Source organism: Theropithecus gelada, chromosome 13, assembly GCF_003255815.1.
Source record: "Theropithecus gelada isolate Dixy chromosome 13, Tgel_1.0, whole genome shotgun sequence".
Taxonomy (NCBI): Eukaryota; Metazoa; Chordata; class Mammalia; order Primates; family Cercopithecidae; genus Theropithecus; species Theropithecus gelada.
The window spans coordinates 6,155,244-6,227,332 of NC_037681.1; the positions used below are offsets into that span (position 1 = coordinate 6,155,244).

A 72,089-nucleotide genomic window follows, 5' to 3' on the forward strand; every position below is an offset into this window, starting at 1 on the left:
TGTCTGTCTCTCAGGCTCATTAAAATTCCAAAGGGAATCATTTACAGGTTAGTTTCTGTCCCCCTGGGTCTATTCATTCTCACTAATACTCATTTATTGCTCCTAACAAGAATTACTTACATTCCCCGTGTCCTCCTCTCTCTCCTATGAGGCCCTGTGGAAGGTCACCATGTGCCTTTACACTCACTGCCCCTCCTTTCCCTACTGCTTACCTGCCCCACAAGCCAGTAATGGCCGCTCCTCTGAGCCCTGTGAGAAGTCTTAAAAGTTTTATCCTCAGTATAATTCAAATGTGTTCCTTTCTCCAATACCCAAAATCATGGTATGGGATTATTTTTTCAGTAGGGAGACAAATAAAAAGGGGGCCATTTGGGTCTTCTATATTTTAAGACCACAATCTTGACTGAACCTATAGGTGACCCAGTGTGCATAAGCTGCTATTTCCTGTCCTCCTAGTCATCTGTGTGTAGAATCAAAGACACCCACCACTTTAGTACCTCTCATTTGTCACTTTTCAACACTTCCTGGCAGGCAGTTAGCATAACTGGTCCTGCTGGGTGATCCAGACCACACTCTGCAACTCTGCAACTCTTTCTTCTGAGCCAGGCTCCCTACTGTCTTCTCATTCTCAAGGCAGGGGAAGACCTCAAAGGGTTCTTGCATCCCAGTCTCACTGCCCAAAGGGGCACAAGGCCCTCCAGGATGTGGGGACAAGCACTTTGGGGCAAGCCGGTGTTGTCCAGAATATCACCAGGATGGGTTTTGTGCCTTACAGGGTCGGTATTATACAATAGAGTCTTGCATAGTCAGTAGGTTTGGGGGGAAAGCTATATATATTTACGAGGGGAGCCAATTACATAAGCAGTGGGTTAACATACATGTAACACATCCCATGTTCACTTAGGGGCAGGATTTTAGCATTAAAATGAGGTGGAATTTGGCTCTTTACATGAAAAGGTGAGCTATCAGACACAAAGGCAGTTTGTGCACAATCTCTCCAAGAGGACTTGAGGGCTACAGCTGCTCATCTGGAAAGAATGCTTATAAGACCAATCCTCTGTCCAACCAGAGTTAGGAGGGCTCTGACAATTTACCTGATTAGCTCTACTGTTGGGAGTTTAGCAAGGGTGTGGTTTTTCTTGTAACCATAGGAATTTAGGGAGTTGCCATGCCAGCCAAGTCCTAAACTCTGGGTTCATAGGTAACTTTTGTTTCCCTAACCTTAGGATCTGTCTTAGTTGGTAAAGGGGTGTCTATTTTGGTCTCTCAGATCACACTAGGAACCTCTCAAGTCCTGTATTCTTATTAAAAAGCTAATTATAAAGCTTTACAATTTACTTTGTGATTACTGTAGCTTATTGTAAAGCAACTGTAATCAGTAGGATTGGTGTCAAGATAGGTACACAGATGGGTAGAAAAGAATTGAGAATCCAGAAATAGACTCATATTTACACGGTCAATTTATTTTTGACAAAGGCACCAAAGAAATTTAGTATAGAAAGTATAATCTTCATCGAATGATGCTGGAAAAATTGAGTAACTATATGAAAAAAAAAAGAAAAGAAAAGAAAAAAAAGGAAAGAAAGAAAAAAGTGAAAAAGAATCTCCACCTCCATCATTACTTCATACCATATAAAAAATTAACTCAGAATAGATCATAGAAGAGCTAAAACTATAAAACTCCTAAAAGAAAACAGGAGAAAATAGAGAAAAGGTTGGTGATCTTGGTTTTGGCAGTGATCTGTTAAATTCAATAGGTAAAACACAAATTAGAAATAATCTATTGACTGAACCTTATAAAAATAAAACATAAACTTTTGTTCTTCAAAAGACATTTAGGAAAATGAAAAGGAAAGCCCCAGACTGAGGTAAAATGTTTGCAAAACATATATATAATAAAGGTTTTGTATCCAGAATTTATAAAGAAGTTAAGAAGACAAGCAACATACTTTTTTTAAGTTTCAAAAGATCTGAAAAAGACATCTCACCAAGTAGTTTGTAGGACTGGCAAATAAGCAAACAAGAAGAGGCCCACACCTTTAGTCATTAGAGAAATGAAAATTACAACCACAGAGAGGTACTAAACACCAACTAGAATGGATGAAATTGAAAAGTCTGACCATATCAAGTGTTTGCAAGGATGTGGAACCAACAGGAACTCTCATTCACAGCTAGTGGGAATGGAAAATGGTTTGACCATGCTGAAAAGTATTTTGTTGTTTTTTTAAAGTTAAAAATATATCTACCATATGACTCAGTCATTCCACACTTGGTTATTTACACCCCACAAAAAATGAAAGCATATATTCACACAAAGGCTTTTAAACAAGTGTTCATAATAGCTTTATTTGTAATTGCCAAAAAGTGAAAATCACCCAGTTGTACCCCAGCAGGTGAATGGATAAACCAATTGTGACAGAGTCATATAATGGAATGCTAACCAATAATTTAAAACAGGAAAAATTGATACCTATAACAGCATTATTGAATCTCAATAGAATGATGCTGAATAAAAGAATATGGACAAAGAAAGAGTATTTACTATATGATTTTAGTTGCATAAAATTCTAGGAAGTATACTAGTCTACAGTAGCAGCAAGCAGATCAGTAATTGCCTATGGGGGGAAGGAGTTGGACAGCGGCAGGGGAAGGGTTAAAGTCACATTTTATTTTTAAAGCATTCAGCATGTATTTTGGGCTACAAAATAGCACAAGGAAACTCTTGGGTGTGATGGACATGTTCATTATTTAATTGTTATGATAGTTTCAGAGATATAAACATAAAACTTCTCAAATATACACTTCAATTATGTACAATTTATTATGTGGTCATTATACTTCAATAAAACTGTCACGGAAGAACGACCCTTATCTTCTGGAGATACATGCTGAATGTCTCACGAATAAAATTATCTAAGAACTGAAATTGGCTTCAAGGTAAAGCAGGAGTGGGTGAGAAGTGTGTGTGATATGGATGCAAGGGTGATATAGAAGATTGGCATCAAGTGACAGAAGTAGATGGTACATTCATTTTTATATATGCTTGAAATACTGCATTACAAAATACCAATAGAAAATCTGAGTCTAACCCTAAGAATGCAGTACATCCCTACCGTCATGTTTCTTTCTTTAGAGCTGAGGAGAGGCCTGTTTACTTTGGTCAGAAACCTCATTAGGCTTTATTTAGTTCAATAAAAATGTGTATAGGTGAAATAGTCCAGACAAATTCATTACAATTGATGTATCAATTAATTAAATAATATTAATTAATTAAAATTAGTTAATAATCCAAGCAAGTCTTTTGGTAGCCTGCATTTTATCAAAGAAGGGATCCATGGCAAAGGCTGGGAAGGGACTTTTAACAGAAGAGCATGAGTTCCATGGCAGAGTTGCCCCTCAAGTAATGCCTTGTAGATTAGTACAGCACATGTGCATCAAAGTAGTGAAAATATTATGAAATGTGAATAAGGAGTTAGAAGGTGGACCTTGAAGTCCTCCTGGGTACCCATTTCCCCAAGAGTGAGCTACATTATTTTTCATTCCCATACTCCTACAGGATCAATGTTGCAGCCACAGTAGGTGGAAAATTCCAAATCTGCTAACAATTAGGAGCATGTCCCTCTAATGAAAGGGCCTGTTCATGCAATTTTCTTGATGTTTGGTAAACTCTGCCACGTTATATCCTCAGAAGACTTTACTACCTGAGAGGGTTTGATGCTAACTGCTGAGTAAAAGCATCCAGTGCTGATCACCCAGAGGAGGGAGTGGGGATACATGTCCACTACAGCCCAGACTTTAGAGTCCGCAAAAGCAGCCAAAGAATGGTGGTCAGAAAAGATGTATGAGTCACTGACCACTTAAATCCAAAGGAATTTGTTTATATGGACCAATCATTTTAGTAAGATGGTGTGTTATGTGCCTTTATAATTTAATATTTTAATTTTATTTAGACAATATTGGAAAAGATAATGCAATCTGATGATCTCAGCAAAATTCTCTCCTCTATAAAAGTAATGAGAAAAGTGACAAAAATAATCAGAACCAACTTTTTACAATTCTGGAAATTTACCAAAGTGTTGCAGCCATCCAAGGATTGTTTACTCAAGCAAAACAACTGAATTTCACTAAGAATAGTGAGGTTTGTGACATTTTAACTTTCCCCATTCCTATCACCCTCTCTCCAGCTTCATGGTAGCCTTGAAAACCAGCAGCCCCCAGTCACAGAGAAAACCTATCTAGTGGTTCTCTGAAAGATCCCACTTGCAAGGCTGTCTTTGTTTAATCTGACTTGGAGTTTGCCCAGTGTGAAAAGCCATTTCTTCAGGGGCATTTGTTTAAAACATTTAGAGGCAATTGTTTAACTTCACAGATGCTGGAGATAGTGGATAATAGTTGCAACAAACAATAGGCTAATTAAAAAACTTAAAGTGAAAACTGGAGAATGGATGTTCATAGAGGCTTTGAAAATCTCTGACATATTCTGGGAAATCTGGAAGGCCATGAGCAGGAGTAAGAAAGGCTTTGCACATGCACAGAGCTGTGTGCAGGCTCAGAAAAGATCTTAGAAGATCCTAAGCCCTCATCTACGGCACCCTTAAAGTTCTGGACAAGAAGATATTGTCAAAATCTAAGTTTAAGGTGGAATTGTCAACTGCTTGGATGAGTGTGGAAGACATTCCCCAACATGCATGTAGAGCACCTCAGCAAAAACTTGGAGATGTAAACCAAAAAGAAAAATCTAAGTCCCCCCTACCCCAACCATCTGAATGGACCCCTCCTCTGTGTCAAGAGCATTCCAAAGTTAACCTGAAAAAGAAGTTCAGGCCGTGATGGGAAGGCAGAGTTGGACAAACCTGGTAGTACCCTCCTCCCTTTTGGAGTTACTAACAGAACAGACTCTAAATCTGATAAGAAACATTTTCAATCTAGTCTGTCTGAAGCCTGCTACCTGGAGGCTTCATCTGCATGACAAAATCTTGGTCTCCACAACCCCTTATCATAACCCAGATATTCCTTTCTATTGATAGTAACTCTTTCAACCAATTACCAATCAGAAAACCTTTGAATCCGCCTATGATATGGAAACCCCCACTTCCACTTGTCCCACCTTCCTGGACCGAACCAATATACATCTTCCATGTATTGACTGATGCCTTATATCTCCCTGAAATACCTAACACCAAGTTGTTACCCAACCACTTTGGGCGCATGTTCTCAGGATCTCCTACGTGCTGTGTCATGGGCCATTGGTCATTCATATTTGGCTCAGAATAAATCTCTTCAAATATTGTACATAGTATGACTCTTTTTCATTGACAGAGACTTACTGGTTCCCGATCCTTAAAAAAATTTCTCTCCAATCATTAGATGACCATTGAGCTAACAAAGCAGAGACATCAGTGGCTACACAGGACAAAGAATACAGACTTATAACAGAATTATATCAGAAAAGTTACTAAAAAACAAAAACACCAACAAACTGTGAAAACAACATAACCTGAGGAGTGGAGAAAGTATCTGATTTTTTAAAGTTGCCACATTACATGATATTTTAATGTCTAGTTTTAACAGAAAATTACAAGACATGTAAAGAAGCAAGAAAATATGTCTCATACACAGGACAAAAACCAATGAATAGAAACTGCTCCAGAGGAAGCCCAGACATAAAACTTATTAGAAAAAGTCTTCAAATTTAGTTCAAAGGGTTAAAGAAAACGATGTCTAAATAACTAAAGCAAAGTATGAAAATGGTGTTTCATCTAACACAGAGTATCAGTAAAGAGATAGAAATGATTAAAAAGAATCAAATAGGAATGCTACAGTTAAATAGATAACTAAAAACAAAATTTTAAGAGGGGCCCAACAGCAGATTTGATCAGGTGGAAGATATAATCAGCAATCTTGAACATAGTTCATTTGAGATTATCCAGACTGAGAAACAGAAAGAAAAAAAATAATGAAGAAAAATGAACAGAACCTCAGAAACCTGTAGATCTCTATGAAACATATTAACATATGCATAATGGGGAGTCTCAGAAGGAGCATAAAAAGAGAAAGGTGATAAAAATATGTGAAGAATTAATGTCTGTAAACTTAACAAATTGTATGTAAAACATTAAACTATACAACCCAAAAAAAATGGACTTTAAGTAAGATACACTCAAAAATATCCACACCTAGACACATCATTATTAAAATATCAAAAGTCAAAGACAAAGAGAATCTTGAAAGCAGTAGGAGAGAAGTGACTCATCCCACAGAAGCAATCCTCAATAACAACAGCTGACTTCTCGCAGGAAACCAAGTTAGCAGGATGGCATACTGGTGTTGGTTACAATGTAGCATTTGCTAATATTGTGCTTGTCTCCTGAAACTCTTACAGAATTGAGGTATTGAGCTTGTTTTGTTTGTGTGTTCATTTGTTTGTTGGCATGGTAGAGATTTTCATACAAAAAGCCACTTATAAGGAGCTTCCTTATGTCCATCTCTCTTCTCTGCAGCCTTGCTGCTGCTGTTGCTGTTGGTGCTTCTACATGAAGGGTCCTCAACTGTCTCATTCTCTGGTTATGAAGTTAGTAGGACATACACCTTAAGCAGTTTTCTCAGTGGGTTTTCCAGGCATTTCACAGTGATGGTCCTTGTAAGCCCTGACATCATTGGTGCCGGTAGCACGTAGGCATGGCAGGTCACTTTTCCCAGTAGAGCAGACCAGGCTCCACAGGAGAGAAATCCAGGAGTTCCTCACTTGGATAGGGGTCATGGAAAGTGACAGAGTCAAAGACGCTATGGGGTTTTAAGTCTGGAGAAGCAGAATCAATTAAGTCTGGATGTTATCAGAACCAACTTCACTGCTTTCAGCAGTTTGTAGAGAGGATTGAATGAAAAAATGCAGTCATGCACCAAACATACTTAGAACAGGTGCTATTCAAGAAATGTTTGCCTTAGCAATGAGAGGATGGAGCAGAACAGCTGTTTATAAAAGAGAAGGCCCATCGAGGAAACTATTTTACAGAAACCACAGAGGTCATCTGGCCTGGGATTAAGGGATTGATGATTTTCTAGGGGAACTATTGAGAATGCAGCAAGGAGTCCACTGGGAAGAAATCAACAGTGTGGCAGCTGCAATAAGGGCCCAGTTGAGGCCAGAGAATCACGGTGAACTCTGCTTATCGACAAGTGGTTCTCGGAACTCTGCTGTTCTCACCCTTCAAATGGAAATAATTATACTACCTATCTCATAAGATCATTGTACTACCATTTGTAAATGCTGAGTGCTTTGCCTGACACAAGATGTTAACTCAATAAATGATGGTGGTGGTGGTAATGGTGATGGTGGTGGTGGTGGTGGCAGTGATGGTGGTGGTCATGATGATGGTAGCGGTGGTGGTGGTGGTGATGGTGGTAATGGTGGTGGTGGTGGTGATGATGGTGGTGGTGGTGATGGTGATGGTGGTGATAGTGGTGGTGGTGGTAATGGTGGTGATGGTGGTGGTGGTGATGGTGGTGGTGGTGGTGGTGATGCTGGTGATGATGGTGGTGATTGTGGTGATGGTGATGGTGATGATGGTGGTGGTGGTGGTGGTGATGGTGGTGATGGTGGTGGTGGTGGTGGTGGTGGTGGTGGTGGTGGTGGTGGTGGTGGTGATGGTGGTGGTGGTGGTGATGGTGGTGGTGGTGAAGGTGGTGGTGGTGATGGTGGTGGTGGTGGTGGTGGTGAAGATGGTGGTGGTGAAGGTGGTGGTGATGGTGGTGGTGTTGGTGGTGGTGGTAGTGAAGGTGGTGGTGGTGAAGGTGGTGGTGGTGAAGGTGATGGTGGTGGTGATGGTGGTGGTGGTGGTGGTGGTGGTGGTGGTGATTTGGTGGTGGTGGCAGTGATGGTGATGGTGGTGGTGCTGATGGTGGTGGCGGTGATGGTGGTGGTGGTGGTAGTGATGATGGTGAAGATGATGGCAGTGGTGGTGGTGATGATAATAGTGGAGGTGATGTCTCAAGGGAGATTTTAGGAGACTCCTATAGGGTAGAACCCACTCTGAGAGAACTGACCTCAATTAAGCTTGATTCCAGTAAAAGCCAAGGCTAGACACCTAAGCTTCAGAGGGACAGAGAAGCTACTCTAAGTAAGAGAGGACAGGGAGTTGATTTTCCTGGGTGAGGATGGAGATTCTAGTGGGAAGAGGGTCAGAAACGAGGCCTCAAAAGACAAAGAACTTTGGGAAAAAAGAAAAATTATTCAGTGGGGAATTACTTTTCCATCTGTGGAATGTGCGACGTTAACCCCTTTCATGGTCTCTTTACATTATCTTCTGTAAAGTCTGTGCTTCTCACTAATGGCTTTGGAAAAGTGTACCTTTTTGGTTATCTTCAAGAGGGATTGAGTTCTGTATTGAGTGTGGCATGTGATTAAAAACAGACTGACCCCATGCATGCAGGATGCAGAAAAAAAGGCGCAGCTGACACCCAGGATGTATTATTATTACTGTGACACAGTGAATCTAAAAGAGGGATCAGTGGATGAGGGACAGGAGATGCAACTAAGAGCTAAGAGTGTGGTTCGTGAGACAGTGAAAGAGCTGAGTGACTCAACCCTAAAGGGAATTGTATCAGGGAGAAGAAAGATGATTTAAACTTCCAAGAAAGGCAGAGGATTACAGACAAGTTAAGCCAGTGTTGAGGGTCTTGAGTGAAACAGCAGCAGACAGTGCACTGCCGTGGTGGAGGTTGGTGTTTGTGCCTGAGAACCTTGCTCTTCAGTCAGGAGTGTATGACCTTGGACTTGGGTTAGGATTTGGACTTGAGTTAGGTGTTAGGTTAGTGTGCAGTTTGCACTTCTTTTGTGTGTGTGAGTGATGGTCTGGGAGAGAGACCAAATTTCTTAGGCTCTAGCGGCAGGAATATTCCTTGTGCTCTAATGACATAAGGTAACTTGATTCTCGTGTCTGAAGTATCAGTTAGAGAAAAATAGATTAGGAAAGAGTTCAGAGGTAGCAAACACAGGCAAGGCTTGTTCAGTTAAGCTTGCATTTCAGTACAAAAAGGATTTATTTGAATGCCTACTGTGTGCTTAGCACTATACCTTGGTCTCCAAATTAGAAACACAAGACTGCTTTCATCTCATTAGCAAACACGTTATAAGTGCCTTTTGTATGTTTGGTTCTACATGCTGAAAATTGTCCCAGATGCCTGGAATGTGACTTTTCTTCTTCCCTTTACCTCCTTGCAACTGCCCTCAATATGAAAGCCTATTTATAATTCATTCAACATTAATTTTACTGAAAAAGCATTTGGTTTAGCCAAAACAAACATCAAGCTCCATATACTTTTTTCAGTCTGAGACTGGAAAATCAAAACTGACCTTGTGTCATGATTTACTGTATCTCCTCATCCCAGCCCCACAGGCCCATAAAGAAGAGAATCCGGTGACTGTTTTTTCTCAACAGTACCATGACTTCATAATCTGAACTATATCCAATAATACTGATAGGATGATTTTAAATTATATTGCCTTTAATTTTGTTTTATCAAGGAGGCTATGAAGTCCCTGCTAGTCTTTCCACTTTGGGAAGTGAAGCCTGTGTTCTTTGTAATAGGCTCTCAATTGTTGCTAGTGCCACGGATGCAATTTTCACCTTTTAAGCTCATTTAAATATCAACACTTCTCTGCCTGCCTCTTGCTCAACAGAGTATTTTTGCACTTTTCAAGAGTTAAATTGAGGGATGCAGTGGCTCACACCTGTAATCCCAGCACTTTGGGAGGCCAAGGTGGGTGAATTACTTGAGCCCAGGAGTTCAAGATCAGCCTGGCCAACACGGCGAAACCAGTCTCTACTAAAATATATATGTATACAAAAATTAGCCAAGCGCGGTGGTGCATGCCTATGGTCCTGGCTGCTTGGGAGGCTGAGGCCGGAGGGTCAGTTGAGCCCAGGAGGCAGAGGCTGCAGTGAGCCGGGATCACACCTCCGCACTCCAGCCTGGGTAACAGAGCTAGACCCTGTCTCAAAACAAAACAATAACAACAACAAACTTAAAAAAATAGTTAAAGTGAGGACTAAAATTTCAGATGCTTTTAGTGCTGCACAGTCACCTATGAACAGGGCCTCTTTTAGATTAACGTTGTATCCGCATGTATTAATGTGCTGTATTAGGCAGGCCCACTTAAATCTCTTTTGTCCCCCAGCTGGTATTTTCTGCCTCCACTGATACAAAATGGCTGTCCCAGGACAGGGACACGCTCAAAGCTCAGCTTCTCACAGGGACCTTTGCCTCTCTCAGGGGAGCTTGGAGAATGGGGGAATTGGCCCTCATGGGACAGAGTGGAAAAAGGGTCTGTCTTGTGCTGAAAACAGACACTTATATGACTCTATGGGGAATGGGTGCTGTACAATATGCCTGACTCTTGGATTGATTTTTCTAGAACCAAGGAGTAGAGGCGGGGCACCAACCCTATTCCAGCTGGGGCTCCAAATTCCTATCTGTAGGATGGCCTCTGCCCGAGGTCAGAAAGGAGGAGCACCGTAAGGTTCAGGACCGTCTTCTGCACACTGGCTACCAGGACCAGGAGGCTATTCTATGCTCTGTCCATCCTCACTGTTTAACCAGAAAGGGCATGCCCAAGCCTACAGCAGGGGCTGACGGCACCTACAGGTTAGAAAGAGATGGGGTCCATGAGGGTCCTATGTCCAGGGACTGAAAACAATCCCATGGCCCCAGAGACAAAATTACAGCTCAAGTCACCATGTTCACAACTCTAACGTCAACACAAGGCTCCCTCAATCGCCTGGCTGTAAAATAGTTGGATAGTTGTGGTTGGAGATTCAGTGGCCAAGCATGAGTCCCAGGTTAGGTGATCAACCATCCCAGTTTGCCTGGACAGAGAAATTTCCCAGGAAACTTTGGGTTTTAAAGCCAGGAAAGTCCCAGGTAAGCAAGGCTGAACTGATCACCCTGGCAGGGAACGGATTCATTCAATTCTGGATAATTGAATAAAGTCCACATCCTCACCAGGAACATTCTACTGGATGATAATTAGGTCCTTCTAGTTTTGCCTGTTTCTCTTCCAGGACCTGGGTCCATGGGATCACTACCTTATCAACTCTCCCCACACCCAGACCCTGGCTCTCATCCCTACATTGCCCTCTACCCCTTCCTCCACAGGCAGGCCAGAAAGGAGACCCAGGCAGGACAGCCCACGTCTTCGGCTGCACTGGTGAGGGCATCATGCCTGCTCCACACCACATCTTTATTCGAAGTATTGTATTTGCAAACAAAAATGAAGTCCCACAAATGCGGGACTCCACCTGACTCTCAAAAAGAAAATAAATCACAAGTGTATTTTAAACGTTACATTTAAGATTAGCAAACTGCAATCAAATGACTGATACTTTATCCAGAAAGCAACAGACATTCTTTTCTCAGTTGTGCTTCTTTGTTAAAGCATCTTGCCTCCCAGAGGTATAATGCGATCCCCAGGAGCAAACACTGAAGTGCACTAGAGTAATACCTTTCAAGCGCGGTGGGTGTGGTTCCAGCAGGATTCTAATTATGGCAGAAAAACAGCAACTATGACCACCAAACCAATCAAAATGATGTGAAACGCAATTTCTTTTTTTTTTTTTTTTTTGAGTCAGAGTCTCGCTCTGTCGCCCAGGCTGGAGTGCAGTGTGGCGCGATCTCGGCTCACTGCAAGCTCCGCCTCCCGGGTTCATGCCATTCTCCTGCCTCAGTCTCCCGAGTAGCTGGGACTACAGGCGCCCGCCACCGCGCCCGGCTAATTTTTTCCATTTTTAGTAGAGACGGGGTTTCACTGTGGTCTCGATCTCCTGACCTTGTGATCCGCCCGCCTCGGCCTCCCAAAGAGCTGGGATTACAGGCGTGAGCCACCGCGCCCGGCCCGAAACGCAATTTCTTAATTTCAGTCTCAAACTGTACCTCGGCCAATGGATGTGAAAGTCTGATGTCCGTGTGGATTCAGATCCTGATTCCCTCAGACATGGTACTTAGCATTCTAAGCCTCAGTTTCCTCATCTGTAAAATGACATTCCTATCTCACACAGGCAGTTAGCCGAGGCCTGATGTGCAGAAAGTGCTCAGCTGCTGTGACTCTTCACCCCTCCTGTGAGATGCCTTCTTTAACCCCACAGATGTGTATCATATGATGGCCAAGGCAGTTTCATGAATCATGGCATCTCAAGGGAGCTGGAGCAGATGAGGAGGAGATGGAGGTCCCAGGAAGGGCTGTGATCTGCTTGGGGTCCCACAGTGGGAAACAGGAATAAGCTCTCCAGACTCCCTATCCAGTGCTCTTTCCACTACAACTGGCTGTCAGTCTCCCATAGGACAAGAAAAAACAGTCAAAAAGGAAATTGAAGGGATGTTTGTTTTTATCCCTGTTCTTTCCTTGGTTCTATCTGTTCTGTTTTGGGTATTTTGTTTGTTTGTTTTTATTGGTGTACTTTTTTTTTTTTAATGAAGCTTCCATCATGTAGGAGTAAGGTGCAGAAATCTGAGTCGGTGGCTGCCCTAGTATAAGACCATAACCTTCATTTTGGTGAGCAACAACATAATTTCTGCTCTGAGTCCCATTTTCTTGCAGTGGAAGCTTAATCTCAGAGTATCAAAATCATTGCATCTGAGCGTGGGCCTGCCCACGTCACGGCAGGAGGAGAAGGATGAGTAGATGATGTTTCATGGAGAGGACCTGCCAGTATCCCCCATCCCTGGCCTTCATCTTTCTCATCTACCCTCAACCACAGAACCCTGGGAGGAGGCTCCCTCGGTGGCTCCTGTGCTCTCGCAGGCCCTGTGAACGTATATGCTTCCTGGTGGGAAGAGCAAGGGAGCCTCTGGTGGAAAGCAGCCCAAGGGTCCAAAAACCACACAGCCTTGCATTAGGGCCCCCAGGGAGGGGGAAGACCAAGGTCGTGCTTTTGAACCTGGATGCCAGAAGAGAACAGCTGTGGGGAAAAGCACGTCTGGAACCAAGAAAAACATGTTTACCAGGGGCCATTCCTCACACCAGCTGCAGGGAGGGTCAGGAAAGCCACAGGCTGCACTGCAGTTGCGACCTTGCATGTGGACGCAAGGCTCAGAAGGTTCCTCAAAGACCCTAACATGTTCCCAGAGTCAGGCTGAGTCCATTCAAACATCCACCTGTCCTGGCCACACTCACTACACCTGACTTCCCTGTCTCATGAGTTAGAGAAACAGTATAGATTCTGGGTGATGCTGGGCAGGTGGGAGGGAATGGGATAGGAAGGGGAGAGAGAGGGAGCAAGAGTGAAGGCTGTTTGGGTTTTTGTCTATAACGTATGTATATACACTCACCAAGTCCATTATTTAAAACCTCTTTCATGGTTTCAATTTCCTGTGGACCACTTTTCATGTCCATTTTAAGTTCCTTGAAGGCGAGGCGATACGTGTGTATCTGCCAGCTTCACCGTGCCTTATCTCTTAGGCAATCAATAAATATTAGTAAATAAATCAAAGGATGCCTGATACTCTAAAAATGTCTTATTATTTTTAGGTGATTTGGGCAAAGCACACGCACTGTGTTTGCATCTGGGAACCACATTTTTAATTTAAAAAAGTTATTTGTAGGCCGGACACAGTGGCTTACGCCTGTGATTCCAGCACTTTGGGAAGCCGAGGTGGGCGGATCACTTCAGGCCAGCAGTTTGAGACCAGCCTGGCCAACATGGCAAAACCCTGTCTCTACTAAAAATACGAGAATTAGCCAGGCGTGGTGGTGCATCTCTGTAATCCCAGCTACTGGGGAGGCTGAGGCATGAGAATCTCTGGAACTGCTCCTTTTTATTGCTGAGTGATATTCCATTCTATGAAGCTCAGTTTGCTTATCCGTCCTCCTGTTGATGAACATCTGATGTTTCCAGTTTTCCTCTTGGTGATTCTTCTTGTAAACATAATTTTCATTTCTCTTGGGAAAAACCCCAGGAGTGGTACTGCTGAGGGGGTAGGTGTTTGTATAGCTTTATAAGAAGTTACCACATCCTTACTAATATTTAAGTTAAAAGTGTAGAGGTATCTCATTGTGGTTTTAATTTTTATCTCCCTGATGAGTAATGATAAGTATCTCTTCATATCCCTAATGGCTATTTGAGTATCTTTTTTGTGAACTGTCTATGCAAACTGTTTCATTCATTTCTGATTGATTGTTTATCTTTTTACTATTTAGTTAAGAGAGTTCTTTATAAACCCGGGATTTCAATCCTTTTTCAGATGTTTTGTAAATATTTTCTCCTCATCTATGGCTTGCCTATTTATTTTCTTAATGGTATCGCTTATCAGCAGACGCTTTTAATTTTGACAGGGACAAATTTTTTCATTTTCTGTTGTTTATTGCTTTCTGTGGCCTGTTTGTCTATCAAACATTTGCCTATCTCCAGGTTATGAAGATATTCTCCTGTATTTTCTCTAAAAGTTTTATGATTTTATATTTAACTCTGCAATAATTTAGAATTAATTTTTGTATATGATGTGAGAAATAAGTTAAAGTTTTCTTTGTTCGTGTGTTTCCATCTGAACATCCAGTTAGTACAGCACCATTTCTTGAAAAGACTTTTCTTCCTCCATAGATTGCTTTGGTACCTTTGGCAAACAAATGACCATGTAATCATGGGCCTGTTTCCAGCTCTCTTGTTAGATCCACTGATCTATTTGTCAATCCCTATGCCAGTAACATACTGTCTTGATTATAAAACCAACAATGTTGGTATTATAATGTTTTAAACTCATGTAGTTTGAGCACTCCAGATTTATTTTCCTATTTCAAGATTGTTATAGATACACTAGATTCTTTGCATGTCTATATAAATTTTAGAATCAATTTGTAAATTTCTACAACAGATGTCTGCTAGCATTATTACTGGGATTGCAATAACTCTACAGATCAATTTGCGGAGAATTGACACCTCAACAACACTGAGTCTTCCAATCTGCAAACATGATACTCTGTGTGTGTGTGTGTGTCTTCTTTAATTTCTTTCAATAATGGTTTAGTTTTCAACATAGAGATCTTGTCCATCTTTTTTTGTTTATTCATGAGTATTTTATGTTTTTTGAAGATACTGTAAATAAAATTGTTTTTCTAATTTCATTTCTCAAATTCTTGCTGCTGATATAGAAAAGTATAATTGATATTTTAATATTAACCTTGTATCCTGTGACTTTGTTCAATTGATGTATTAGTTCTAATACTTGTTTCTTGCATTTCTTAAGATTTTCCACATAAACAATCACATCATGTGAAGAGTGAGTTGTAATTCTTCTTTTTAAAATCGTTACGCCTTTACTTTTTTTTTTTACTTACACTATTGCAATAGTTAAGACTACCGAAAATAAGTTGGTAAGTGTTCTTGCCTCCTCTGTTTTTGAAAGAGTTTGTGAAGTAATGATACTATTATATTTCTTCCTTAAATGTTTTACAGGACTAATGAGATAACCTTGACCAAACTTTTATTTGTGGAAGATTTTTAAAAATAATACATTTTGGTTGGACACAGTGGCGCATGCCTGTAATCCCAGCACTTTGGGAGGCTGAGGTGGGCAGATCTCTTGAGCTCAGGAATTCGAGATCAGCCTGGCACAACATGATAAAACCCTGTCTCCACAAAAAATACAAAACTTAGCCAGGCATGGTGGCTTGCACCTCTCACCTACTTGGGAGGCTGACGTGGGAGAATCACTTGAGCCCGGGAGGTCGAGGCTGCAGTGACTGGAACAACACCTTAGCACTTACGCCTGGGCAACAGATCAAGACCCTGTCTCAAAAAATAAATTAATTAATTTAATTAAATTCAATAGCCTCTCATACATGAGTTATGGTACATTGTGTTTTTCAAGGAATTTGTCTATTTCATCTAAGTTGTCTATTTTGTTAGCATAATGTTTTTATGCTTTTTAAAAATGCTTGTAGCATTTTCAGTGATAACCCCTCTTTCATTCTGATATTGATTATTTGTATTCTCTCTCTTTTTCTTAATTAGTCTACTTAGAGTTGATCTTTTCAGAGAGCAGACTTCTGGCTTTGTTAATTTTCTCTATTCTTTGTTATTATCTCATTTATTTCTGTTATTATATATAGAATTTCTTTCCTTTCTACTTACTTTGGGTTTTCTTTTTTTTTCTTTCCTTTTCTTGTATTTTTCCCCTCCCTTCCATTCTCCCTCCTTTCCTCCTTTCTCCCTTCCTTCCTTTCTTACTTTTTTTCTTCTTTCTTTCTTCCCTCATTTTAGACTCTTAAGGTGGAAACTTAGGTTATGGATTTTAGAGCTTTGCTCTTTCCAATGTAAGTATGTAAAACTCTAAATTTCCTTCTAAACATTGCTTTAATTAGAGCTCATAAATTTTCATATGTAACATTTTCATTTTCATTCTGCTCAAAAGCTCTTCTCATTTTCTTTGTGATTTCTTCTTTAATTCATGGTTGGTTTGTTTTTTTTTTTTTTAAATAAGTGAGTTGTTTGACTGTAAACATGTGGAGTCTTCTTAGATATCTTATTGTTACTGATTTCTAACTTAATTCCATTGTGGTCAGAGAAAATGCTCTGTAGGATTTCAGTTCTTTCCAACTTATCAAGACTTATTTGATGGATTAACATATGCTTTACCTTGAGAAAAGCTCCATGTGCACCTGAGAAGAAGGTATATTTTGCAATGGTTGGGTGAGTTTTCTGTAGATATTAAGTCAAGATGATGGTGATATTATATAGATCATTTATATCTGTACTGATTTTAGGCCTAGTTTTTCTATCAACAGTCATTGAGAGATGTTAAAATTTCCAACTATGATTGTGGGATTGTCTACTACTTTTAATTCTGTCATTTTTGCTTCATATATTTTGAAGCTCTGTTACTAGGCCTATATACAGTTATGATTATAATGTCTTCTGATGAATTAATTCTTAATTCTTATCATTATAACATATCCCACTCTATGTCTGGCAACACTCTTATTTTGAATTTAATGTCATCTGATAATAATACAGCCACTTCAACAGTCCTATATTCTTATACTCTTTTCATGGTATTTTTTTTTCTATTTATTTCTTCTTAATATATCTGTTTCTTTCTGTTTAAAATGTATCCCTTAAAGAAAGCTTTTCTATCCATTTTGACAATCTTTGTTTTTAACTGGAGTTTTTAGTCCATAAGCATTTAAAGGAATTATTGACACATTTGGATATATGTCTTTCATTTTACCGTTTGTTTTCTGACTACATCCCCTCCAATTTCTGTTCCTTTATTCTTTTTCTGCTTTCTTTTCAACGTATTATAACATATTTTAGAATTATTTCTTAATTTACCTATTTCTAGCTATACTTATTTACCTCTTTTTTTTTTTTTTTTTTTTTTGAGACAAAGTATCACTCTGTCACCCAGGCTGGAATGCGAGGAGATGATCTCAGCTCGTTGCAACCTCCACCTCCTGGGTTCAAGCAATTCTCCTGTCTCAGCCTCCCAAGTAGCTGGGATTACAGGTGCACGCCACCATGCCCAGCTAATTTTATGTACTTTAGTAGAGGCAGAGTTTCACCGTGTTGCCCAGGTTGGTCTCAAACTCCTGAGCTCAGGCAATCTACCCGCCTCGTCCTCCCAAAGTGCTAGGATTACAGGCATGGGCCACCGTGCCCAGCCACTTCTTCGCTTTTTAAATTGATTGTGTAGAGATTATAATGCATTTCCCTCACTTTTCACAACCTATTAAAATTTGTGCCACTTGGCCGGGCATGGTGGCTCACACTTGTAATCCCAGTACTTTGGGAGGCCGAGGCGGGCAGATCACAAGGTCAGGAGATTGAGATCATCCTGGCTAACACAGTGAAACCCTGTCTCTACTAAAAAAAAAACACAAAAAATTAGCCGGGTGTGGTGGCGGGCACCTGTAGTCCCAGCTACTCAGGAGGCTGAGGCAGGAGAATGGCGTGAACCCGGGAGGCGGAGCTTGCAGTGAGCCGAGATCACACCACTGCACTTCAGCCTGGGCGACAGAGTGAAACTCCGTCTCAAAAAAAAAAAAAAAGAAAGAAAAGAAAGATTGTGCCACTTATGTAATGTAGAAACCTTGCAGTTACATAAAACCACCCATCCCTAATCACTCTTTATACTGTAATTTTCATAGGCATCACACCTAAGTGACAAACCCCATAAGACATAAATTTTGCTTTAAACAATCATACGTATTTTCAATAAATTAAGAGAAAAAGCGCCAGTCTTTTCTATTTATCTAGAAATTCACTATTTCCAACAGTATCATTTCCCTTCAGGAAATACTAAAGGAATTTCCTTTAGTATTTCTTATAATACAGGTCTACTGGTGATGAATTCTCTTAGCCTTCTGAAATGCCTTTATTTTGCCTTCATTCTTGAAGGATAATTTTGCTATATGTAGAATTCTGGGTTGACATTTCCTTTTTGGCACATTAAAGATGTTGTTTCACTATCTTTTGGCCTCCATTGTTTATCAGAAATCAGCAAATATTGCTTCTTTGTTCCATGTGATGCGCCATTTTCATTTAGTTGATTTCCATCTTTTTTCCCTTATTTATGAATTCAGCAGTATAACTATGATGTCTCCAGGTATTACTCTGGTTGGAGTATGATGAGCTTCTTAAATCAAAAATTTTATGCCTTTCATCACATTTGGGAATTTATTTCTGCTCCATTTACTCTCTTCCTTCCTAGAAGTAAGAGTACGAATTACTAGAATAACTAGAACTCCAATTACTCCTATGTTAGACATTTAAATATTTTTCAACCAGTCCTTGAAACTGTTCAATTTTTTCTCTGCCATGTTTCTCTCTTTTCTTTAGATTCGATCATTTTCATTTGATCCCTTTTCAAGTTCATGGATTCTTCCCTATGTTGTCTCTATTCTGCTAGAGGATGAATTTTTATTTCAGACATTTTACATTTTAGTCTAGAATTTTTATTTGGTTGCTTTTTATAGCTTGTATTTTTCTGATGAAATTTTACAACTTTTTATTCATTAGGAGTATCTTTTCCTTTACATGACTGAACGTACTTAAAATCCTTACCCGCTAATTCTAACATCTGGGTCATCTGCCATTCTCTTTTTGTAAGTGTTGACTCTCCTCCAGAATCTGCCTGCTTTATTTGACTCCAAATAGTTGTCCTATGTGCAAGTGTGTGTGTGTGTGTGTGTGTGTGTGTGTGTGTGTGTTTTCAAACTCTTAAATGTCTCAGCAAAGGCTGGCTAATCTGATGGTGAGATCCTGAAAAAGAGAGAACAAATACTTTCATCCTGCTTTATTTAACCCATGAAGGTGCAGGAAGAGGTTGACTTCATTCTCTGTAGAGGGCCTAGCTGGCTCTGTGGCACAATGGACACAATGCATTGTCTATAGGAGGCCTTGTGTACATACACATGTGCACTCACACATGGGACAGAGCCCATAATCTTTGCTGACAACAGCATGCAGTGTATAAATCTCTGTAGCTCAGACCCAGAACCTGAAAAATTTAGACCTAACATCATTTTGACCCAGTGAGAATGTTAGCTGGAAATTAGTTTATAGCCCAGGAGCTATTTTTTAAAGATCTGTAGGCTTACTAGCCATGACAGTAATGATGACGAAAATGACATCGTCATCACCAATAGCTGCTGCCATCTATTGATCCCATAACATGGGATCATATGTTATCTCTGTCCTCACAACAATCCATTTCACAGATGAAGAAACAGACTCAGTGAGCATGTGATCACTTCTCACAACTAAGGGAGCCAGGATTCTGTCCTTATGGCTCCAGAGACTTCTTTTTTTTCCCCACTGTACCACAACACTCACCAGGACTGGAGTGCCATCTATGACCTCATTGCATAATGGATGGCTTGTCCTCAAACGGGCCCAGGTATATGTACATGCATACTTATGTCTATAGGGGAGAGGGGAAATTGATCCACTTTCCTCCACTCTAACTCCAGATCTCAGCTGCCAAGTGGAAACTCCATTCTCACACCACAGCTACAGCACTGGGGGAAAGTGAAGGAAATAACTGAAGAGTAAGGAATTGGGCGAGGCTTTGAGGTCTGGATGTGACAGGTAGTTTGCGCGTAGTTGGAATGCAGTAACGTTGGTCCACAAGGTTTGTCAGAAACTCTGATTATTTTGGAAGGTACCAAGGTTTTGTCCTCTTCAGATATCATGAAAACAGGAAATTCTGTAAACATGGCCACTGAAGGGCTAGCTCATTTCTTGGAAAAGGAGTTTCTGGAGAGTTCTCAGAGCATATAAATAGCAGGGCCATAAAGACAAAGGTAACCATTCAAGGAATGGAGAAGTGTATTCTCAAAAATTACACGCCAAGCCAGAGCTGTGGTTCAGAAAGGGGGTTTTATGTTGTTTCTGTTGTTGTTTCAGTTTTGGCCTCAGAAAGGATGCACGGCCCTGCTGTAAACAACCTCTCAGCACTGGGAAGGGTGTGTCTACAAGGCTGGTGTAGACATCCAGAGCCTAGCCTAGATAGGAAGGCCCAGAGACCCACAGAGAGGCCTGCTTTGACAGAGAAGCATTTCTTTCTAGAAGAGGGCACCTGGGAGATATTTCCAGAGAGCTTGTTGTGACTTGTCATGGAGTTCTTTCCCCGTGTTTTCTGCAGCTGGAGGTACCATGCACCTTTGAGCAACCAAGGACCCAAGACTTGAGATAGACACTAATCGCAGCTGGACACTCTCAATGCTGAGGATGTAGATGCGCAAACCAATGGAGGGAGGCCTAGTACTACCAGGAGCCATTGGAAAAGAAATCTTCAGATCCTACCAGGCCCATAGCTGTTGCCTTTGTGGGCTCCTGGGTTAATTTCCACGTATCAGTGGCCCACCCTATGACATCCTCACTGCATGCCATACTCCCAGTGATGTTCCGTGGACAGCCATTATTTCCAGTAATTGCTAAGGGGAGCCAGTCTCCAAAGAGTAATGAATCAGAGGTGTTCCTTGGAATGTCTTACACTAGGACTTCGCTGATCCCACAGGCTCCTTTCCGGATGAGCTGACCCTAATCTCCGGGAAGCTGGATCTGGAGGAACAATGGGATGGGATTTGCAGTGACCCTTCCCGCCCTTCTTGAGCAGCTTGTGAACCAGAAGATGTGTCTGGAGAGAAAGCCTCATTTGGGGAAGTGCAGTAGTTGAAGTTCTTTATTTTGAAAATGGAGAACAACCCTCCTCATAATCCTGTCTCCCTTTCCCCCTTTCCAACTAGAATATCAATTCCCCTGAACATGAGTCAGTCACATTTCAAGGAAAACTGGCTGATGATGAAGAAATCACTAGAGGGCAAACTTCGTCCTTCCAGCTGTGGGTCTCTGAACTATAGAGCCAGCACATCCCCCAGTGTAGGGACTGGGCCTTCCTCGCCCATTGAATGCTTTCTATACACGAAGACTTGGAGCTCTTTACAGATGACAGTAGCCAGTGAGGAAGATAAAAGAAGAGGAAAGACCCAAAATGCGGGTTTGCCACTCTTTGTTGCCAGCACCATGAGGATAGTCACTCTGCCTTCTTTCCACCACCTCCAACTTCACACACACACCCAAACTCTGGTCCCACAGAGCCCGTTTGGTAACTGCCTGACCGCCCACCTTGAAACCAGATGGTCATGAACCTGTCACCAAGTCATCTGAAGATCTTCCACTGCAACCTGTGTGGCATCTGCCATAGGGACCATGGGACATGATTGAAGACCCACTCCAATGCAGTTGATAAAGGGGTGGGTCTGCACTGAAGTTAGGTGCACCAGGGCCTGGGCCAAGGGTGGCCTGGGTCCGTCATGTGTGTAGTGGTCTTCTTCAGAGTAGCAGCTGATTCAGAAGGATTCCAGAGAACTGCACAGACTAGGTCTAGTCAGGTATCTTGGACATTTTCTATTTCTAGATTAGAGAATATAGCATATGCTGATTTTAATATAACTGCATATGTGACTTTTTCAATGAGAAAAATTTTAAGTGATGTTATAAACAATTTTTGGCATATAGAGAGAATAGTCAAGTACCTGTTTAACTAGCAACATAGTTACTCGTGCATATTTAAAATACTACATAAGTATGGCCTGGTACAGTGACTCATGCCTGTAATCCTAGCACTTTGGGAGGCCGAGCTCAGTTTGAGACCACTTTGGACAACATGGTGAAACCCTGACTCTACTAAAATACAAAAATGTAGCCAGGTGTGGTAGTGGGTGCCTGTAGTCCAATCTACTTGGGAAGTTGAGGTGCAAGAATTGCCTGAACCTGAGAGGCAGAGGTTGCAGTGACCTGAGATTGTGTCACTGCACTCCAGCCTGGGTGACAGAACAAGACTATGTCTCAAAAAATAAAAAATAAAATAAAATAAAATAAAATAAAATAGGCCCTGTGCCATGGTTCACACCTGTAATTCCAGCACTTTGGGCAGCTGAGGCGGGCAGACCACCTGAGGTCAGGAGTTCGAGACCAGCTTGACCAACATGGTGAAACCCCATCTATACTAAATACAAAAAATTAGGCCGGGCGAGGTGGCTCAAGCCTGTAATCCCAGCACTTTGGGAGGCCGAGACGGGCAGATCACGAGGTCAGTAGATCGAGACCATCCTGGCTAACACTGTGAAACCCCGTCTCTACTAAGAAATACAAAAAACTAGCCGGGCGAGGTGGCGGGCGCCTATAGTCCCAGCTACTCGGGAGGCTGAGGCAGAAGAATGGCGTAAACCCGGGAGGCGGAGCTTGCAGTGAGCTGAGATCTGGCCACTGCACTCCAGCCTGGGCGACAGAGCGAGATTCCGCCTCAATAAATAAATAAATAAATAAATAAATAAATAAATAATAAAATTAGCCAAGTGTGGTGATGCATGCCTGTAGTCCCAGCTACTTGGGAGGCTGAGGCAGGAAAATTGACTTGAACCTGGGAGGCAGAGGTTGCAGTGAGCCGAGATTATGCCACTGCACTCCAGCCTGGTTGACAGAGCAAAACTTCATCTCGAATAATAAAATAAAATAATAAAATAAAATAAAACTACATGAGTTTGGAAACGTTGCTTTTCCCCACATTACTCACCTCCTTTACAGCACCAGCATCTTTGTTGACACAAGATTTCTTTTTAATTATGTCAGAGTTTGTTGATGAATACGTCACCTTTGCTTCAGTTAAATCAAGTAGGATGCAGTGACTCCAAGTCTGAGGGGTACTTCCCAGGAAGAGCAACCCCTCAGAGTCATTTGCAGAGCATCCGAGTAAGTTTTACCTTCATCCCTTAGATGTGAATTTGTTATCCTCACTGTGACAATCCCTTATCGCATGGCTTTTAGAAGGATTCTCAAAAAGCTAGACTCTCACATTCAACCTTGCAATTGCCTGGCTGGGTGTTACGTTTCTTTGCCTCCTATTAGAGACCCTGTCAGCATCCAAAACTAGCACTGTTTGAGGACGTTGGAGTCAATGGTTGTTTCCCAGATAGAACTTTGTGTGTCCAAATAAATGGTTCAAAATCATCAAGCGAATAAATACTCTGGAATAAGAGAAGCCTCGTGAGGATTTGACTCTAAACTGGCTTCCTCTGTTCTGCAGTAAGAGGTTAGGAATAAAACCAAACGTTGCCTGAGGTTCAGATATACTCAAAAGCAATGAGGTGTGGCTCAGGTGTGCACTGGCAAGGTCACTATGAAGTTCAGCCAGAGCCTTTGCAAGCCTGGGCCTGAGAAGACAGACTCCTTAGATCCAGAAGGGCCAGTGGAGCTGGGCTGGCCTGCTGCCACTCACAGGCGGAGACTCTGCCAGCAGAAGGGACACTGCTGTCAGAGCTGGGGAGCCGCGGACCACATGGCTGAGGCCCAACCCCAGGTCTCCTGACTCAAAACCTCTTCCCAGGGCTTGTCCTCCTCCCTAAATATATGTGCCCCAAATTGTCACCAGATCTCAGGAAAGCACTGGCTTTGTCTGGGATAAACACCAACTCCACAGCACACCCAGTCATTACCAGATTGGCAGTTGTTGTCTAGGTCTTGTGGCTTCTTGGGGTTTTCTCGGGTGTCTCTCTCCCAAATCTTTCCCCTTTCCTTTGATTATATTCACATAAACATTGAGTTTTATAGCCCTCAAGCTCTCTTAAGCATAACACACTTTGTCCCTCTCTGTTTCCCTATGCAGTTGCCCCTCCCTCTGCTGTCAGAGGCCCATCCAGCTGCTCCAGCCCTGTAGCTCCAGTGTCTCCTCCTCTCTCTTTCCCCTACTCTTTTTCTGGAAAGATCTATCTGAGGGTCCTGAAGGAGGAGACTCGAGGTTGTTCTCTTGGACAAAGAGGTCTGGGTGGATGACATAATTCACTTTACGTCTTAGAAAAATAACCTTGTGGCTCTTGGCTCTCTTGGGCTCTCATTTTGGTTGCCTAAGGGCTCTAGGCAGAAGGCCAGGGAGCCCAGCCCCAGCCTAGAGACTTGCAGGGCTCAGAGAGCTGCAGTGTTGGGGCGTCCGCTGTGCCTGCCGTCCCCCCTTGCCACGGACTCTACGTGCAGAACTTCACAGCTGAGAGGCTGGCCCCGAGCTTCCCCTTCATGCCTCCCAAAGCTTGCGATTGCTTAATTATACGCTGCTGCATACCAATTTCCATTTTCTCTCCTAGTGTGTTTTGACTGATAACTTTGACTTACCCTCCTGATGCCAGAAACTGTGTTAGCTACTGCTCTGGCAGCAGGAAAAGGCCAGTTCCAGGGAAGGTTGAATGCTTATTGTTCTGGATTATTTTGAGGGAAAAAAAAAAAAAAAGAGGTACCTTGAAGAAAGATGAAGACAAAATATGGAAGGGTGCTGAATTTGCAAAAAGCCTAAGGGGAAAAAACTCAAATGTCCATCAGGAGTGGAATGAGTAAACAAATCATGGCATGTTCACACAATGGAATACCAGCTACCAATAAACAGGAATGAACTGCAGATGCACACAGAAACATGGGTGAATCCACTAGGCACCATGATGTGTAGAAGAAAGCAGACTCGGCCAGGCGCGGTGGCTCATGCCTGAAATCTCCACGCTGGGAGGCCAAGGTGGGTGGATCACTTGAGGTCAGGAGTTCAAGACTAGCCTGGCCAAGATGATGAAACTCCGTCTCTACTAAAAATACAAAAATCAGTTGGGTGTGGTGGCGCACGCCTGTAATCCCAGCTGCTCGGGAGGCTGAGGCAGAAAATTGCTTGAACCCAGGAGGCGGAGGTTGCAGTGAGCCAAGATCGCACCGCTGCACTCCAGCCTGGGTGACAGAGTGAGAATCTGTCTCACAAAAAAAAAAAAAAAAAAAAAAGCAGGCTCAAAAGAAGACATACTACATGGTTCCATTTATATGAAGTTTTAGAACAGGCAGAAATAATCCATGTGGATAGGGGTCAGAGCAGTCGTTATTGAAGAGCAACGGAGAATGTGGATTGGCTGGGGAGGGACACAGAGGCACTTCTGGGAGTAGCCTGCATCTCATGCACAGTGGTCATCACACCTATGTATGTGTGCAAAAATTCACCCAGCTCTTAATAGTTATGCACTTTACTGTATGCATGTGATGTAGTTTGGATGTTGCCCCCTCCAAATCTCATTCTGCAATGTGACCCCCAATGTTGGAGGTGGGGCCTAGTGGGAAGTGTTTGGGTCATGGAGGCGGATCCCTCAGGAATGGCTTGGTGCCCTCTCTGCAGTGATGAGTGAGTCCTCACTCTATTAGTTCATGCTAGAACTGGTTGTTTAAGAGAGTGGCACTCCTCCCACCGCTCTTCTTCCTCCTCCTCTTCTCCTCTCACCTTGTGACGTGCCTACTCTCCCTTTGCCTTCTGCCTTAAGTAGAGGCTTCCTGAGGCTTTACCAGATGCAGATGCTGGTGCCATGCTTTTTGTACAGCCTGCAGAACCATCAGCCAAATATACATATTTCCTTTATAAATTGCCCATTCTCGGGTATTCCTTCGTAGCAAAACAAAACAGACTAATATGGCATGTTAGACCTCAATAAAAACCTTATAAAAATAGATAAAGTCAATGAAGAGTCAGTGGAAGAGGATCCAAGGCTCAGAAAGAGAAGGAGGTATATGAGAAGCTGAGGGAAGCAAGGGAGAGCATTTCAATAACAGGGAGACATGGTGGACCAATGTAGAGAGACTCTTGGATTGGGTAACTGAGAGATTCTGTACTGACAGAAAAACTTCAACAAGATAGCTTCAACTTGAAGAAAGAGCAAGGTTAAGGGAGATTCTGGAGGCTGATTTTCTTGTTCTTGTTGTTTAAGTCTTGGAGGTGCCTGAAGATGTCTACAACTGGAAGAAAAGAAGCCACTGGAGCGGAAGGTGGGGAGAATAAAGTTTGGAGCAAGATTCTCAAGGAAGCAACAAGATCCTAAGGCAAGTAAATCTGAGTTTAGTTGGGAAAAGGAGGATCATTAGAAGACCAGGAGGGAAAGAAAAGGTGGTAGCGAGGCGTCTAGCCACTCTGTATGGAGCGTTTCTGAGGGTGCTACCAGCACAGGGTAAGCACACTGCTCCGTGGGAGGGATATGAGACCTTGAATACAGGAGTCGCTGTTGGGAATGTGAAATTTTTTCAACAAGAGGTCAGTACTGAAAGTGATAGAGGCCCGGAACTATAACCCGCTACACAACCAGGAAATCCCATTTTGACCAGTTACTAGCCAGGTTTGGGAACCCAAGGATTAATGCAGAGAAGGTGAGCGTGTACCTTCCTCTGGGTTGGGGATTAACAATGCAGATTTGACAAAAAGTTGACAATTCTTGGAAAGTAAACATGTCTCTCAGAAGAACCCGTAATGACGGAAAATGATGGCTTAATATTTGTAACATTAAAGTCCCAAGAGGAGAGGATAATGAGTGAGGAGCTGAAAAATGTTTGAAAAAATTATGATTAAAAATATTTCTGAATTTGGCAAAACACATAGACTTGTAGATTTGAGAAGCTCAGAGAATCCCAAACAGAATAAGCTCAAAGAGATTCTCACTTAGAGACATCATAAGGAAACTACTGAAAACTAGAAACAAAGGAATTATCTTGAAAGCAGCAATGAAAAATGACATTGTTTATAAAATTACAATTATTTAAAGGGTTGTAGATTTCTCATGAGAAACCATAGAGGCCAGGTCAGGCACTGTGGTGTAGGCTGTAATCCCAGCACTTTGGGAGGCCCAGGTGGGTGAATCACTTGAGGTCAGGAGTTCAAGACCAGCCTGGGCAAAACCTGGGCAAAACCCTGTCTCTACTAAAAAATATGAAACTTAGCCAGACGCTGTGGTATGTGCCTGTAGTCCCAGCTACTCAGGAAGCTGAGGCAGGAGAATCGCTTGAACCTGGGAGGCAGAGGTTGCAGTGAGCCAAGATTGCGCCACTGCACTCCAGCCCAGGCGACAGAGCGTAGAAGCCAGAATGCAATAGAACATTTCAAAAAACCTTGTTTTGAAAAAATTAAGTTTCATAATGTCTCGTGTTCACTTTCTCTGATTTTCCCTAGTGATTAACATCTTACCTAACTATAGTATAATATCAAAACCAGGAAATCCATATTGGTACAATGTATGTGTGTGCATGTGTGTATGAAGTTCTATGCCGTTTTTATCACAGATGTAGACTGATGCACGTTCAGCCACAATCAAGATACAGAACTCTGCCATCACAACAAAGTTCTCCCTCATGTTGTCCCTTTAAAGTCACATCCACTGCTCTCCTATGACCCCATCCATCACTAACCCCTGGCAACCATTACTCTGGTCTCCAGTTCTACAATTTTGTAATATTGAGCATTTTACATAAATGGAATTATACAATATGTGACCTATTGAGAGTGGATTTTTTTTCCTTCAATATAGTGCCCTTGAGATCCATCCAAGTTGTATGTATCAATAATTTGTTTCTTTGTATTATTGAGTAGTATTCCACAGTATGGATACACCACAGTTTGTTTAACCATTCTTCTATTGTAGGATATTTTGGTTGTTTCTAGGTTTGAGTTATTACATATAAAGCTGCCATGAAGAATCATATACAGGTTTTTGTGTGAACATGTTTCTATTTCTCTGAAGTAAATGTCCAAGAATATAATTGCTAGATCATATGAAAAGTGTATCCTAGTGCTATAGTGTGAATTTTGTGTCACCCCCAAACATTTATATGTTGAAACCTAATCCCCAATGTGATGGTGTTAGGAGATTGGGCCCTAGGGAGTTAATTAGATCTTATGGGCAAGGCCTTTATAAATGGGATTAGTGCCCTGAAGAAAGAGGTCCTAGAGAGTTGCCTTTCGTCCTCCACCATGTGAGGATACAGCAAAAAGGTGCCATCTGTGAACCAGGAAACCAGCCCTCATCAGATACTAAACCTGCCAGTGCCTTAATCTCAGACTGCCTATCCCCCAGAACTGTAAGAAATAGATGTTTCTGGTTCAAGCCACCCAGTTTATGGTATTTTGTCATAGCAGCTCAAATGGAGTAAGACACTCCTAAGAAACTGCCCAACTACTTCCCAAAGTGGTTGTACCATTTTACATTCTCACCAGCAACGTAGACCTAATTTCTTAGCATCTGGGTCAACATTTGACATAGATCCTATTTTAAATTCTATTTTTGCTGCTCTGATAGGAGGGTGGTGATATATAATGAGAGTCTTAATTCACATTTCCTTAGTGGGCAGTGGTGTTGAACATCTTTTCATATGCTTATTTTCCATCTTTGGTAAAATGTCTTTTCATGTCTTTTGTCCAATATCTAATTAGACTGTTTATTTGTTATTGATGAGCTTTAATAGTTCTTTAAATAAATTCTGGATATGAGTCCTTTATTGACTATCAGATATCAGAATTATTTGGAAATACTTTCTCCTAATCTGTACCTTGTTTTTGCATCATCTTAGGATATTTTACCAGCAAATGTTTTTAATTTTTATAAAGTCCAATTTATCAATTTTCAGTTTATACAACATGTTTTGGTGCCAAGTCTAACCTAGTAGGAGCTCCTGAAAATATTGTCCTGTTTTTTCCTGAAAGCTTTATAGTTTTACATTTAAGTCTGTGATCCATTTTGAGTTTTGTTTTGCTTTTTTTTTTTATTTATAATGTGTTAGGTATAAAGTACCTTTTTTTGTAAGCCCACACTTCCCTAGTTACTCAAGCACTGTTTGTTGAAAAGCCCATTCTTTACCCATTTTGGATCTTCATCAAAAATCATTTGGTCATATTTTTCTGGGTCTCTTTTTGGATTCTTTGTCTGTTCCACCGATCTGTGTGTCTAATCCTCTGCCAATACCAAACTGTCCTGATCACTGTTGCTAAGTAGAAAGCCTTAGCCTTGAGTAGACTGGTTCTTCTCCCTTATTCTCCTTTTTTTAGAATTGCTTAGGCTAGTTTAGTTCTTTTGACTTTTCATATAAATTTTAGAATAACCTTATCTACAGAAAAGGTTGCTGGTATTTTAACGCAAATTTTGTTAAAACTTTATATGAATATAGGGAGAATTGTTGTCTTCCAATCTATGAATGTGATGGGTGTCTCTATTTATTTCAATTGCCTTTGATTTCTTTCATCAGCATTGCGTAGTTTAGGCATGTAAACCCCTCAACTACATGTTTTGCTAGATTTGCATCTAAGTATTTGTTTTCTTTTTTTCTGTGTGATTGCAAATGGTATTGCATTTTTAATTTGGGTTTCCATATGTTTGTAGCTAGTATATAGAAATACAACTAATTTTATGTTGATCTTATGACTTTGCTGAGCTTATATTAATTCTAGGAGTTTTTTGGTAGATTCCTTGGGATTTTCCACACACCTTTATGTAATCTGCAGATAGCAATAGTTTTAATTCTTTTCTGTCCTGCGTGTCTTTTATTTCTCTTTCTTGTCTTACTGCACTCGCTAGAATTTATAGTACTATGTTAAACAGCCTTGCCTTATTCACGATCTTAGGGAGAAAGCATTACATTTTTCATCGCTAAGTATGATATTGTAGATGTTTTTATGAAGTTGAGGAAGTTTCCTTCAGCTCCAAACTTTTTAGAGTTTTCATCATGAATGAGTATTGAATTTTGTGTTTGTCCTTTTAGCAGCAATTGAAATAATGATGTGATTTTTCTTCTTTAGGCCTGTTAATATGGTGGATTACATTGACTGATTTTAGAATATTAAACCAGCCTTGTATTCCTGGGATAAACCCCACTTGGTCATGTTATATAATTATTTTTTATATTAAAGAATTCTATTTGTTAATATTTTTCTTACAGATTTTTATGTCTATATTCATGAGGGACATTGGACTATAATTTTCATTTTTATATTGTCCTTTCCTAGTTTTAGCATCAGGGTAATACTGACCTCTTAAATGAATTAGGAGATGATCTTTCCTTCCTCTACTATTTTCTGGATTATACTGTATAAAATTGGTGTTAATTGTTCTATAAACATTTGGTATAATTCTCCAGCAAAACCCCCTGAACCTGTAAATTTCTTCCTATGGCTTTTAAAAATCATAAATTAATTTTCCTTAATAGTTATAAGACTATTCAAATGATCTATTTCATTTTAGATAAATTGTGGAAGTTTGTGCTTTTCAAGCAATTGGTCCATTTCATCTAAGTTGTCAAATTTACGTATCTAGAGTTATTCATAGTATTTTCTTATTAACCTTTTGATGCCTGCAGGGTCTTTAGTGATATCCCCTGATTCCTGATGTTGGCAATTTATATGTTCTTTTCTTCTTTGTCACTCTTGCTACAGGTTAGTCAACTTCATTGACCTTTTCAGGGACTAGCTTTTGTTTTGTGGATTTTCTCTATTGTTTCTTTGTTTTCATTTTCACTGCTTTCTGTTCAATCTTTTTATTTCCTTCTGCTTGCATTGGGTTTATTTTGCTCTTCTTTTTCTAGTGTCTTGAGGCCAGAGCTTAGCTTATTGATTTGAAGAATTTCCTCTTTAAACCATGGGTTACTTAGAAATGTGTTGTTTAATTTGCAGGTATCTGAGATTCTCCTGCTATGTTTCTGTTACCGATTTCTTGTTTGATTCCACTGTGGTCCAAGAACACACTCTGTATAATTTCAATTATTTTACATTTGTCAAGGCTTGTTTTACAGCCCAAGATATAATGTATCCTGGTATGTGGTCTTTGGGCACATGAAAAGAATGTGTGTTCTGCAGGTTTTGGGTAGAGTGCTCTAGAAATGTCACTTAGACCCTGTTGGTTGATGATGTTGTTGAGTTCTTCCTCATCCTTGCTGATTTTCTACTTGGTTTTATATCATTTGTAGAGAAACGGTAGCAAAATGTCCAATGATAATTATGAATTTGTCTATTTTTCCTCTCAGTTCTGTTGGCTTTTACTGCACATATTTTGGGTGCCACCTCCTTGTGGGGGGCAGCCCAAGCTCCCTGTGTGTTCTCCATTCACACTGCATGGAGGAGGGTCAGCAGCTTGTTATCTCCAGGCAAGAACAAAAGTCCCGACCAGAGTCTGCACTTGGCCTTCCTGACACTACCCGGGGGAGCTGGGGTTGGGAGGCTGAGGTCCCTAGTCTGGCTGTCTTCTTCTCTATATCTTTCAGAGTCTTCTTATGTTTGTTTTATACAATACCTTAGTTGTACTTAGTGAGAAGAATAAGGAAAAATATATCTACTCCATCTTTCCAGAAGCAAAAGTCTCAAAACATTGAACTTTAAAAATCACTAATTGATCCAGTTTAGCTGTGCTACTGTGAATGGTGACGAGGGTTGGCTGGTGCCTACCTTTCCGAGGTGACACACTAGAGAGGAGTGCACAGGACACCAACTGCAGTGTGGTGGGGTGCATCTCAAGAGTAGGTCGGAAGCTGGGCCCTGCATACGAGAGGTGTTCACTGGGCTCACGGGGTAGAGGAGCCAGATCTGTGAGGCCTGGAGGGTCCCACGAGGTGCTTGGACTTCAGCCTGAGAGCAGAGGAGGTCATATATGGGTCATAGCTGAAGTACAGGTCAGAAACAGATGTTAGTAATGTCACTGCATTCAATGCATTGCCCACTGGGTTGGCCCCAGTTGCATCCCCAGACTGCTCAAGGCAGGAGGGAGCCACAGGAATTGAATGTGTAGAATGTGTGGTGCTGGCTTAATGCTTCCGTGCTAGCAATTTTTTTTTCTTTTCTTTTTTTTTTTTTTAGAAAGGGTATCACTCACTCTGTTGCCCAGACTGGAGTACAGTGGCACGATCTTGACTCACTGCAACCTCCGCCTCCTGGGTTCAAGCGATTCTCGTGCCTCAGCCTCCCCAGTAACTGGGACTACAGGCATGCACCATCTTGCTCAGCTAATTTTTGTATTTTTTGGTAGAGACAGGGTTTCATCATGTTGGCCAGGCTGGTCTCAAACTCCTGACCTCAAGAACATTTGCCAAAAGTCACACTCTCACAGTCACCGATTGCCTAAAAGCCACTATGTTAAAAATCAATTTGCAAAATGACAATCTCACAAATTCCCAAATCACTAAAAACTTCTTTATAGTAATTATTTACAAAATGTGTAAGAATATGTGTTTCATAGAAAGTTTCGAAATCTGTTAATGATTTTTTTCCCAACATTTTGGCCTTTGGTTATATTTAGTTGAGATGTTGCACTTTTAGTTTCTCTACCACTGTTTTCTATCAGATTCATAGGCATGTGGTTCATGTTTCAAAAGCCGACTACTCCTCAGTAGTTACTATAAAGGTTTTGGCAATTCATGAGGCTTTTCATATTCTAACCTTTGGTTTTCAGAAAAGATGGTTTTGCCCTTCAAGTGCAATTTTACACCAATTTTCATCATCTTTTTTTTTTTCCAAAGTGGTTTGGCAGTCAGACAAATAAAAGTTTTTTCTGCATGTTAATTTTCACATATCCATGACAACTTCCCCAATGACAAAATCCAAAAGTGGGAACTATAGTCCAATTTAGACACAAGTCTAAAATTGGAATTGACAATAAATGTGGTTGAGGGAAAACCCATCTATTGACACCAAAAAAATATTGTGTGTTTGAGAAGTGTCCCGCTCCTGAAATATAGAAACCCACATGAAACTGACATTTACCAGGGACGGAATGAGAAATCCACAGCAAAACAGCCGATGAAAACGTACCTGATACTTGGACACTAAACTGCTAAATATAAGTGAAATAGAAAACCAGAGCTGGGGGGGAGGGAATCGGGAATCCTCAGTGTTTTAAACACCAGAGCACACAAATTGTGATAATTGTAAAAGTATTTAACCAAAGCAACTTTTGGGTGAATTCCAGAGATCACTTCTTACGGAAATTAATCTTTTAGAAAATTAATTTTCGGCAAATTGTTTTTCAATTAATTGACTTTTGGGAAATAGTGATTGGTAATTTGGCAAAATTACCAAATCACCTGCACCCAGTCACCTGCAGGGCTTGATGCTGCCTCCAGGGCAGATGGGGAGCATCTGAAAGCCGGAAAGGAACTTGAGTGTGTGGGGTGGGGGATGCTGTCCTCCAGCTGTGGGAGGAAAGATGGAAGGAGCAGCACAAAGACAGAAGAAACTGACCCATTTCTTCAACCTTTCTATTTTTCCTGGGTTTTTCCCTCTGTAACCAAGAATCAGGTACCTGAGCCCCAAACCTGCCAGCCTCCCTCCTGATATAGCCAATGAAATGGACAGACCCTCCTCGCCGTCAGGGGGAAATAGACACTCAGTTACCCCTGCACTGACTGAAGCAGAATTCTCTTTCTCGTTCATATTCTAATTCTTATGACTATTTTCTTCTTTTTTCCACACATTGATCTAAACCTTTGTCCCTAATAAAGACCTCCAAACTCTACTCACACAAAAGTGACTGGGCATAACTGACGGTTACTGGGCGTTGATGTTACCTGGCTAAGCAGGTAACTGCAAATGGAATCTTAGTCATCCCCAGTCTGCCAAGCCATACCTGGCTGCCCTGAGAAGTTCTTCGCATGACCTCTCTTCTTCCACACATGCTCAGGTCCTCTCCTCTCCCTTTTGAGCTCTACCTCCTTTCTGCTCACTCCTCCCTCCCACTGGTTCCCCTTCAATCCTCCTGTTGTTCTCTTGTACAATGCCTGTTACTCTGTCCTGCCCTCTATTTCCATGTGTTGATGGAGAAAACTCACTTTCCAGAGACTTGCAAGCTTAAAAAGATGCAAAAGAAACTATGCCACTCCCTTGAGACAGAAAAGTCTGCTGCATTTCTGTAAACTGCAATTTAAAGCAATCCTCTATGCTTTACATGTGCTAAAATCCCCCATCTTGACAAAACCTCTCTCTTGACCACATTTCCCCCTCTCATCCCACCTTCCTTTCACAACCAATCTTCCTGAACCAGCTACTGATACTTGCTGCCTCTTCTTTGTCCCAACCAGTGGACACTTCTGGTCTTTTTCTTACTTAAACTTCCTGTAATGTTTGACCCAGTAGACACTTATTCCAGAAACCCTTTTTTGGTCCACCTGCTCTGGCCAGGATTTCTCGTCTTCTTTGTACTGTCCTTCTCTCCTGTTACCATCTTAGAGGTCAGGGATCCCAGCTGTGGCCTTGGGACTCACCTCTTCTATACAGGCCCTAGGTGATCCCACTCAGTGATAGACTCAGCCATGGGTTTAACCACACGTTGCCTTGGAGTCTTGGGTCCTTGTCCTGGACTTGTGCCACTCAGGACACACTCGAATGTCTCCTGGATGTCCAGAATATAGTATCTGCAAAACTGAACTTGTCCTCTTTCCCCCAAATGTGTGTCCACTGCTTGGACCAGGAGACTGGATTATCATCTTAAATCCTCCCTTTCCCACCACCACCAAATCCAAGCTGGGGAGCCCCTCTTCTTTACTGCCCCTGAAAACCACACTGTCCTCCCACACCCCATGGATCCTGCTTGAGCCCAGGCACTCATCACTTCTTCACTGGGGTATGACCATTCCCGTGGCCTTCCTATCTTCCCATCTGTGCCCAACGTGGATGCCAAGGGGATCTGTCCTAAATGCAAAGTTAGCCATGCCTGCTAACTCCCGCCCCTGGCTTGCCTGAAATCTTTCAGGAAGCTGAGAGCTTTTAAGACAACATTTTGAGAACACAGGACCTTTTGCAATTTTATGTCTTCTGTTTTCTGGAGTCCCCAAATTCAGTTCAGGCTTCATGGCTTCTGGGAAACTTGGCTTGACCTCATCTTTTCTATGCGTTCTGTGCCTAGCTAGTAAAATTCTCAGCTGACATTACATTGATCACGAACTTTGTTGCCTGTGAGTTCCCAGAGGGCAGGCCAAGTCTGACTTGGCTTTGCTGCAAAGTCTAGCACATGATGGACATTCAATAAAGTTTTGATAGAGAGAAAAGCAAAAATCTCAGACTTCTCAGCTTATGATGACCCCGTGAAGAGCTTAAATGTGTGTGTGGTGTGGAGAGAGATAGGCAGCCCCACAGTGAGCCCCAGAAGCCCAAGGAAGCCATAGTGTGGCCAAGCAACTTTTCAGGCAAAGGCGGTCAGCAGGAGGGTGCAGCCTTCCTCCTGATAGGGGAAGTTGTAATTTTTATTATTCTACCTCCCTGGGACTCTGTTCAAGGAGGCTGCTGCCAGGGAAAGGGAAGGTGGGCCTGTGGGGAGGGTCTGTTTTGCCATGAACATTCTCAGGAGGGTGGTTGAACAGCATAAAAATGCCACAGATATGTTGATTGAGCATACAAAATGGATGGCTCTGCCTCAGGACAGAGGGCATATTTTGTATGCCGAGACCTTTCCTTCTGCCTCATCATGCTTGACTGAGTGACACTCTGGTCCCCACCTGGCTCACCTTCTCAGCACTGATGAGCCAGGTATGGTGGTGTGGCAGTTGAGAAGGATGAATGGTTTAGAGCCTTCTTGAGTCAGGCCACCAGTCCTTGTGGGGCTTTGCCACTGTGTCGCTCCTCAAATTCCACTGACCTATGACCAGACACAGTCCAGGCAGGCCAGATTCTTTCCTACCCACTGGGCATTCCAGGTATAGATGATGTCACTGAGAGGGCAGCCAAGCAGGAGGTGGCACCTGGTGCCCAAGGCTAGCCCAACAGGCCAACTTCTGTTGACAAGGGAAGTTGGTGTCTAATTCACTGTGACCGAACAGAACTCTTGCCAAGTCCCTTTTCAGAAAGGGGGAAGCAACTTCAGAATAAAAATACAGCTGGCTCTACAAAATATGGTGTGCCTGGCATCAATGGCACAGGTGACAAGCTTGCAAAAGCTCTATGAACAATAACTTTCCACAGTATAGAAACCAAAGGGAAAGACAGCAGAGCACTTAGCTGGCTTATACCCATGCTGGTATAACTGGTCTATGGAAAACTATTCAACAACCGTGTTAGGAATCAAATTGAAATGAATATCAATGAAGAACCATCTTTTGCCCTGATACATTAACGAAAATTAACATTTCCATTGCAATTCCCAATGCCGGGAAGGATATGGTAAAACTGCTGTCTTCTCAGATTGCTCTTGACAGTATGCTTTTGTACAGTCTCCCATGGAGAGCAATTTATCATGATGTGTTAAGAATTGCAAGAGGGTTCTTAACCCTCTCTACAAAAAAAAAAATCCAAAATATGAAGGAAAGTATCACTTGAGTGTTAATTGTCATTTTGATAGGTGTATGCAGTGCTAAAATTACAGTTCATTATAAATGTTTTAATGTTGTGTTATGCATGTAAATGATGACTATTGTTCATGTAGCAACATGGAGATACGCTTTTGACAAGAGCAGGGCACAACATTGTGTGCATATAACCATGACAACCTTCACAAGAAAGAGAAGCCCAGTCAAACCCACCAAAATGATAAGTGTGGCTGTATTTGGGTGTGGGGGTGAGTGGGTGTTACTTTTTCTTTTTCAAATTTAGTGTAATATGATATTACAATAAAAACCTCTTTTTGAGGCTTGAGGATGCCAAGCAGAGATGTAAGGCACAAGTGAGAATACTCCCCAGGTAGCAGGGAGGAGCCAGCTGGGACTGGACTTTGCTTTATTTTGGACAGGGCAAGGGTGGAAGCTGGGCATGGAAGCAAAGAGCCCTTACTCCCCAGTATGGAAGAGACAAGTTAATCTTTTTTTTTTTTTTTTTTTTTGAAATAGAGTTTCACTCTTGTCACCCAAGCTTGAGTGCAGTGGTGCGATCTTGGTTCACTGCAACCTCCGCCTCCCAGGTTCAAGTGGTTCTCCTGCCTCGGCCTCCTGAGTAGCTGGGATTACAGGCATGCACCACCATACTCAGCTAATTTTTGTGTTTTTAGTAGAGACAGGGTTTCACTATGTTGGTCAGGCTGGTCTTGAACTCCTGATCTCAGGTAATCTGCCCACCTCAGCCTCCGAAAGTGCTGGAATTATAGGCATAAGCCACCGTGCCCAGCCAGAAGAGACAAGCTAATCTTAATTGGGAGAAATTTGGAAACCTCATAGAGGGCTCTTTGGGAAGCCTTCGGGCTCTAAAATGAGCAATCTCTAAAGAGTCCGTCAGGGCCCATGAGGACTCCAGGGGGACTTGAGAAGAAGTAAGATCAACTCTGGAGGCTCCAAGGTGCTGAGGAGGAAGGAGGCCAAGGAATAAGATGGAGGCTAGGAGAGTGGCTTAAAGGCTCCCATGGACAGATGACAGTCACAGTGCTTGGGCTTGGGGGAACTGGAAAACGGATTCTGGTCTTCCAGCGGGAGAGAGGTAGAGTGTGGCTCTGGGGTGTTCATGATTTTGTCCTCAGAGAGCAAGCTTGAGTTGAAAGAGTCACTGGGACAGGCATATTGAGTATACACGTGGCACAGAGCTACATATCAGGATTTCATTTAGTAAGAGCTAGCTGAGAAACAGATGGATGAACAAGTGGATGCATGAGGCTTTATGCCAAGCGTTGGGATGCAATAACATGGTCTCAATTGGCTCCAACACTGTCCAATCATAATTCTCTGTTCATCATGAGTCACTGCAACTAGCTCTTAGAAATATTGAGATCCGTTTTCTTAAAAAATTCCTGCTGAGAACATTTGTCAATCAACCAGAAGGCTTGTACGAAGATACCGTGAGCTTCTTACAGTTAAGCCTTATAGGATAAAAAAAGAAGCCCAAGACAGAGTTCTGTTCTACAAAGGGCACGCATCTATTCCCCTGTCCCCACACAAGTTTCTTCTCCTTGAGTTTTGTCTAATATTCTGTTAGGGCCAATGCTACAAAATCAGGGGCATCATATGTGAAATGAGCACAATGAATAATTGCTGAGGACAACAGAGAAGAGTCAATTTGCGATGCGAGAAATGAACCTGACTGTAAATCAGGTGAAGGCAAATATCTTCTAGAGTTAAAAGCAGACAAGAAAATATGCAAAATTAAGGGGAAACCACTTCATCTTCATGACGTGTGCACCACACTCTCATTTGCACTGGGAGTGATGTGGACTCACCAGTTTATTTGCAAATGGACAAAGAGGAACCTGAAACACTTTCATTACCTTAAAAGAGAAATTTGCCGGCTAAAAGGAATGCTCCCCTGAAAGCTCATAATCTTAGTCAGCCTCTTCTATGTTCCCAGGCCACTGCTTTGCTGAGTCATTCTACTATGCGGCCCCTCAGACACAAAGCCCGGCGGCCACCTGCCCACAGAGTCACAGAAGGCCAGCCAACTGCAAGCTCGGAACTTCAGGATCTTGCTTTTTGGGTTATTTTCACTACTGTAACTTTTTTGTCCTTAGGTAAAAGGATAATAATTGTGTAAAATTATGTCCTTAGGTTAAAAAGATCATGCCAGATGTTAAAATATGGATAAAATTAGCATGATCTTGGAATCTGAACAGAAAAGAAGCTGCTTTTAGCTGTTTTCAACTGTTTTTAGCTTTTCTGTCTAAACAGCTGTTTATTCTGTTTCACAAACTCTCTTAGCGGAATATTTAGGCAAAAAAGAAGAAAAAGAAGTTGCAGAATAATAGGTCTAATATAATCCCAGTTCTAGTCACACATGAAAATGTCTGAATGGTTTACAAAACCATTGAGAGTGGTGATATAAGGGCTGTGACTATAGAGGAATCTCATTTTCTAAATTTGTTTTTCTCCAATGTGTGAGAACTGGGATTACAGTATACCTATTATTCTGCAAAATGAATCATTAGTTTTTATGTATGACTCTTGCAATTAAAACTAACAAACATTGGATTTGAGAGATGACCAGGCACGAGGATACACTTTACATGGGAAGTTTTCCTAGTGGAGAAATATCTTCTTAGTTAAAGTGTTTATACTCTCTTCTATAATCATTTAGTCTCATTTCCTTCTTGTTTTGGTTTTTCCTACAGATGAAGAAAGTGGTCAGCATCTTCTCCAGATCAGAAAAATTGCATTTGTTTTCCCTTTTTATTGTGAAGTCTCAAACATATACAAAGTTAGCAGAAATTATTAAATGATTGCCTCTTGGCCTTTTGGCTAAGCTCAAGGGTAAAAAATTATTAAATGAGCAATTAAAAACACTTTTGAAACAAAATAAAAAATAAAAAATCTAAGTAAAGGAATATAAGATATTGAATAAATAATGAGCTAAAAATTATAAACCTAAAAAAATACAGTAACTGAAATACTCAACAGATAGCCTCAAAAGTGGTTTGGAGCAACAAAGAATGAATCCTCAAACTTAAAGACAGATAATTAGAAATTACTCAGTGTAAACAATATAGAGAAAACAGGCTAGAAAAAAAATGGTTTGAGAGATCTATGGATGATAACCAAAAATCTAGCTTTTGTATCATCAGGGTCCTAGAAGTAAGGAGAAAAACTGTTCAACTGAAAAAAATAATCAAATAAATAATGGCTAAAATTTCCCCAAATTTGACAAAAGATATTAAACCCACGGATTTAAAAAGAATAAAGTAGAATAAATCCCAAATAGGATAAATTCAAAGAAATCCATACCAAGACAAATCATATTCAAATTTCTGAAAACTAAAGATGGAAAAAGGTCTTAAGAGAGGTTAAGGAGAAACACTACATTACTTGTAAAACTTAAGCCAGAAAGAAGTGGCACAACATTTTATAAGTAGTGATAAAAAAAAAATTGTCAATTCTGAATGCTCTATCTAGTAAGACTGTTCTTGGTATATCAGTTTAATTCTGATGCTTGCTCTGTGTCTTCAAGCTATTTTTTTTTTTTTTGTCTTTTGGCGTGCCTTGTAATTGTTTTTTAATAGCCAAATATGAGATACTGGATAAAAGGAACTGCAGAAAGTAGGTCTTTAGTAATGTGGTAGTGAGGTGTTGATGGCAGCAGTGCTGCCATCATGCCAGCTGCAGCAGGGAGTCACAGCTGGGGCTCCACACTCCTAGGAGCCTGGAAGCCAGGACAAGCTGGAGACCCGCCCTTCTGAGTTGGTGCAGCAGCTCCCCAGGTGCCGATGCAGCCACCCAAACCACGGCTGTTGACCCAGGCCTCCCACTTTATGGAACAGGCAGCATCCCTGCCCTCCTGGGTGCAGCTGCGGCTGCAGACTCAGGCCTCCTGCTCCATGGAGCAGGCAGGAATCCTGCCTTCCTGAGTAACGCTGCAGCCGCTCAAGCTGTGGCTGCCGATCAGAGCCTCCCTGTGCTCCTGCAGGTGCCAGGAGCAGGGAGGATCCCTGCCCATTCTGGTGCAGGTGCAACCACCAGATCCACAGGTGCAGACCTGGGCCTCTGCTACACCAAGCCGGCAGGAGCCAAGGACAAGCAGGAACTCCACCCCTTCTGAGTTGGCAGGGCGGGAGCTCTGGGTGCAGCTGCAACCACCTTCCCCGGTGCAAGACCCAGGTGTCTCTGCAACCTACACCCTTAGGGGCCAAGGAAGGCCCCCCAACCCCAGTACCCGCAAGCCCACGGGTGTCTTCTCCAGCTGCCTGGCCTCTCACTGCTCCCGGCACAGGCTCCCATATCACAGCAGGGTTGGAGCCAAGCTCGGGTGCTATCACAATTTGGCACAGTCTGCACACACTCGGATCAGTGCTGGCAAGCCAGTGCCCTGCTGCCCCAGCCCCCTCCAGAATTTGGGTACCAATGAGAGTAGCAGGGGAAGCAGAGGGGAGCTCTGAGGACTGCTCGGTGCTGGCCTGCAGGTGCCTCTTGGTGCCAACAGCCAGAGGGCCAGGGACAGCAGAAGGCAGACAGGCTCCTGGGTGGAAGTGGATGGGTTGTCAGTAAGATCCCACCTTCAGGCAAGGGAGGGCCTGAAGGCTGGGGTCAGGCTGCCAGACCAGCAGAATGGAGTGGGGACTTATGGTGCCTTTTCTGGACCACCCATGGCCCTCCATGAACCAATCAACAGGCACTTCCTCCCTCTGAGGTCCAAAAAAGCCCCAGACTCAGTCAGAGCAGGGCAGAGAACATAAGATGGAGGACAGATGGCCCACGGCAGAGAGGAACTACCCTCTCTTCTGAGAGTTTCAGAGACCTGCAGAGACATAGGGACTACCAGCTTCAGAGAGAAGCAACTTTCTCCAGGGCCTCCTTTCTGGTGAGAGCAGCAGATGTCAGGATGATGACCAGTAGCAGAGAGGTGCTACCCTCTCCAGGGCCTCCTCTCTGCTTGAGAGCTGAGCACTCAATGGGAAGATCTGCTTACAGAGAAGATGATCTGCCGACAGAGAGGAGCTACCCACTGAGGGTTTCCTCTGAGCTGTTCTAACACTTAGTAAAGCTCTTCTTTGTCTTGTTTACCCTTCACTTGTTTGCACACCTCATTCTTCTAGATGCAAGACAAGAACTAAGGCAAAGATGCCACCAGCCACAGAGGTTTCTGGCCAGAAAATCAATACCCCAAAGATCCTGTAACAGTGTGGGAAGGAGCAAAGTGTTCTATAGTTTTATATCTCAGTCTTTTAGTGAGCCTGTGTCTCTAAACTGTGAACTTCAAACAGTGCTTCTCAATCCCCCAACATTCCCCTTAGGTGGGACAAGATGTCTAGAATGAACTGAAGTTGAGTATTTCTCTTCCCCTATGTAGAAGGCTAAGGCATGCTGGAGTATGCTATTTCCTTTCTTCCAGGTTGGTTAGGCTCTGATAAAATCCCAATAGTTTAGGCTCTGGTAAAGTAATTTATCTTGAGGCCAGGCCTTTTTGACTAGAAGAGGATGCTCTGACTTACTTCAACTAGTTGCTCCTCCCTCTCCTCACCAGAAGTACAAGATTTTTATTTTTTTTTTTCTGATATTTACTGTGAGAACCTAGTTGAACTCCTGAAACCAGAACTCCCAAAAACTTGGGGCCCTCCTTTGAATGGGTCCCACTGGAGTGTTTAACTCTCATACTTGTTTACTCTGAATGCCCAGCAATTCATCAATTACAGTTCAGGTTTTTCTACCCCATACTGGTTCCCACAAAGGTTTCTGCTCATGGGTTTCTGCTCCAGTAAGTTGTGATTCTACGTATTTTCTTGTCAATCTTTCCAATTTAAGGGGCAGTGAACCTCACTTCTCTGATGGGTCTAAGAAGAATTATTAATTAATCAGTTTGTTCAGGCTTTTATTTGTTAGGATGTAGTGACAACTTCCAAGCTCCTTACATACTGGATTGCAAACTAGAAGTCAAACTATTCTTTAGAAATGAAGGAGAAATAAAGTCATTTTCAGATGACAGGAAACTAGAAGAATATGTCACCAGAAGACTTGCCCTTAAGGAATGCCAAAACAAGTACTCAAAACAGAAAGGAAATAATAACAAAAGACTTCAGGACCTCAGGAAGAAAGAAAGAAAAGTGGATATGACCATAAAATATAATGAATTGTTTAAACAAAAGTAGTAACAATGTAGCATGATGTTAACATATATGTAAGTAAAATGAATGACAACAATAATATAAAGATCAGAAGGGGAGAAATGGAAGTATACTGTTGTAAGCTTCTTATGCTATATGCGAACTGGTATAATATCATTTGAAGGTAGGCTATAATAAGTTAAAGATGTGTTCTGTTAACCCTAAGAACTATGAAAATAACACAATAACAAAGAGTTATAGCAAATAAGACAACAAAAGAGATAAAGTTGTATCATAAAAATAGTCTGAAAAAAGTCAGAGAAAAAAGAGCAAAAACATATGGGATAAATTGAAGAAAAAACAGTAAGATGACAGGAATTAAACCTAACAACATCAATAATTACATTAAATGTAAATGGCCTAAACAACAGCAGTAAAAGCAATTTGTCAAATCAGATTTTTTAAAATGCTAATCCAACTATGTGCTTTTTATCAACAACAAAAAAATGTTATTTAAAAGTAAAGACATAACTATGATAAAGAAAAAGATGGGAAAAAGATACAATGTAAACACTAACAAAGAATCTAGATTGGCTATATTAATATAAAAGTGGATTTCAAGCAAAGAATATTATCGAGCATAAAGAAGAACATTTAAAAATGTTAAAGGGATCAATTTGTCAAGACCATAATAATCCTAAAGGTTTATGCACCTAATAACAGAACTCCAAAGTACATAAAACAGAAATTGATAAAACTATAAGGAGAAATTAACAAATACAGATACATATTAGATATTTTAATACCTCTCTCTCAATAATTGATAGAATGAGTAACAAAAAGATCACCAAGGATATAGATGACTTGAACAACACTACTAATAAAATGTACCTACCTGGCATTTATAGAACATGTCATGCAGAAATAGGAGAATACACATTGTTTACAAGAGCACGTGAAACATTTTTCAAGATATATTCTATATTCTGAGCCATAAACAATGCATAATAAATTTAAAAGGATTCAAGTTAAACAAAGTATGTTTTCTGAACAATCTGGAATTAAAATAGAAATCATTAGCAGAAATCTATCTGGAAAATTCCCAAAGGTTTGGAAACAAAGTAACATATTTGTCAATAATCAGGGGTAAAATAAGAAATCAAAAAAAATTAGAAAATATCTTGAAAAATAATCAAATGAGAACACAATATAGCAACACTAGTGGAATGCCATTTCAGCAATATGTAGAAGGAAATATATAGCACTGGATTTCTACTTTAGAAAAAAGAAAAGATCTGAAGCCAATGACCTCATCTTCCACTTCAAAAATTAGAAAAGAAGAACAAATTGAGCCAAAACAAGCATTAAAAGGAAAATAATAAAGATCAGAATGAAAAATCAATAAAATAGAAGACAGAAAACAATAGAAAAAAATCAATAAAACCAAAAGCTAGTTCTTCGAATAGATCAACAAAATTTAAAAATCTCTAGGTACATTGATCTAAAAAACTACTTAAGACACAAATTAATCAATATTAGGAATTATAGAGGTGAGATCACTCAGATTCTACAGATATTAAAAGGATAATAAGGAAGTATTATGAGCTTTATGCCTATAAATTTTTAAACTTAGATAAAATGGATAAATTCCTAGCGAGGCACAACCTACCAGAGCCCACTCAAAAAGAAATAAAGAACCTGGACAATCCTCTATTTATGGAATAAATTGAATGCTTAGTTTAAAATGTATCCATGAAGAAAATTACAGGTTGACATGGCTTCACTAGTGAACTCTACCAAACATTAAGAGAAGAAAGAATAACAAGCCTTACAAACGTTTTCTGAAAATTAAAGAGACGAGAATAATTCCAAATTATTTTATGAATGTATTATTTCTCTGATTCTAAAGTGAAACAAAGAAAACTACAGATGAATAACTAACTCTCATGAACATAAATGCAACATTTCTAAAGAAAGTTAGCAAATCCAATCCAACAATATGTAAAAAGGATAAAACATGGTGAACAAGAAGGGTTTATCCCAAGAATGCGTTGATTGGTTTTGATATTCAAAACCCAATCAATGTAAATCACTATTAACTACAAATAAAAGCAATATGATCATCTAAATAGATGTAGAAAAAAAGTTTGAAAAAACTCCACACCCATTCCTGATTAACAACAATTAGAAAACTAGGAATAGAAGAGCATTTCTTCAACCAATTGAACAATTGAAGGGTAGCTATGAAAAACCTACAGCTAATATCATATTTCATGATAAAAGATGGAGTTTTCTTACACTAAATTCAAGAACCAGGGAAAAGTGTCTATGCTCACCACTCTATTTAACAGTGCTGGAAATACCAGCCAGCAAAACAGACCAAGAAAAATAAATAAATGGCATAGACTGGAAAGATTCATAGTTGGCACAATTATGTATATACAAAATCCTCAGGAAGTTACACTTTAAATACTAGAATTCAAAAGTAAGTTTAGCAACTGTATTAGTTAGTTTTTATGCCACTGATAAAGACATACCTGAGACTGGACAATTTACAAAAGAAAGAGGTTTATTGGACTTATAGTTCCACATGGTTGGGGAGGCCTCAAAATCATGGCAGAAGGCAAGGAGGAGCAAGTCCCATCTTACATGGATGGCAACAGGCAAAGAGAAAGCTTGTGCAGAGAAACTCCCGTTTTTAAAACCATCAGATCTTGTGACACCCATTCACTGTCAGGAGAACAGCATGGGAAAGACCCACCCCCATGATTCAATCATCTCCCACAAGGTCCCTGCCACACCATGTGGGAATTATGGGAGCTACAAGATGAGATTTGTGTGGGGACACAGAGCCAAACCACATCAGCAACAGGTCAGAACACAGAAAAAATGTAAAATATCACTGTATTTCTATGTACTAGTAGTGAACTGTCAGATGTTAAAATTCAATTTCTTACAATGGCATCAAAAATATGAAATACTGGCCAGGTGTGACAGCTCACGCCTGTAATCCCAATGCTTTGGAAGGCTGAGGTGGATGGATCACTTTGAGGCCAGGAGTTCAAGACCATCCTGGGCAACATGGCAAAACCTCGTCTCTAATAAAAATACAAAAAATTAGCTGGGCACAATGGCCTGCGCCTATAATCTCAGCTACTTGAGAGGCTGAGACACAAGAATCACTTGAACCCAGGAGGCAGAGTTGGCAGTGAGCCGAGATCACACCACCGCACTCCAGCCTGGGGAACAAACTGAGACTCTGTCTCAAAAACAAAAACAAAAACAAAAATAAAACTTATGGGTAAATCTGACAAAATACGTGTAAGACCTATACACTAAAAACTATAAAACATTGCTGATATAAATTAAAGAAGACCAAAATAATCGGAGAGATATACTTTGTTTAAAGGTCAGAAGACTCGGTATTGCTAAAATGAGAACTCTTCCAAATGCAGTGCTAATCAAATTTCTAGCAGGCTCTTTGTAGAAATTGAAAAGCAGATTTGAAATTCATATGGAGGTGCAAAAAAACCCAAAAGAGCCAATATAACTTTGAAAAAGAGAAAAGTTGAAGTTCTTAAACTATCTGCTTTCAAGATTTATTATAAAGCTACAGGTGATCAAAATATTCTAGTACTAGCAGCAAGATAGAAGAAAAGATCAATGAACCAAATAGAAAGTCCAGAAATAGACACACACACTCAAAAATATGGACAACTGATTTTGGACAATAGTGCAAAAGTAATTCAATGAAGAAAGGATAGCCTTTTCAACAAACAGTACTGGAAAAGTTAGATTCCTGTATGCAGAAACAGACAAAAACAATGAAATTGAATGCAAATGTGCATCATATAAAAAGAAGTGATTCAAATGGATTGCAGATCTCAATGTAAAATCTAAAACTGTAAACCTTTAGAAGAAAACATAAAAGAAAATCTTAATGACCTTGGGTTAGGCAGAGTTTTTGTATTTGGTATGACACCAAATACACAATCCATAAAAAATAAATTGATAAATTAGACTTTATCAAAATTTTCATTCTTTGAGAGATAACTATGAAGAAATTGAAAAAGTAAGCCACAGATTGGGAGAAGATGTTTGCCAAGAATACATCTTATAATGCACTTATACCCAGAATATATGAAGAATTCTTAGAACTCAATAATAAGAAAATAGCCCCATTAAAAATAAAATAGAGAAAGGATTTCAACAGACATTTCCCCAAAGAAGATATAGGGATGACAGTAAGCACATGAAAAGATGTCAGCATCATTAGGGAAGTTCAAATTAAAACAACCATGTGATACCACTACATATATTTTAGAATTGCTAAAATTAAGAAGACTGACCATATGGGGTGAGGATATGGAGGAAATGAAATTCTCATACAATGCTATTGGTAATGCAAAATCAAACAACCACTTTGAAAAACAGATTAGAGTTTTGTAAAAAGTTAAACATGCACCTACCACATGTCCCAGCCTCTCAATTCTACCAGAAAAGAAAGCAGATATCCATACAGAGACTTGCACACAAATGTTCATGGTACCTTTATTGGTAAATAGCCCCAAACTGGAAACAACTAAAAAGTTCATCAACAGATGAATGGATAAACAAATTGTTGTATATCCATACAATGGACTATTACTCAATAAAAAAGAGAAAAAAGAAAATAATAATAATAGATAATCATAACATGGATGAATCTCAAAAATAATTATATTGAGTAAAATAAACCAGTCAAAAAAGACTATATACCGTTTATTCCATTTTAATAAAACTATAGAAAATGAAAATCTTTGGTGATGCAAAACAAACTAGTAGTGAGGAAGAGAGGCCTGGGAGGGAAATTACAAAGGTACGTGAAGCAACTTTTGGGAGTGATAGAAATATTTACTATATTGATTGTTATGATGGTTTCATGGACATATACATATGCAAAAACATGTTCTACACTTCAGATATGTGGAATTTTTGTAGGTTACTTACACAGCAATAAGCCTGCTCAAAAAAGTAAGTCAAGCAATGGAGGGTACCAAGATTTTACTTGCATATGACTGTTCTCTATCTAGCCTGCAAACAGGTGCACACAAAAGCTACATCTTTAACTGGAGCTTGCCAGGCAACACCTCTGCAACATTATGCAAATCACTGTGAGAAAGAGACAATAATTATGTTAAAAACCACCAAAATATGTTTGTTTCCACACACTTTTTTTTTAAATTCCCAGATCTGGGCTGTCTACAGTATGTGCCTGCCAGTTAACCTAACTTGGGGCTTTTCACTTTGGTTTAAAGAATCTGAAATTGAGCTCTGCCCAAGTTAAGTGCATGTGGTGATTCATGTGCATGGAAAGTACCTTGGGCTGACCACAAACTAGAGTTCCCTACAACTACATCAATGTCAAAACTAACCGCTGTCTCCTAGGTTGTTTGTTTAAAAAAAAATCCCATGGTCTTCAATTTGATCATTTAAAAATAATCTACAAGGTATACTTCTTTTCTGTTCTTGTTATTTCCTAACTTTTAAGATTTCTATTTTTTCACCCTGTAGATCTCATTCTCACTAGAGAATAATTTCTATATTATGCTCAGGCTCTTCTGAGCTGTGAAGGGGCCCAGATTTAGGGGCTGTTCTTAACACCCTAAATGTGCCAGGACAAGTCATTAAGGTGGTCCTGCCAGGACACAGCCATCAAAAGCAGCAATCTGCTTCTTGCCAGAAAATCTTGTGCCTCTGCAGAGCCTTTTCCGGAATGAACCACACCATGCTGAGGTAGGGTAGAAGGGACAGGACACCAATAGGCCCGGGTGTTCTAGGACAATAAGCCTAGAACTTCTCATCAGCTCCTGTTTCTTTTCATCTCTAGAAATGGAGAAAGAGACCACCTACTGCATTTCTGTCCCTTGCTGAAAAAGACACTCTGTCAGAGAATCTTCTAGCAAACTTCAAAGAGCAAAATCACCCTTCGTTATGGATAAAGTCCAGAGAGCTTCAGCAGCTAACATTCCCTGGACAGGGTACAGCAAGGATTTGAACCTAGGCCAGTCTGGCCAGAACACTCACAAGCTTTCCTTAACTCAGTGGGCTATCTCCCCAAGACTAGGTCACTACTGCTTTATAATCACCTTTGTAGCCACCAGTGGATTTTGCTCATCAGTATTTTCCAGGTAATTGATACTTTAGATGTTCAGCTGCAAGACATATGCAGTTTTCATTGACATCTTTTGGAGAAACTGACAAACCTGGACTTGACTTAATGCATTTGGAACCTCCCAAGATGTTATATAACTCTAGATAGAAGGCTGGGCCTCCACAATGTCAGGAACGTTGCATTCTTATTTCGCCATAGATAAACCCATTTGTCCACAAAGTCAAGGAGTCAGGCAAAGGCTCTTGCCATAGGGGCTTTTTAGGATGGAGTAACACGCTTGGACTTTGCTCTGTGACAGGGTTTTGCATAGGGAGTGGTATGACCAGATCCCTCAAGAAAGAAAGCTTAGAGACCAGGCCAGAGTCCACTGCAGTAGCCCAGTCAAGAGAGGATGGTGACTTGAACTTTAGTAGAGCCAGTTAAAATGAAAGAAATTGACACATTCAGAAATGGTTTTAGAGGTAGAGTCAAACTGGACCTGATAAAGAACTAGAGAAACGGAGTGAGGATAAAGAGAAGAACCGTGACTGAGTTGGAAGATTTCGTCTTGAGAAACTTGAGAACTCAAGACAGAGTAAAATAAAATCATGTGGGAAAAATCTCCCGCTTTGTTTTGGACAACTTTGAAGTGAAATGCCTGTTAAGTCTAAGTGGGGTAGGCCGTGGCGTACATGAGTGTGGGCTCAGGATGGATACAGCCATCAGTTGTGAGCAAATAGAACTTAAAGCCAGGAGAGAAGAAGGGGTCACCAAGAGAGACAGTGTGGCATAGAGAAGAAAAGAGGTGGGAGATACCCCTGGGCAGAAAAGTCCTTAGAGCAGAGGCAACAGGCATGACCAAGAAGACTAAGAAAGGACATTCAGTACAGCAGAAGGAGAGCAAAGAGTGTGTGGTGTTCTAGAAGCAAAGAGAATAAAGGGCTTCAGGAAGGAGCAGTCGAGTGTGTCAAATAAGATAAAGACAGACAAGTCCCCTGGATTGGATAGAAATAAATAACAGCAGGCTGCCATACAAATGGTTCCATCTACACCATCTAAAAGAATATTGTTTATTCTCCGTACATTTAATAAACACCTGCCATATGCCAGGTATCCTTTCAAGCACTGAAATGCAGAGATTCATAAAACATGGTCTCTGCTCTGGAGGAGCTCACAGTGGTGAGAAGGAAACAGGCAATAGCGAGTGTTCTCATTGCATTTTTGACCCCATTGACCTTGCAACAGCCCCATGCATCAGTTATTGCCATTATACCATTTTACCAATAAGGAAACTGTGACAGGGAGGGGTCAAGCACCTTGGGTATTTGACAGCAAAACCAAGGCTTGGTGGTAACATAAAACTTCCAAGTAGTAATTCACAAAGGTGACTGGGAAATGGAAATGACCAGAAATCTTTGCACTATGAGAACAAGTTCATCTGAAATACAGATGGACTTAGGATGACCCTGATACCTTCTTGTCCAGGTGGTATAGCTCCAGACCAAATGTCTGCTGCCACCTACCCAACAACTTGTTGGGTAAAAATGGCTACCCCTATAGTCAAATGATTTTTGACAAAGGTGCCAAACAGTTAGATGGGAAAAAGGAAGTTCTTTTCAATAAATGTTGCTGGAGCAACTAGATATCCATATAGAGAAAAAATCTTGACCACCTACCTCACACCAAACACTAATATTAACTCGAGATGGATCATAAACCTAAGTCTGAAAACTAATAGTAAAGTTCTTCCGGAAGAGAACATGGGAGAATGTCTTCATGATGTTCAGGTAGGCAAAGATATTTTAAGACACAAAGATGCAATAAGTATAAAATTTGTAAAGAAGTGACTGAGGCTTTATCAAAATTAAAATTTATGTTTATTAAAAGACATCAAGAATAAAGGGAAAAGGGCAGCCACAGACTGGGAGAAACTCTTTACTATGCATATACCTAACTGAAGCTCAAATCCAGATTATATGAAGAACTCCTTCATACTGATACCCAGGGTCTTGATTGCATGCCCCTAAATCAATTGATTCTTCCTTTTTGAAATGCATTCCCACAAGGATCTAGGCTTTGCGAAGCCATGCAAGTAGAGGCAGAAGTAGTTTCAGCTTTGGAAAGGGCCACTCTGCTGGGGAGAGTGTCCCTGACCGGCCGAGAGAAGATGTTCTTGCAGTCAGTGCTGATTCCAGGGGGATATAGAATTTGGGGCCTGGGAATTTTTAAAAATGAAAGCCAGTTAATAGTTTTATTTTACTTTTAACATGACAGACAGGAGAACAACCAGCAGGACTCCAGGCTTACCCTGACATTTTTGTCAAGTATTTTAGGGTTCTCCAGAGAGCCAGAATCAAAAGATGTGTGTATATACAGTCATGTGTTGCTTAACAACAGGGATACATTCTGCGAAATGTGTCCTTAGGCAATTTCATCGTTGCGCAAACATCATAGGGTGTATTTGCACACACCTAGATGGCATAGCCTACCACACACCTGGACTATGTGGTATAGCCTGTCACTCTTAGGCTTTGTACAGCATGCTACTATACTGAATACTATAGGCAGTTATAACTCAATGGTAGGTATATATGTCTATGTAGACATGTCTAACATAGAAAAGGTACAGTAACAATACAGTATAAAGAGTAAACATTGCACACTTGTACAGGGCACTTCCAGTCAATGGAGCTTGTAGAACTGGAAGTTGCTCCGGGTGAGTCCGTGAGTGACGGGGACATTACACTGTGCCCTTACGCTACGCTAAATTTTAAAAAAAAAATTTTTTTAAATAAGTTAGCCTTAGCTTACTCTTTTTTACTTCATAAACTTTAAACTTCTTTTTAACACTTTAACTCTTTTGTAATAACACTTAGCTTAAAACAAAAACACACTGTAAAGCTCTACAAAAATCTTGTCTTTCTCTATATCCCTATTCTGTAAGTTTTTTTCTATTTAAAATTTTTTTCTTCTTAATTTTAAAACTTTTTTGTTGAAAACTAAGACACAAACACACATTAGCATAGGCCTACACAGGGTCAGGATCATCAATATCAGTATCTTCCACCTCCACATTTCATCCCACTGGAAGGTCTTCAGGGATAATAACATGCATGGAGCTGTCATCTCCTGTGATAGCAATGCCTTTTTCTGGAACATGGCCTGAAGGACCTGACTGAGGATCTTCTTGAGGAGGTGTCGCTCTTTTCAGAAATATGTCCATAGCAGTTTTCTTGGTTCTTTCTTTTCTTCATCATAGATATGTTTGTAAGCAGATAATGCAACATGAACATTCCTCTCTATTAATAAAAACCTTTCAGCGGTCACTTTCAAACTTCAGAGGTCACTTTCAAACTTTTTAAAGAAAAAAAAACTTTTTAAAGAAAAACAAGCAAAAGCTTCTGCCAAATGCTTCACTGTGAATTTTCTCAGGGGTTTCTTCTTTTCTTCTCCTGCAGTTTCTTTTCTCTTGCTTCTTCGGCTATGGGTTCTGGTTCCAGTTCCAACGACTCATTAGTCAGTTTCTCAGGAACCATTGTTTGCTGTCTCAACCACAGCCTTGTTGGATAATATGTTGTCCTGTGACATTACGATGGCTATGAAATCACTAGGTGATAGGAATTTTGTTATGTAATAATATATATTATATTATATTATATATAATTATATATAATAAATAATGTAATATAGTATATATAATATATAATAAATAATGTAATATATTATATATAATATATAATAATGTATATAATATATAATTATGTAATATATAATATATATCATATATAATATATTTATATCATATTATATATAATGTAATATATTATATAATAAATTACATTATAATGACATATAATATATAATATATCATGATATATTATAATGACATATATATGATTATATATTAAAAGACATAATACATAATATATGATTATATATTAAATGACATATAATATATAATATATGATTATATATTTCATGACATATAATATATAATATGATTATACATTACATGACATAATATATAATATATATTAAAGGACATATATCATTATATATTATAATGACATATATACATCATACATAATGACATATAATATATAATGACATATAATATATAATATATCATATATTATATATTATAATAATACATTATATTACTCTTTTATATTTTTATTTTTTTATTTATTTATTTATTTTTTTTTTTTGAGACGGAGTCTCGCTCTGCCGCCCAGGCTGGAGTGCAATGGCCGGATCTCAGCTCACTGCAAGCTCCGCCTCCCGGGTTCACGCCATTCTCCTGCCTCAGCCTCCCAAGTAGCTGGGACTACAGGCACCCGCCACTACGCCCGGCTAGTTTTTTTGTATTTTTTAGTAGAGACGGGGTTTCACCGTGTTAGCCAGGATGGTCTCGATCTCCTGACCTTGTGATCCACCCGTCTCGGCCTCCCAAAGTGCTGGGATTACAGGCTTGAGCCACCGCGCCCGGCCTATATTACTCTTTTATAATCTCATGAGACCACCATTATATATGTGATCTATTATTGACCAAAACTTTGTTATGCAGTGTGTGATTGTATATATAGGTATATGAAGAAGTTGATATTAAGGAATTGGTTCACATAATTATGGAGGCTGACAAGTCCAAAATCTGCAGGTTGGGCTGGCAACCTGGAGACCCAGGAAGAGTCAATGTTGCAGTTCAAGCCTGAAGGCCATGGGCTGCCGAATCCACTCTTGCTTAGTCTTTTGTTTTATTCAGTCTTTCAACTGATTGGATGAGGTCCATCCTCGTTATGAGGGTGATCTGCTTTACTCAAAGCCCATCCATTTAAATGTAAAAATCTCATCCAAGAACACCTACAGAAACGTCTGGAATAATGTTTGGCCACATGTCTAGACACTGTAGCCCAGCCAAAATGATGCTTAAAATGAACCATCACACCAACTGTGCCATTGACCCGTACCCACCAAGGCGAGACATGATCAGAGACTGAGCAATTTTCACAGTTTGGACACAGCTATGAGCAACACAGCAGTGATTCAGCAAGTTCACAATAGTTTTACCAGGCAGCCAATTGAAGCAGATGACAGCTACTAGGAAAGACACTTCTTATTTTTGTGAGATGTGCTCCTGTGGCTGAAAGATTGTGTGAATGAGGTAGATTGAGAGAAGAGCCAATTGATTTAGACTGCTGCAATCAAGGCAACTGGATAGTCTAGTGATGCCAGCTCAGAAAAAGAACAGTAAAGTATAGTGAAAACAAAATTCTATTTAACCTGGTTCTAGCAGAGCACCAGCAAGTAAGGAAAAAAAAAAAAAAAACACAGCTGCAAAGAAAACTCAAGACGCCCCATAGAGAGGGTACTTTGGGATCTGATGCATGCTTGCTGATGGCACCCATCCGTCCTGTCTCTGCTGGACGCCTAGCAGTGTTCCTCACCTGCACTGTAGGTGTCTAATGCATGCTAAGTAAAAGTGATATTAAGAGCTGCTTGCCAAATTCCATTTCACATTGTATCTCAGAATTTCTTTTAGTTTTTCTAGAAATGTAACTACTATAATGGACCTTAAAAAGGCACAAATGGGGCCAGGTGCTGTGGCTCACACCTGTAATCCCAGCGTTTTGGGAGGCCGAGGTGGGTGGATCACTTGAGGCCAGAAGTTTGAGACCAGCCTAGTGAACACGAAGAAATCCTGTCTAAAACTACAAAAATTAGCCGGAGTTGGTGGTAGGCACCTGTAATCCCAGCTACTCAGGAGGCTGAGGAAGGAGAATCACTTGAACCTGGGAGGCAGAGGCTGAAGTGAGCTGAGATCACACTAATGCACTCCAGCCTGGGCAACAGGGAGAGACTCTATCTCAAAAAAAAAAAAAAAAAAAAAAAAAAAAAAAAAAAAAAAAAAAAAAAGCACAAACGGTATTCTGTATCTGAAAATTGTTTGGATTAACTTTTGATCTTTTGCCTGGTTAAAGAATTAAAATTCTTATCTCAGATCATGCTTAAACTATACCTTATTTCTTCTCATCACAATAGAATAAATTAGTGTCATTTATGATACTTGATTGCCTCAAGGATATTTTAACACAATTTTGTTTCTTGTCTTTTGTACCACTCATTTGAAAACTTATGGTCTTAATGCAAATAATCTGATAGTAATAAAAGTATAACCCCTAGTAATTTCCATATTGCTGCCTCGAGAAAAGTTAAAGACATCCCAATTTATTCTGGCAAGAAAAAAATTTTTAATAAGCAAAAGCCTTGTCTGACCAAGTGCTTCACAAAAGAGGATATCTAAATGGCCAATAAGCAGATGAAAATGTTCTCAAACCATTATTTATCAAGGAAATGTAAATTAAAACCACAACAAGATACCATAACACACCCACTTAAGTGTCTAAAGAGACTGACCATACCAAATGTCGGCAAGTAGACAGAGCAAATGGAGCTCTCACTGCTGGTAGAAATGCAAAATGATATAGTGACATTGGACAAATGTCTGGGATTTTCTAGCAAAATTAAACACTCACCTCTCAGATCACCCAGGAATTCTACCCCTAGGTTTTTATCAAATAGAAGTAAGTGCAAATATCCATCAAAATACTCATAAGCTTTATTTGTAATAGCTAAAAACAGACACAACTCAAATACCTATTAAATGTTTATCCAGACACAATCCAAATACAATACAGTCATGCTCTGCACAATCATGGTCCCATGAAATTATAATGGAATGAAAACTTCCTATCACCCAAGTGCACACTGTTTATAAAGTCTACAGTGGTGTACAATAACATCCTAGGCTTTCACATTCACTCACCACTCACTCACTGACTCACCAGAGCAACTTCCAGTCCTGCAAGCTCCATTCATGGTAAGTGCCCTGTACAAGCGTACCATTTTTATCTTTTATACCATATTTTTACCGTACCTTTTTAAATTTTTAGGTATGTTTAGATACACGAATACTTACCATTGTGTTACAATTGCCAACAGTAGTCAGTACAATAACATGTGACAAACGTTTGCAGCCCAGGAGCAGTAGGCCATACAGCCTGGGTGTGCAGTAGGCTGCAAAATGTAGAATTGTGTAAGTACACTCTATGATGTTCACACAACACAAAATTACCAAATGATGCATTTCTCAGAATGTGTCCACATCATAATGCGACGTGGGACTGTCACTGTCTAGACATACAATGAAAAACTACTCAGCAACGAAAAAGAACAAATTGCTGACACACAAACTTGGATGAATCTCAAAAACATTCTGGGTGAAAGAAACTACTCAAAAAGAATGTTTACTGTGTGATTCCATTTTTATGTTTAAGAACAGGTAAAATTAACCTGTGATGATAGACGTCAGAGTTATGGTTACCCCTGAGGAGGGGAGTTTACGAGATGGGACAGGAGGGGACTCTCTCCTTCTCTAGGGTGACAGAAATGCTCTGGATCCTGGAGTGGGTGATGGTTGCATGGGGTCATATAAAAATAAAACTTGCTTTTTACATACAGATTTTATTCTATGTAATATATATCTCAATTTTTAAACTGCAGAACCAAATAAAGATGGAGAGCAGGGAGCTGTGCTTTTTTCATTTTTCTCCCAGGTGCTGGAAATGAGCACTTCTGGAGGGGCTGAGGCTACAGGAGGTTAGAGAACTCCTGCAGGTCCAAAGACATCTTAGAACCAAGCTCTGGCTGGTCTTCTCTCCAGCAGCTGGGAGGAGGGCCTCTCTGCACTTGACAGAGCAGCCCAGCTCCAGCTTGGCAGCCTACAAGTGAAAACAGCTTCTCTGTAGAAAGTTCTAGAACATCCACCCCCTCTTTCACAGTGTGGCTGGCTTCCTCCATCAGCCTCTACAGGTGTCAGAAGGCATCAATAGCACCCTAACCACAGCCCAAGGGACTCTCCATGCCTAGCCATAATTCAGCAGCACCAGGGTGACCCCTCAGTGGAGAGGCAGGCTTTCTTTGAGACTCTGAACATTGAACCAGGACCACTTGCCCCTGCCGGTCTTTCCAGGCAGACTGGGAGACAGTGGTATTGGGGACCATTCTTTCTTGGGCTACTCTGGGCCGGGCATCTAATAAAATGCTCTCTTTCCCATCCACTGATTCCTTAAGCCCCAGTGTAAGTCAGGTTTCTCACCCCAAGTGGAGGGGTCATCACGCTAGGGGGCTGGGTTCCTGGATTCAGATCCCTCCTTTCTTCCTCTGTCTTCTCCCCTATCTCTTCAGCTGTACTTTCTCCTGTGCTCACTGTATTCTCTAGATTCCTTTCTTGCCTCATCCTTACACTCTTGAGTTCAGAGTAACTTCTGAACTTCTCTCTCCCAGGGTTCACACCAGTTGCCCAAAAAGGACTGTAATTGGGCCACTCCAGGACCAATCACTGTGGCAGGGGGCATAGACTCTCTGATTGGCCAGCCAGGTGATGGGATCACCCTTGGCTGACAGTCCCACTGCCTGCAGCCAGGGAAGAGCAGAGTCAAAAAGAAAGCAAAGCCACGCATGCAGAGAGGTTACCAGTGTCCATCCAGATGCCCACTTCACAGACAGGCAGCCAAGGGCCGGGACCCAGCTCTCGTAGCCCGAAGTGGTAGAACTGAGCTTTGAGACCAGCTGCCTGTCAGGGGTCAGGGTGCAGGAAGCGGAAACCCCCAGAAGCCTGTCTGTGTCTACAGGTGTCAGAAGGCATCTCAGTCTGCCTCCCACTTTCACATACGGGGACGAGCCCCGTGCTCTACAGCTTGTGGCACTCTCTCTCCACCGGGCCAGAAGCCACGGAGCAGACAGAGTCCCAGTTCTGACTCCTCCCGCTTTCCACAACCCACACTGCTATCACTGGCAATCACAGTAGGAGGGTTTGTCTCTGTGCAAACAATGATACTGATCTGGCTCTTGCTAAAGTCAGGGGCAGACGTTCCCTTCTGGAGCGGTCTGCACAGGAAGGATTTCCCTGCTGTGAGGGAAACACGGGGCTGGGAGAGGAGCCCGGACACATCACACACAGGCCTCTGCTTGTCTTCACTCTCTGGAAAATAGAAGTTAGGGGCCAGGGAGGGGAGTGGGGAAAACAAGAGGTGTTCTCCCTGGGCTTGGGAAATTGGGCCTGGGAGGGGACCCCTTGAGACAGCACCCGGCTGCCCTGGGACTTATGGCAAAAAGCAGGTAGCTGCCTTTTCTTTTATACCCTGCCCTCGGGCCTCAGCTGCCAGTGCCTGTCTAGCGGTGTGACAGGGTCTTTTCCTCCCATTCTAAGTCCTGCAGAAGCGCCCAAGCTTCTGAGGACATCCCCAACACAATCCCTATTCCTGGTGGGTGACACGCAGGAGAGGGTCCGTGCTACAGGGACTGTGGAAGGAAGCAGTTTGGAGAAAGACTCATGAAAGCGATGACTCCTGAGCTGGGATGTGAAAGATAAATAGGAGTTTTCCACGTGGTGGGGCTTGGGGGCAGAGCATCCCAGACAGCTGGATTAGTAATGTCATCAGGTGTGGTCCTGGGAATTGCTGGCTCTTTGCTATGTGGGAGATAAAGGTGAGTCCTCCAGTGGAGAGAAGAAAGGAGAGGAGGCAGGTGGCTGACCCGGCAGGGCCCCCTGGGCCCTGCTACTCCCCATGTCTGAGTCCGTCTCCGTGACTCTGCCATTTCCCACCATCGAGATCATTGTTAGCCTAACACTGTTCTTCAGACCAACGGAGAAGGAAATCCATTTAATTCCACTACAAAAATGAAAAACCATGTTACTTGTCCAAAAAGAAGATGGCCACAAAAACCAAAATGTCACTATTAAAATAAACAGCATCCACTCGTATGCCACCTAAAGACTCCTGATGTGCCACTTACCGTATTTTGAGAAACTGCCATGGGCGACAAGGAGCCAAGAAAGGATTTTCAGCAAGGGAATCATGTGATCAGATTTGTGCTTTAAAAAGACCAGTCTGATGAGAAGGGATCAAGGGGCTGGAAGAGGGCCAGGCCGGAGGAGAGAGCAGTTCATCAGTTGTCTATTTTTACGAACCCTGTACAGAGTTGCTCTTTTTTATTTAGTTGTCCTTGAAACTAAATTCCACATAAAACTAAATCGGGCATTCCCTTCTAGAAGCAGCTCAGTATCACCAGCAACTTGGGAATGGTGGAAATGGCCATTTGGTGCAAAGGACCATTTGGTTATGTGTGGCCGGCTTGAGTCCCAACTGGCCCTCACGTTCCTCACTTTGAGGGGTGAATTTAGAATCTGGGCTTCTGATATCTCTGGGTGTAGAAGCAAGCAAAATCCTCCCTCCTCTCTTTTCAGGGCTGAACTCATCCAGAGGGAAGTGGAGATGGTGTTGGCTGTGGTTATCTTTCCTCCACTCGAGGGACTGAAGCTAGGCTGTCCCATGGCACCGGGCTCATAGCTGGCCGTGGGCATGTCAAGTTCTTGTATTGTCTCCAGCAGTAGCCGAGGAGCGACGGCCCTGTGTGCAGGCCCGAAAGCCAGGGTAACTCCCAGATTTCTTTTCTGAGGTGGCTAATTTTATGTGTCAGCTTGGCTAGGCCGTGGTACCCAGCTGTTGGGTCAAACACCAGTCTCCGTGTTTCTGTGAGGCATTTTTTAGATGTCATTAACGTTGAAATCAACAGACTTTGAGTAAAGCAGAGCAGATTACCCGTCATAACATGGGTGGGCCTCATTCCATCAGTTGAAGGCCTGAAGAGAAAAGACTGAGGTCCCCCGAGGAAGTCAGAATTCTCCAGACTACAGCATAGAAATACTGCTCAAGTGTTTTAGATTTAGGATCCAAGACTACAGCATTAACTCCTGCCAGAAGTCCTAGCCTGTCAGCCTGCTCTGCAGATTTCAGGTTCTCTCTCTCTGTCTCTTTCTCTCTCCATCCTATTAGTCCTATTTCTCTGGAGAATCCTGATTCATACAATTGCTGTAACCTGGGGCAAGCCACAGCACTGAGTGTTTTATTGTCGGAGTTGTTTTTAATCTATTGCCACCATCCCCAAATGTAGTGGTTAAAAACAACAGTTGACTGGGCGCGGTGGCTCACGCCTGTAATCCCAGCACTTTGGGAGGCCAAGGCAGGCGGATCAGGAGGTCAGGAGATCTAGACCATCCTGGCTAACACAGTGAAACCCCATCTCTACTAAAAATACAAAAACAAACAAAAAAAAAATAGCTGGGCGTGGTGGTGGGTGCCTGTAGTCCCAGCTACTCAGGAAGCTGAAGTGGGAGAATGGTGTGAACCCGGGAGGTGGAGCTTGCAGTGAGCCAAGATTGCGCCACAGCACTCCAGCCTGGGCGACAGAGCCAGACTCCATCTCAAAGAAACAAAAAACAAAAAACAGTCATTTTATTACTTCTGTGGGTTGACTGCTTGGCAGGTTTCCATTTCCACGTGACACTGGTGACATTAGCAGGGGCCACAGTCATTTGGGGTTCAACAGGGCTGGAGCCTCCAAGCAGTCTCCCCTGATGTGGCTGGCATTCGGTGCTACCTCCTGGCTGGAACCCTGACTCGTGCTGGGGCTGTCACCACGGTGCCTAGGTTCTCTTCCACATGCCTCTGTATGTGACCCAGACTTCTTGTAGCATGGAGACTGGGGCCCAAGGGAAGGAAGGAAGCAGAAGCCGCCAGTTAACACTTAAGGCCTTGGCTCAGAAGTCCCAGAGTATAATTCTATAGGATTTTCTTGGGCAGAGCAGTCCCAGGGCCAGCTCAGACTCAGGCGAGAGGCAGGGGTGGGCATGGGGTAGATGCCACCTCTCAGTGAGTGGTGGCAAGTGTGTAGAGGAGAGAATGAAGGGACGGCGACCATCTTTAGAAATTCTCAACCACACCAAATAGATTTCCCTTTTTGCCTTGAGAAATCCGGTGATACATAAACATCATTACGTTATTTATGTCAATTTGGGAATAAATGTGTTAATTTGCAATGTAGTCTCTGTCCACTTCCCAAGAGGATACGTAGTAGCTTTTAATGAATGTATTACAGAAATAGTATTGTTTCCATCAAAATAAAAAATGATTAAAGGCCATGCAGAGGCAGGAGAAAAACATAACATATCTTTAAGCTTGATGAAAGTAGTTTCTGCCATTGTGTTTCCAGCTCACCAAGCTCCTGTATCTATTGGAAAATGGAAGTCCAGCCTTACCAGCTTGTGAGCCTTGTCTGAAGGGAGCCAGGGCTTGCCAATGGAACCACCTCCATGAGCTACAATTCCTGTTATCATTAACACCATTATGTCTATTTTTTGAGAGAGATGAACTTTTCATGGTGTTACATTTTGGAAAAAAAAAAAAAAGACTGGGTGAACAGTCAGGTAGGAAAGCAGCGGAACAAACAGTCCCTTAAATTCTGATTATGTAGGACATTCTTCTTTGCCCTGGGCCTGGGAAAATGCAGCATGTTCCAGAGCAAAAGTCCTAATGAGGGAACTAAACCAGTGGGACCTAAACCAATGTCCTGGCTCACTGAGGACCCCTTAGAACCAAATCTCTGGGTGTGGACAGTCTCCCATACTTTTCAAAAATTCCCCCGATGACTAGTGAACAACCGGGGGTAAGAACCAGTGGCTCAGAGGAATAAGCACCCAGTTGTATGTATGAGCTCGCTAAGCTGGCTCAGGTCTATGTTGAATTCTCTGCTAGGCAGATCCTCATACAAAATGGCAGAGATGGTTCTTACTGAACAACAGGTGACAACTCCAGACTCTGCCGGAAGTTTCAGGCTCTGGGTTCCAGGACAATGCATGGCACTCAGTCCAGCATTGCAGGTGGAAGAGCGACAGTGAAAAGACCGAAGTCAATTAAAATGTGTTAACCAAAACAGGAAACACGAGTGAGGTGATTGAGAGTGTGTTTAACTTAGATGTGTGATTTTATCAATCCTTTCATTGTTCAAAAACCCTTATTTTTTAAAGATATTTTCAAAACAAGTCCAAACCTTACTTTTCATTCCAAATTCGCGTTCCGTCTATACTTGCATTTGGGGAAAGATTGAAACAAAACACAAATACTTTGTAGCAATGTTGGAGTGTCATGTTCTTTGCAGAGGGACAGGAAAAAAAAGGGATTTTTTTTCTTATCAAGAGATGCTGTTTCCTCAAGAAGAAAGGGCATCAGTCCAAGGCACTTGTTTGCTCAAAAAGATTATTAAAGAACAAGCATATTTTGTCTGTGGTGACAACAGGATCTCCCCCTACTAGTAAACTCACAGCATCAGTACGCACGCAGTGTGATGCATTTTCAAAGGTCCTCACCTTTCCAGATCCAACAGGGCTCTTGTGCACATACTCAATGTTTCTATGGCAAATCCCCTGTGTATGAAAATTAGACCCTTCCAAAAAACAAATTTACTAGTCAATAACCATCATCACTTTTTTTTTTTGGTCACATGAAATTTGGGAACAAAATTAAAGGGCTCTTCATGGAAATCAACCTCTCTTTTTGGAGAAAGCTGTCAGGTACACTTAATAAGTCTCTGTGAAGTGACCTGGTTGAATATGCTGGTTTTCCATTACATAAATGCCATACACTCATGAAAACATTGCTGAAACATATTCAAGAACATGGAAAGATGATCACTGTAGAATTCTGAGTGGAAAAGAAGTGTATTATGAAAAGTAGGCAGTGCAATGATCCCATTTTGCTTATCTAGCTAGCTAGCCATCTGCCTTAGTCCATTTGAGCTGCTATAACAAAATACCTCAGACTGGGGAATTTATAAACCATAGAAATGTATTGCTCGCAGTTCTGGAACTTGAGAAGTCCAAGATCAGGGTGTGGGCAGATCCAGCGTCTGGTGAAGGCTCCCTCTGCTTCATAGATGGCACCTCTTGCTACACCCTCACATGGTGGAAGGTGTGAACAGCTAGCTCCCTCACACATCTTTTGGAAAGCGATGAATCCCGTTCGTGAGGGCTCTGCCCTCATGGCTTCCTCACCTATTGGCAATTAAATTTCAAGGTATGAATCTTGGGGGTACCCATTCAAACCATAGCACTAGCTACCTATTTTTTGACCTACATACATACATGCATATGCAATACCTTTAAAGAGATAGAGCAAAATGTCCAGAGTGGCGATCTCTGTTTTATTTCCTTTTTTTGTTTGTTTGCTTGTATTTATTTTCTAGGTTTCGAATAACAGGTGTGTGAATTCTTAGGCTAAAAATTTTAAAAAGACGACAAGAGATATTGAAGGAGCTAAGATCCAGGGGAATAAACCAGCTAGTACATCTGCCCTACTGCGATTTGAAATTGCAGCCTCTCCGGCAGTCCACGCCACAGGAAGGGCCACTTGCTCCCACACCCACCCCAAGCGCAGATGTGAGAGCGTTCGGCAGGACCCATCCTGCTGGCTCTAATGATTAACCACAGTTCCGGAGAATATTCTTGATGTTTTTGAGACTCAATTTCTGGGGAGGAAGCACAGCTATAGAATTGGCAGGTTCAGAACTGGACACTGGTGTGCGTGGTCCACTCAAGCTAGCAGATCAAGGATCCTCCAACTTACATCCAGGCAGGACAGAACTGGCCACCCTGGCAAGGTAGCCCTTAGTGGCCCTGAAAACAGACATCTTTCACCATTTAGCTTTTATTTGGAGGGGAGTTTGTTTCTGGGAAGGCATCGATGTGGCTTTCTGGAGATTGACAGGGTTGTACGGTGCTCCTCACACCCTGGCACCTCGGTCAGTGCCCAACCCAGACTTCCCCAAGCTCTGCCTGACTTTCCTGTACACAGACAGGGTGGGCAGTGCCCAATAATCAGGGACTGGGGGCCCAGGGTTCTGGGCCCCATGAGGGATGTCAGGCAATGCAAGCCTGTACTTCATCACCTGCGAAAAGGATCTCCTGAAGCCTGGGTAGCAGTCAGCTGTATGAATTAAATGTGTGCATGGAAATTGCCTGAGTGCCCTGTCCCTACTATTGTCAAGCCACGTGGTTGCTAGAGTACAGAAAAAATATATATATTAGGTAATTTCCTCAGGAGTGGGGATTTTTATGTTTTGCTCACTGCGTCCTAGTGCCTAGAATGCTACCTGACACAGAATAAGCATCCAGTAAACACATCCATCATTGAGCGCATGAATGAATGAAGGAATGAAAATTGCTAGAAATCAAAGAAGCCCACGTAACACCACCATATTATCATTTTGTATTTTAAGCCACCAAAAAATCCCAGCTTGTTGGTTTTTTGCAGTAAGCGGTGTTTTGTACTTACAAAATACAAAAAGTCCTGGTGAAGAATACCTAGATATCTGCCACGTATCTACTATTGATGGCAACATATATCAATGTAGCTCTTTTGGAAAGCAGTTTAGTAATGGAGTCATTTAAAGGTTCCTACTCAGTAATTCTAGTTCTGTAACTTTATGTTAAACAAACAGTCCAGAAAAAGGAAAACGTCACATGCAGAAAATGTTCACTGAAAAATAATAATGAATAAATGAATGCAGTCCTAGTGGATGGGCGAATAACTTCTGTTTATTGAGGCCTGTGTAACAGGGTGGCAAAGTAGGGAGTAAAAAAGGCAGTAAGTGTCAGTATATAAGGAGTCCAACCGTAAAATATATTTTTGGGAAAAGCCTGGAAGGATAGAGAGTTTATGTATTTTTTTCCTCTAATTTTTGTCATCGCATTCTTTTTAACCCAAAAGAACTCAACCAAATCAGACTGGCATACATTAGGCCATGCCTACTTAAGAAGCTAGGTTTTCAAATCACAGCAGGGTAGATGTGCTAGCTGGCTTATTGCCCTAGGAATCTTGGCTCCTTCAATATTTCGTCTTTTTTTTTTTTTTGCCTTACATAAATAAGAATTCACACACATCTTATCCTGTAGGCATAGGTATGGCAGTTGTACAAGGCACTCAGGCATGTACATGGTTCCCAAGGGAGGGATCTGCCATCACCACCCACCCTCCCAGCGCTAGGAGGACCCTCAGCCTCCAGGTTTCATGCCACTGGACAGGGAAGTTTTAAGGCAGACTTGGCCATGGGGCCACCATCCTTGAGTATCAATTACAGCTGTAGGGTCACCATCATTTAGCACCATCTGGCCACAGATTGGATAATATCGCCAGAAATAATTCTTTGGACTTTGGCACAGCAGGTATTGATTGAACAATCTCTGACTTTGGCCCAATAAGCATTTTGACTGGCTTTGGATGGTGAAACCAGGAATGTATCAGGACACACTTCCTTCCAATGGCAGTAGGGCAGTATCCAGTTTACCTACAAGGGGTATCAGCTTATCCAAATGTAAGGACAGCCCCCTGCAGAGAGCCTCTGATTCTTGCTGATTCAGCACAAAAGTGTGGTTCTTAATCTTGCTGAAATCACCTGGGAAGCTTTAAAAATCATTGATCCCTGACTCCCCCTCCCAGGCACTCTGTGTTAAATGGTTTGCTGAACAGTCCAGGGCATTGGAAATGTTTAAAGCTCCCCAAATGGTTTATATGAGCAGCTAAGGATGATCTACCATCTTATGGTATCAGTGGCAGAGATCTGTATTGAGCACACTCAGATTGAGCCCATAGATGGTCAAAATCTCTGTGCAGAGCCACAAGGGTAAGGGGCCCCAAGGTTAGGGCTTATAGAGACTGAGAGGCTGGGTGCAGTGGGGTTCTCCGTCACTCATTGGCACTGCAACCTTGGCCCAGTGGCATACTCCTTCTGAGCCTCTACTTCCCCATCTGAAAAGTGGGGATGGTGACCACCTTACCAACTTCACAGGGCTGTTCAGAATATAATGAGACAGTGCAAAAGGAGGTGGGCACCTCAGGAGGTGAGAGCACAGCTGTTCTCATGGATTGTCTGGGCATCCTGAAAGAATAGCAGCACTTTGAATTCACAGAGCCGTGTCTACACCCCCACTACTCTTCATAGACCTGATGGAGAGCTACACACCTGGCTTATCTAGTAAGCAACTTAGATACCCAGTGAATTAGTGGGTCTTCAATTTGCAGAAAATAGGAAATGGAGGAAATGGAAATAGGGCAGATGTTGATGCCAAACTCTCCCAAGATCTCCACTGAAGGACTGTCTTAGTCAGTTTGGGATGCTATAACAAAACTATCATAGACTGAGTGACTTAAGCAACCAACATTTATTTCTCACAGTTCTGGAAGCTGAGGAGTCTGAGATCAAGGTGCTAGCAGCCTTGGGGGTCCTCTTCCTGGTTCGTGGTCAGCTGTCTTCTCACTGTGTCCTCACATGGCAGAAGAGGCAAGAGTGAGCTCTGGGCCTCTTTGATCAGGGCATTAATCCCATTCATGAGGGCTCCAGCCTTATGACCTCATCACCTCCCAAAGGCCCCACCTCCAATACCATCACCTGGGGGTTAGGATTTCAACACAGGAATTTATGGGGACACACAAATATTTAGACAGTGACAGAGCTAATTCAGGTATATTTAGCAAGAGTGTAGGCCCCTCCTCAGAAGAGAATTTGACCCGTTTAGCAGTAAAATTATCTCCTTTAGAGGGCAAAGAAGCAGAAATCAGTAAGATCTCTGAGACCCACACAAGAAGAAAGCTCCAGACTCAAGACAATGCAGGGAAACTACCAGGGACCAGAATCTGGGGCCTGTATCTTAAAGAGGAGATAAATTCACAAATACTCAGCATCCTCAAGTGAGCTTCTCACTCCCTGATGGCCCTGACAGTCACAGAGAGATTCCAGGGAAAAGGAATCTTCATTCGGTCACTTAAGCTGAAGAGCAAAGCAGTGAACACATCACAATTTTTTTTTTTTTTTTTTTTTTTTGAGACGGAGTCTCGCTCTGTCGCCCAGGCTGGAGTGCAGTGGCCGGATCTCAGCTCACTGCAAGCTCCGCCTCCCCGGTTTACGTCATTCTCCTGCCTCAGCCTCCTGAGTAGCTGGGACCACAGGCGCCCGCCACCTCGCCCGGCTAGTTTTTTGTATTTTTTAGTAGAGACAGGGTTTCACCGTGTTAGCCAGGATAGTCTCGATCTCCTGACCTCGTGATCCGCCCGTCTCGGCCTCCCAAAGTGCTGGGATTACAGGCTTGAGCCACCGCGCCCGGTCACACATCACATTTTAGGAAATGTGTGACAGTTGCTGGCCACACACATACTGATTTCTTCCCCTACCCCTGCTGTGGGACTGAGGTTTCATAGCTGACTAAAATGAACTGGAGAATCACATCCCTGTCTCTGGTTTGGCCTGGAAGGGACTGGCCCTTGGCATTGTGTGGATGACAACCACTAGAGGAGGCTTCTTGCTTCCTGGTTCAGCTATGGAAGTGGCTGTAGATCAAGCCCACGCCGAGGGCATGCGGTGGGCAGCCCACCCCTCTGCCTACCCTCCCTTCTGCCTGTCTACTGCAAGCAATCTCAAGGTTGTCCTTGGGTTCTGTCTTGTGTTAAACACACACTCACACACACACACACCCCCCTCTCTCTTTTTAAAGATGTGTGTGGTAACCATAGAAACTGTCTTTTGCACACATTTGTGTTTTGGAAAAATATCCCTCCTGTGTGTGTGTCTGGCTTATGTTGTCTCCACTGAATTGTGGGCTCCTGGAGGGAAGGGATCTGTGTCTTGGAGGGGAGTCTGAGAGAGGCTCCTGCCCTCCCTCTGCAAGCGGGGCCAAAGCTCTGGCTTCGTTAGAGCCAAGGCTCGAGGAACCTACAAGAGGTAGCCAAAACTAGACACCCCACCCATCTACCCAGCTTTGTAAGGTGTGAGCTGAGATTCTGGTGCAGCAACTCTAATCCTTGTCACAGCATCCTGATTTCACCACCACCATTATCTCCATTTTAAAGATGGGGAAACTGAGGCACAGGGTGTCTAAGCAACAAGCCAAGGTGCCACAGTTACTAAAAGTGCAGGACCCAGGATATAAACCCCGGCCATCGGCACCTGAGCCCACAGTTGTAATCACTCTACCAGGCTGCTGTGCTCCTAGATGGGGTGGGGTTTCTGAGGGTCCCTAGCCTGGCTGGCCCAGCATTCCCTGGGAGATTTGACATGCAGATGTCCACACACGCCCTTGCCGAATCAGGATCTGAGGAGACTTGATTCCTAGGAATCTCTAGCTGATTCAATGTGGCAGGCCACACAAAGGTAACTAGCATCCTTAGGACTAAAACTGGATTATAGTTTCTGCATGGACCTGCCTGGACACAGACATGTTCCTGAAAAGACCTGGGTATACAGCAATTGTGGCCTGTGAGTCAAAGCCCAAAGCTACTAGGGGAGCCAGTTCTGGAAAGATCTCTCCAACAGCTGTTTACAGAGCCCCAGGGCTCCCCGAGAGGCATCTTTGCCTCAAAGCACTTAGCTCTTCCATCCAACACACTTGAATCAAGCCTTTTCTTTTCTTTTTCTTTTTGTTTTTGAGACGGAGTCTTACTTTGTCACCCAGGCTGGAGCGCAATGATGCAATCTCAGCTCACTGCAACCTCCGCTTCCTGGGTTCAAGCGATTTTCCTGCCCCAGCTTTCTGGGATTACAGGCATGCGCCGCCATGCCCGGCTAATTTTTGTATTTTTAGTAGAGAAGGAGTTTCACCATATTGGCCAGATTGGTCTCAAACTCCTAAACTCAGGTAATCCGCCCACCTCGGCCTCCCAAAGTGCTGGGATTACAGGCATGAGCCACCACACCCAGCTTGTATTGAGCCTTTTCTATGGGCTAGGCAAACTGGCATGGTGTGTGCTCAACATGCAGAAGACAGGCAGCTCTCTGGTTGTGCATGGAGCTCCCAGCACAATGCCCAGCCCGTGGGATGGAGCAGAGCAGCCAGGCTGCTGACTGCCTGGAGAGAACACCTACGACAAGCCTGGCGGGAAGTCTGGCAGACCCGCAAACCCTGTTTGCCTCATGCATAAAATGCATGGGATGATAATAATAAAGGCTGCCTGGTCTGCTTTACCAAGTGGGAGGGAAATTGGCCAGTTTGGCCATCAACACTAGACACTCTCCATATGCTGAGTGATTTGCCACCACTCATTTCACTTACCTGGTGGTCCTGAGGGGAAGAGATTTTCATCTCCATTTGATGAAGAAGGATGCTAAGGAGTAAATGCAGACCTGAGATTCATACCCAACTCTGCAGATTGTAAGCAATTTTCACTGTGATGATCAAAGTGGAAGAGTGGAATGAGGACAAACAGTGACAATATTGGAGGCCTGCACTGTGGGACCCACGGCAGGAGGGCACAGGCCTCTGGGATCTGGGTTGAACGCCCTGGGGCCTGGGCTGGAGGGGGAGAAGTTAGTGAGATGGAAGTCAGAACAGGTTTGCAAAGGGTAGGGCTGGCCTGGGGAGCCCATGGCCCATGTACACTGGTGCAATGGTGATAATGAGGATGATCATTTTTAAAAAGAATACCACCTCCGTACTTAAAAGCACGGGGAAAACGTATCAGCCAAGATGACTGCAGTAAGATCTCCTATCCCAACACTCCTCCCAAACAGAGGTTGGGTTTAGTGTCCATCCTTGAATCTGGGTGGACCTGCAAGTATGGCAGAAGTGACCTTCTGTGACTTCTGAGGCCAGGTTATGAAAGGCAATGCAGCTTCTTCCTGGTCTTATTGGGACACTCCCATTTGGAAGCCATCCACCATGCTGTGAGGAAGCTCAGGCCACACGGAGAGACCATAAGGAGGTGTGCCAGCCAACAGCCCCAGCTGAGATCTCACCACCAGACAACATCGACCACTATCCACCACCATCCCTGTCAGTACAGAAGCCTTCAGGTGACTCCAGCCTAGCCTGACCACAACTACAAAAAGGACCGTGAGTGGCCCTTCCAAACTCAGTCAGCCCCCAGAACTATGAGAGCTAATAAAAAAGGATTGGTGTTAAGGTTTAAGCTACTAAGTTGTAGTGGCTCATTATACATCAATAGATCACTAGAAGAGAAAAATCCATTTTAATTGGGGCTTAGGCGAAAATGAAGTGCCTGGGCCAGGTAACAATTAATTTTCTCACTTTCAGTACCATAACAATTTCTAGAAGCTCAGTAACTATTTCTTTTCTTTTTTTTTTTTTTTTTTTTTTGAGACGGAGTCTCGCTGTGTCTCCCAGGCTGGAGTACAGTGGTGTGATCTCGGCTCACTGCAAGCTCCGCCTCCCAGGTTCACTCCATTCTCCCGCCTCAGCCTCCCAAGTAGCTGGGACTACAGGCGCCCGCCACCACACCCTGCTAGTTTTTTGTATTTTTAGTAGAGACAGGGTTTCACCATGTTAGCCAGGATAGTCTCGATCTCCTGACCTCGTGATCCACCTGCCTCGGCCTCCCAAAGTGCTGGAATTACAGGCTTGAGCCACCGTGCCCGGCCAGCTCAGTAACTATTTCTAACATTGTATATTTATTTTTGTTGGGTTTGGAAGAAAAGTAAATACAATTTTTTTTTTTTTTTTTTTTTGCAAGGAGAGAGGAGGTAGGTTTGGTCTTGTCTTAAGTTCAATGCAGACATACCTCACAGATAACATCTTGGTTCTTTTTGACAAAGATGGAATAGCCCAGACATTGAAGAGGTATGTGCAAGGGTGAGTGAGTGTGTGTATGTTTTTACTTTTAGTGATCAGAGTTTTCAAGGAAGGAGGAAGAAATAATACAATTTCAATCCCCCACCCTCCTACCCCTACACTCTGTAGAATCTGCAGTTCCCATGGAGGCCCCAGGTTTTTGTGTGCAATTTGATGGTGTCCAGAGGCTGCTCTGGCTGCACACTCTGCCTCCCAGGCTGGGGGACTTGCTAGGGGCTTGGGCTCTGACTCTACAGCCCCAGAGCAGCCCTGAAGCCCCCTCCCTTCCTTTGAGCAAAAGGTAAATCCTTGGCTCTGTCGTCAAAGCCCATGTGGGCCGGTTCAGGCTGCACCCACAGGGCCTACTGTCTCCCTTTCTTAGTCTCTCCTTGTCGTGAGCTTTCCTTTTTCTTCCTCCCTTCCTTTGTAGCCCTGTCTCTTCCTGTCTCATTTGGGAAGAAATTCTCAGATGATATAAATGCATCCTCAGAGGGAGCAGCTGTTGGTTTCTCGACCCAGGGCCCTTTTGCCTGCAGGCTTTTTAATTAGGTTCTTAGCTGTCCTTTGCATTTGTCCTGCATGGCTAAGACAGAGGAGAGGCCAGGCATATTCGAAAGATTGGGCAATGGGCGACCACTGCGTCCAATGTAAGTGAGAATGACCGCCAATACGGGAGGAAGGAGGGTTTCAGTCTTGGTGGTTGGGGAAGGGTCCTAAGAAGCTTGTCCATTCTCATGAGGTTGAATCAGCCCCTAAGGAGGAAAAGGAGGAAAAGGTCAAAAGCAGGGCCTTCAAGATGGGCTCCCCTCCCCTCAGTGGGCCAGTCCCCATGAGGATGAACATGGAGTCTCTACTGGGACATGGAGGGAGACCAGGCACCCTCACCAGTCAGGCACCTGACTGGGATATGTCACCATCACCAAGTGCTGGCCCTGCCTAGACTGTCTCAGATGGGAGCAGGAGGGAGCTGTGCTCCGTTCTCTTGACAAGTCTTCAGCAGGATGGTCCTTAAGACCTAAAAGCCTGCATACTCTCCCCCACTCTGATCTGGACACCCAGGAAGGCCTGTGTTCCACGGAATTACACAGTGGTCTGGGGAGCCAACCAACTCTTATTGAGACTTTTCCTTGAATCTAGTCATGGTCTTAATGCTATAGTCAAGAGAAGACCAGTCCTGGGCCCCGGCGTCTTCCTGGTGATCACTGATTGACTTGTTGAATTAGCATGTTCCCACCCAAGCAGTGGCCAGGGAGAGCCCGAGATGCAGAGAGGGTGTGAGAGGGCATGAGAGAGGGTACTTGTGGGAGAAAGTTAGTGTTTATGATTCTCTCAACTCACACAGTCTCACTGATGATTCACATTTTACAGAGGGGAAAACTGAAGCTCGGGGAGCGACTTGCTCAGTCACATGGCTGAGAAGGGACAGGATCAAACCTGTGTCTGCCCCCCCAACCCATGCTCATCCCTCTACACCACACATACTTGACACATTGCAGGAGATTCGTAAACACGATTGATAAATATGAATGGATGAATGAACGAATGGAAGAACAAAGCAACCAACCACATGAACTTGAGCTGGACCCTAAGGGATGAGCAGGCTTTAAGCAGGTGGAAAGGTCAAGGCAGCACATTCCAGGCTGGGCAGATGAGATGACTCAGAGGGAACCATGCTAGGTTGGAGGGAAAAGGGCTGGCCAGAGCCTTGGGCCAGGAAA

At 42.2% G+C, this 72,089-nt stretch overlaps 1 long non-coding RNA gene across 1 annotated transcript; it reads left to right on the plus strand.

The window, feature by feature from the left end:
- The first annotated feature begins 38,557 nt into the window (after window positions 1–38,557).
- Window positions 38,558–50,468, plus strand: LOC112604550. Its single transcript, XR_003115248.1, has 2 exons — window positions 38,558–38,713; window positions 48,600–50,468. It is a non-coding gene; the product is annotated as an uncharacterized LOC112604550 (long non-coding RNA).
- Window positions 50,469–72,089: the final 21,621 nt, after the last annotated feature.